At 41.2% G+C, this 72,089-nt stretch overlaps 3 protein-coding genes across 3 annotated transcripts; 2 read left to right on the top strand and 1 right to left on the bottom strand.

The window, feature by feature from the left end:
• The first annotated feature begins 22,606 nt into the window (after positions 1–22,606).
• LOC104919386 (retinol-binding protein 2) lies at positions 22,607–24,683 on the top strand. Its single transcript, XM_010731394.3, has 4 exons — positions 22,607–22,755; positions 23,778–23,956; positions 24,060–24,161; positions 24,526–24,683. Exons 1-4 carry the CDS (start codon positions 22,683–22,685, stop codon positions 24,577–24,579), a joined length of 408 nt encoding a protein of 135 aa, XP_010729696.1. The 5' UTR covers positions 22,607–22,682; the 3' UTR covers positions 24,580–24,683.
• A 1,413-nt stretch (positions 24,684–26,096) lies between these two features.
• Positions 26,097–37,252, top strand: LOC104919387 (COPI coat complex subunit beta 2). Its single transcript, XM_010731395.3, has 22 exons — positions 26,097–26,212; positions 26,876–27,013; positions 27,179–27,265; positions 27,489–27,615; positions 27,724–27,872; positions 28,207–28,353; positions 28,755–28,854; positions 28,936–29,078; positions 29,474–29,673; positions 29,835–29,945; positions 30,316–30,404; positions 30,517–30,623; positions 30,708–30,851; positions 30,943–31,073; positions 31,193–31,400; positions 31,740–31,850; positions 33,072–33,286; positions 33,391–33,483; positions 33,686–33,866; positions 34,018–34,089; positions 35,419–36,345; positions 36,429–37,252. Exons 1-22 carry the CDS (start codon positions 26,210–26,212, stop codon positions 36,516–36,518), a joined length of 3,573 nt encoding a protein of 1,190 aa, XP_010729697.3. The 5' UTR covers positions 26,097–26,209; the 3' UTR covers positions 36,519–37,252.
• A 31-nt stretch (positions 37,253–37,283) lies between these two features.
• mrps22 (mitochondrial ribosomal protein S22) lies at positions 37,284–41,938 on the bottom strand. The gene is made up of 8 exons (XM_010731396.3): positions 41,768–41,938; positions 41,141–41,283; positions 40,881–41,045; positions 40,437–40,580; positions 38,902–38,985; positions 38,490–38,635; positions 38,289–38,397; positions 37,284–37,681 (listed from the first exon to the last, which is right to left on the bottom strand). Exons 1-8 carry the CDS (start codon positions 41,892–41,894, stop codon positions 37,583–37,585), a joined length of 1,017 nt encoding a protein of 338 aa, XP_010729698.3. The 5' UTR covers positions 41,895–41,938; the 3' UTR covers positions 37,284–37,582.
• Between the last annotated feature and the right edge of the window lie 30,151 nt (positions 41,939–72,089).

The following is a 72,089-nucleotide window of genomic DNA, read 5'->3' as shown; positions in this document are numbered from 1 at the left end:
TAAGTACACTTGTGAGATCTACTAGTGTCTCTTTTCTGATGCACACATGCAAGAAAAGTCTAATTAGACAAAGGAATATTGTGTTGCCTGGTAATTGACTGCCTAATCTCACCTGCACTAGACAAGGTGATATTTCATGAAATAGTGCTTATGCTAATTAGGCACATTGTATAACTTAATTGTTATCCTGGAGAAATATAAATGCCTGCATTTAAATGGGAATAAGCAACAAACCATCCGCACCTACCTCCACCTGCTCAATTTGCTTAATACAATTCCCAGAGACCTGTTCCGAGAGACTAAGCACTTCTCGAGAGAGACGCGCTGTCACCATGTACGCCATGATGTGATGTTGAACAGCACGGTGCAACAGCAACGCACGCATAGCTGGATAGTCAAAAGCGTGATGAGTTAGATTTAAGAAAGGATGAAGGAGGGAGAGACGGTGGCAGGAAGATCAGCAACAACGGATTGAAAGAAGAAACAGGTGATGGAGAATAAGTGCAAGCAGACAGATAGCTGCTAAGTAGAAGAGTGGGAGGTGAGAGAGATTCTAATGCATGGCATAACAAATTAAACAAGCTGAGAGGGAGTGAATCAGACAGAGAGAGAGAGAGAGAGAGAGAGATAGGTGACAAGTGAGATGGAGAAAGAAAGGGTTAATCTACATAATCGACTTGTTCGGTTTTCATTGTTTCTCTGGGATGTCCCATGCTTTCAGATGAGGGCTGCAGAAAGTAAGAAAGACAGCTTGGGTGTGTGTTGGAGTTCACAGTTTTACCTGTTTTTGTAGTGCATGTGAGAATAAATAAAGGTGTCGTTTTTTTGTATTGGGGAGCATAAATTTAATTTGTTTGTGTGCACGATAGCAGCGTGTTTTGTTGTGTTTTTGTGTTTTACAGGACAAGCTGATTTAAACAGTGGACACATTGCTGATGGCAGCAGATTCCAAATTGTGATTGTCATTTTGAAAACGCCATTGTTATTAAAATTAGGTTAATACTGTGTTTCAGTCACATATGACGTGTACGTGAGTTCCTACTTCTCATAAGTTTTCACAACGTAAAGTTCAGTTTAATGTATAATTAGAGGAAGTCCAGAACAGAACGAAAGTCTTTAATTTTCATTTACCGTAAATTTGGAAATGCTAACTATCAGAGGAATTTAAAAAGGCTTATGATGCTGTCTGTATCTATGGGGGGGCTTTTTCTCTGTAACCCCTTTTGTGTGTTGCATTGTTAAACGCTCCTTCTTGTACAAGACTAAATTCAAGTTAAACTTTGATACTTCGAATCCAGTCTTCCTTATTGAAGGCATTTGAAAATTCTTATAACAGCCATGAAGGAAGGTTACCCACAGCAGACCTCGTATCTGTGGAGTAAAAACAGAAGGTCAAAAAACGGATATTTCTATTTCATAAAACCGCAGTCTCATTTTCATATTGCTCAACAATAGTCAAAAAGTTCTTCTCACATCCTCATTTGCTTGAAAGGTACGAAGCACCATGAAATAGTGAAAATGAAAAACTGTTTAGTGTCTACACAATTTGGCTCTTTTGGGGCTACATGCATAGCAGAGCTTTGAGCTAAATGCTAATGTGAGCATGCTTACTTGCTCAAAGTGATGACACAAACATGTGCAAGACAATATGATTTCTCTGGTGCAATATCATGGATGGCCACTGTGCCAACTAATGCTTCCATGCAATTCAACAAATGATTTGGCTTCTTGCAATTTCACATACACTTACTCTTAATTTTACCTCAAAATAAAGTGGTTTGTACTGTTTTAAGACAATGCTCAATCATTGGAATGCCTGTTTCTTTCTCCATTGGAGTTTGTTGCATTGATGTCATGATCCCAGACCCTGAGTACTTAAATGCATATATTGTGGTTAGAACGGTCAGGAATAATGATCAAAACAACCAATAATAAACCAGAGTTTTGTTTTTTTTTACAGTGACAACACACACATAGAAACCAATGAGTATAAAGAATGGACAGAGCCTGACTGACATCACCCGTAGGTTTCTGAGGTCGAAAACAACAACACCACCACATTGGACCTGAGGTGGGCCAAATGTTGGATGAATTATGGTAATTAACTTAATTCTGCAGCCAGTCTCAAGCGGCTGCTCTAGGAATTACAGTTTTTAGCACTCCCGCATTGGCTTCATTTCCCAGCATCGGAGGTTGCCACTTGGTAGAAACCCAATATCTTTGCACAAAATCTACAGTGAGGAAAAAATATATTCAGCAGTGAAACAGCAACACCGAACCCTGGGCACTTTTTCCTCCGTTATTCACTTTCACTCTTCCTTTCCGTCACTCACATCAACACCTATTTAGATCCCACCCACAATACTGAAACAAAATACCCTCACTGGCTTTAGCACAGTGTCTCCTCAACCCAATGCCTCCCATCCTCACTACTTTTATCAGTGACAGGCCTGCTTCTTGGTAAAAGTGCAACACTGAAGGGGAAAAAAAATGTCAAGGCTGCCTTGGCATCTTCTCCCCTTCACATTCTCCTTGCCAAGCTTATGCTCTGCTCTGCCATTTCCATCCAAGCTGCCGACTCACAGCCCAGCCCACTACCATCTTCTGCACTGGCCAGGAAAAGTAGATTACAGAAAGAAATGTCATAAACTCTATGGAGAGGAAGCATAGGTTGTCAATTATACATGTGCTACTGTGCTGCTATCTCTGACTCTCTTTTTCTCTCCACCCACTCCAAGCGACTTGGCCGAGGCTGGCCCATTTCCTCCTCTCTATGCTATCTCTGTTTAGATCTGACATCTGTCTTTTATCACATTGCCACATGCACATACTCACACTCAAACACGCACCATCCCACACGGGTGGCGGAGGAGAGGCGGTTGTCACAGCTGAACCCAAAATATTCTGACAGGTTAGAATCCAGCATGGTGAGGGGATAGAGAAATGTGTTGCAGGAGATGGAAGCATGTATGTCTACATGCAGATTGCGCTATAAATAAACAACCTCAGAGGACCCAGAGAGAGAGACGAAACTAGTGCAAAGAGCATGGCTTTGCTTCTAATAAAAAAGCAGCTCTTGTAGGATTTCCTTTCATAGCAAGGGTGTGTTTTTTTTTGTTTGTTTTTGTTTTTTTTAGGTCTATAACTTATTCTGAACTAAATAAAAAGGGCATTTTTTGTCACATTTTGCAGCCACCATAGATTGTCCTACACACTTGGAAGGGGAGATTCAAGACTATAAGGGGTGATTCAGTTGGTTGCTATCTGCAATCTTATCACTAGGTGTCACTAAATATCACAATCACACACTGAACTTTTAAACTGCTAAGTATGCAGAAAACATCTGTTCCTTTAAAACGCTGGTGAGCTAACTCAGGGTCAACTAAGCAAGCTTGAACACTTTAGCTGAGATTAGGGAAATGGAATATATATATATATATATATATACCCCCGCTCACCAAGAGACCTCAGTGCTACATACACTTTTACATAATAGCAACGGCTGAGGGTTAGTGAATGAGGGAAGTGGAGTGACAAGAGAGATAAAAAGTGACATGTACGCAGGAAATGAGCAAAACAATACTGATCCTGAGGCCTGTTACAAGCCATGACAGTAACTTTAAATCTGCAGCAGATTTGTTGGGCAGAGCAAGAAGGAGTTTTATTTGTGTAGATCAGGTGTTTTAGTTTTATCTAGTTCATAATCCACAGTGAATTTAATGACAGCCTAAAGTTAATTTCCATACTTGCATTTGCTATTTTGAGTACATAAGTGCTTCACACTGTCTGAGTAACCAGATGGTGCATAATAACGGTCAAAAAGTTGAGTAAGGAAGCTGCTGGAGCTGAGGTGGTTTGTACTGAATACAACAATATAAAAATGTAAATTGTATATATGTTTTATATTTATATTTTCTGGTAGACGCAACACTACATTGCCGAAACTGACACACTACATGAAGAATTACATAATGTACACAGTGTACTACGTACTGTATAAGTGTACTGTAATGGATATTCTATTTCTTAGATTTGGACCATTTTTAAAAAAATTTATATAATATCTATTATTAACGAAGGTATATGGCTGAAATATTATTGTTATTTTGCTTATTTTGTGAGCCGCTAACCTTATACATGCACAGAGAGTATAAAATTACAAAACAATTATGTGAGGCACAATTTCTAACAACTTGCTGCAATTGCTTGCTCCCTTTTGTCACAAACATACTATACTAGAATATCAAGAACATATTTTTAACATATTTTCATAATAGTTTAGCATAATAAACTGAGCTTCCGTTTTTTTTTTTTCTTGCACTCAGAATGCAACTCATTCAGCTTCACAGTGTTCCTCTTTGTCACTGGGAGGAGTTATCAGACGGTCTAGTGATTAGCCCTGAGCTCTGAGAAGTCACTTCAACGCGTTTCATAACAGCACGCTATGCTGAATGGGATAATCACTCTGACACAAGTGGAAGTGAGATGGAATATGTGCATTTCCACATTATGAATGATCACAGACCTCCTGATTTCCCAGGGTTACACTCCAGAATGTGTTTGAAGGCTGCATTGAGGCCAATGAACAGAATGCCTTCTAGAGATTAAAGGTGTTTTGTTGAAGGACAGGAAATGAAGAGTGCCTGCAAGCTAAGATACATACACTCTTACATTACCCACATTTATGCAAACAAATGTTTTTGCACATTGCATGTGGATGGCCTCAAATGAGAATGAGAATGTGTAACAGATATCAGTAGTCATAAACTAACATGACAACAATGAACTGGCAATTTGGATTTTGGAGATGATCATCCATCATCCCAACCTCCATGGCCTTAATTTTTTGTCTCACAACAGTACAAAAAGGACACATCCTGCTATGAAAATCGTTGTTGGGCCAAAGGAGGTGTAGAATTCTTTGATATGGGGCCTTTTTTAAATCAGCTTTCAATATAGCTTACATAATAAATAATCACACGTCAGACCATCCTCAAATGTACTAGCTCTTGACTGTCTTAGGCAGGATGACTTTTTTTCAAATTAAAAGACAACGGTGACTGAGCAGCCATGTCAAACTCACCAGCTCTGTTCACTCCAAGTCAGAAAATGTTTGTCTTGTGGAAGGATTCCATACTTAAAAGGACATTTGTGAAATAATATAAAATCATGCAGTAGCATCAAATCTCAACACAATGCAGACTGTGGCTCCTTAATGTTGCAGGACTGAGTACATCTGCAAACTCACCAGTCAGGCTCAGGATAAGTGACTGATGATGTCTATTTCCAACAATTTATCGCACCAAAAAATCCCCTTCTTATTAGACACTACACAATACTGATAGCAAACCACAATATATGAATCACAACAAGATTTATCTCTTAAATCAGAGACAGTTAGTCTGTCTTTTTGTGCTTAAAAATACTACTAACTTACACTGGAGTAGATCTAAGTTTTTTTTTGTTTTTTGTTTTTTTAAAAGATGGGCTTAACACTACAGACCAGTCTAATACCAGTTCCTGGACATTGTTCCAAGGGATACTGAGCTGGTAAATTCATCATCACCAGTCATTTTTGCTAATTTTACAAGGCTCCACCAGAACCACTGAAGACATTGTATGTGTTTTCAGACCGGGTAGTAATCCCCATGATGAGTTAAGCTAAAGAAACCACTGCGGATGTTCATACACCCCTTATCTTGAAAAGGAAGGGTTGAGTCGAATCCAATTCAAGGTGACATCCTTTGCAAAATGATCATGTTTTGTACATCTCCTTCTGCTGAGTGCTATGGTTGTGACTGAATCTGGGCTTTTATTCTTTAGAAGCAAGGGCTTAGATAGATCTTCATATACCAAATAAATCTTGGCTACAGCCTGCCCTTTATTAATTTCTCCGGCCTTTCATCTGTCTGCCCACTTCATGCTAGTTTTATAGACCTCTCATATTATGTCTTAATGCACAGAAATCTTTGATCGAGAGATTTATTGCTGCTGGGGAGCCAGAACAGGAGCATTAGTTGAGTGGGGGAAAAAAGTAGATGACACAGATGATGAAGACAGACGAGAAGGGAGGAAAAGCAAAGAGAAAGTCTGACAGGAGAGATTGACATGAGACTAATAAGAAAGGCAAGTCTCTGTATGTAACTGATCAGTGTGTGAGTGCAGGATTTTAGCTGTCAGTGAATGATACTGAGCAGGTTCACTTTACACAAAACCCAAGCTCCTCAGCTCGAATCTCACACCGCTGAGCAAATGCCAGTGCAGTAAGAAGAGCCACATAGTGTACAGAAGCAGATAGTCTTTGGCCAAAGTTACTTCTGCAGGGACACTCGACAGTGAGAGATTTTCAAACGCTTGTGTTTTTACTGAACTCATCTAGCGATTTCACAGTAGAAGGAGCAAGATAACTGCTACAACATGGGGTGAATTGCTCATTATGGTTGGTGCTGGAGTGAATCACATGTCTACCTTTGTGTGTGTGTGTGCGTGTCCATTACAGTCTATTGGATCCATATCCTCTGTTCCCCCTGCAGCATGTACACAGTTTAATGATGAAGTTGGATCCAGACCGTTCAATGGCCCGTGCACGATGACACGGTCATGTGGATGATCTACTGTACCTCTCCCCTCCAGCCACATAATACACACATGTAGACACAGATACACACGCTTAATGAATTGGACTGCCTCCACAGACACAATGTGATAAGCATTGACCGTGGTGTTCGGCTTATATCACTAATAGATGTTCTACAGTCCCATGTCATTTCCAAATGATCTCCCCGGTTATGACACTAACAGGCCAGTCCACCACAAAACCACGGAGATAAATCGTTACGCCACTATCCGCTACTGGCCGACACCAGCATCATCCGTCATGGTGCCGCAGCTACGCTTCTATAATACTTTTCATACCGTCTGGAATGATTCCAGTTCTTAAAATAGTGTCAGGGACTTGGATGAAGGTACAGCGCACTAAGAGAAAAGGAAACGAAGGGAAGACAAGAGAGAATATAAAAGGCAAGAAAAAAATGACTGCGGTAGTGCGGGTAAAGAGGGCTCCTATTAGGGCAGTGGAGGGAGAAATATTGGCCAGTGCAGCCCCGTACCATTTGTCCTCGTCAGGATCTTAAATAGAATCGGAATCAATTATTCATAGAGTCTATAACTGGCAATAAATGTTAGCTGAGACAGTATGGCCTGGGCCAGGGAGAGACAGAAAAGTGAGGCTGGAAGCAGTTATAGGGGACCAAGTTTAAAAGACTGGACAAAACAGCTGAATAACCAATTATAGTTGGGACCTAGAAGTGACATTTAAAAGCCCTTTTACTTGTTTGATGTGCCACTTTAACTGCATGATAATTTGTGGAAACACAATGCAGCCTTGGACCAAATGAAACCATAACAATAAAAAATCAACTCGGCATGAATAATACCGAAGTGACGCTAACAGCGGCCTCAGAACTCATCATTTGGCACAGGAGCAATGGATCACACCTGGTTAAGGTCTAATATTTTGTGATTCAATTACTGTCTTGCGTTTTTAAAGATAAAAAACAAAATAAACAGGAGAGGGAAAACATCTTAAGTTAATACACTGTGATGAGAATGTTTAGTAGACACCAAAAAAAAATCATTCACGAGTCTTTGATGGATGGATTAAGTTCACTCCAAGCATACACACTGAGCATAAGCAGACATGAAGGAGTGTGGAAGGTCATAAAATGTAGACTTCTGCAGCTGTCAGCTGGGACCAAGGACACTTGTTACTGTGGATACCATTCAACTATAATACTTAACCTTCACCCATATTGGCATTACAGTGAAATCAATCAGTCATGAGGCTGAGTGACACTTGTGCATTAGTGTCTTCTGTGCTTCTTACACTGTACAGAGACTTCAACTGTCACCATCTGACTTTGGTCATGTGTGAGGGAGATCTTCATGGATGTCTATTTCATGACAGATATATGATCCCAGGGGCCAGAAAGAGTCCCCTAGATTTACAGTATATCAGACCCTATTTAACAGAGCATAGCAGTTTTTTTAGCAGTAGCCTATTTCCATGTGGCAATCATTCTATATAATAGCTTTCAATGTAACAGGTGGAGTAAAAAATGTGCACCGATGCACAAGGGATTCAAAGGAAATGATGTATGCGCTCAGTGGACTCAGAAGACAAAAGCGCAGATTTCTCATAATGTGGAAGACAACATTCAATTAGGGACTTCAGCGCTACTGATTGTTTTCCTCAATCTTGATCATTAAAACAATGTGATGTGATGAATCCAACCCGGTCTCTGAGAAATTATGTTTATATAGCACTAATTAGTTTTCTCCAAATTATGCTCTGACAAGAAATGTAACTGCTGTATGGATTAAGTTCATAAGCAATGTTAGTGTTAGTAAAGGAAGAAGGAAGTAGTAAGAAGTTAAGGACTTTGACACTTACGACCAGAGTTTGCATCCTGTGGGTGGTTAGTTATGCAATGAAATAACTAAGGTTAGAGTTAGGGAAAAATGTTAATATCAAACCGCTGCAACATTTTCCTAAATGTATAATTTATAGAAATCTCTTGCCACTAGATGTTGCGGTATCAAACATATACAAAATAAAACTCACTAGTCTTTGTTAGTCTTTCCACTCGCCAAAATTCTGATTTGGTCAAGGTAAACCCTTAATTCACCGAGATAGATGTGAAAATGGGCTGCAATAGTCATGTTTCCATCAAAGTACATTCATTAAAAGAGCTTCTTGCCACTGAGAACTCAAAATGTTATTCTCTGTCTGAAAACACCAAAGAAAGAATCCCTTCAGAGACAGACCTTTTGTTTACCCTGAAACAGCAGTGATCTAGCATTATCACTTACCACCGGACTCCGTGGACAAAAACTATAATTTTACCTTGCACATCATGGTAACATTGTAACTCCTTTCAAAGAGGACAGAAACAAAATAAAACTCACCAAAACCTGTCTGTGTTTGTCTTTCCACAATCTTTCCAGCAATCACCAACTTTGACTCAGTTGAAATAAATCCTGAATTGTAAATCCTTAAAGATGAGGTGCAGGGGAGCATGAGAAAGACAAAACCTCACACTGGCAGGGAGGTGTGCAGGAAAAATAGGCTTACCAAGAAGCGTCTCCAAAAGAAAACAAAAAGAAATGGAGGAAAAAGTTTGTTCAGGTTAAGTTCTGAAAACAGTCCATTCTCTTCTTCTGTTCTCTTTTAGCAGACTAGAAGCAACACACAGTGGCATGTTCAGGGAGTAGCCTTGGGTGCCACAGGGCACCCCTAAAATCTGATTGGCCACCCCAGGTGCCATTTTAAACTATGATGGGCTGTATGCCCAATCAGAGAATGGTGAACGTAAACAGCACTCTTGTTTTGAGTGTAAAGTAGTATCTAGCCTGCAATAAAAGTCAAGTGAGAAGAAGAAGAACTTGTGATTGACTGAGCAACTGACACAGCAGTAATATATCATTTTATAATGAGTTCTTATCTGAATATAATATCCCTTTATCACCTGTAGATTTTGCCAAAATCTTTTGGAACAATCCCGTCTGGTGTTTGCATGTTATTTAGATCTCAACCAAGAGTGGAAACCCAACATTTGTCCCTGCTGTCCTTGTCAGACACCCCAGTATAGGTAAAGAGAAATTTTGTTTAAAATAGTTCATAGATTTTATCCATCCAATTATCATATTGTTAGAAGATTCAAAAAAGACATTGCTGTGAAATGCACTTTTTGTTCTGGACAACAACAGTTGCTCATTTATTTTGGCACTGTCCCATTGTCCAAAGCCTGTGGACTGATATTTGTAACTTTAACGTTAAATCAAATCAAATCAAATCAAATCAATTTTATTTGTATAGCCCAAAGTCACAAAGTACATTTGCTTCACAGGGCTTTACAATCTGTACAGGGAGTGACACCCTCTGTCCTTAGACCCTCGGTTCGAGTGAGGAAAAACTTGCCCACAAAAAACCTTTAACAGGGAAAAAATGTGGAAGAAACCTCAGGAAGAGCCACAGAGGAGGGATCCCTCTCCCAGGACGGACAGACGTGCAATGGATGTCACATGTACAGGACAAATTAACACAAACATATTGTACAATTACAATGACTGACAAAATGGCAATGAATCACAATGACTGATGAAATGACCACAATAGCAGATATGGTAGCAATAATGACAGTAATAATATATGTAGTGGACGTCGTGCAGGATCACAGCAGCAGCCACGATCCACGAGAACCTGCTGGACGACAGAGCACAGAAACTCCGGGGAAGTTTGGTTAGTAACATGCATTAATGAGACATGTCCACAGATGGAGATGGAGAGGGAGGGAGGGAGAGAGAGAGAGAGAGAGAGAGAGAGAGAGAGAGAGAGAGAGAGAGAGAGAGAGAGAGAGAGAGAGTGAAAGAGAGAGTGAAAGAGCGGGCTTTCGGTAAGGGAGATGTGACTGCATCTTCAACCAATACCGTGCCTGGCTAGGCATAACCCTGGGGGGGGGGGTCTAATCCTATGGCAGCATAACTAAGGGATGACTTGAGCCAGCCCTAACTATAGGCTTTATCAAAAAGGAAAGTCTTAAGTCTATTCTTAAAGGTGTTGACCGTGTCTGCCTCCCGAACCCAGAATGGTAGTGAGTTAACAGTGCTGATAAAGATTTTAAGCTGTTTTGGAGGGATGTACTGTTTGGGCTCTTAAAGATTTTAAGCTGTTTTGGAGGGATGTACTGTTTGGGCTCTTTGACTTCAACAAATATAAAGAAAAATCCAACGAAACATTTATTATCAACCTCATCGTACTGATGGTAAAATTTCATATTCATAAATGTAAATTTACTTGAAGAAAACCATCTTTTGTTGCCTTTCCTCAGGCAGTACGTTGTTTCCATTAAATTTTCTGACAACCAAAAGCAATTAAAACTGTTAATATTGGTGAGCAATTAAATATAACTATTGTAAGCTCCTTTCCCCCCTTGTGTGGAATATACATGTGTAATGCATATCTAATGATTTGTATGCTTTTTATTTTTTTATTGTCATCATCTCATCTCATTAACACGAGTACTCACAAATGAAAGACTCAGCTTACTGCTATGCATGCAGACACTTCTCCCTGCCTAGTGCATCAGAATCGGTTTTCACCTCAGAAAGCAGCTTTTCACACTGGAAAAAAAGCAATGTTCAAAGATGGTGGCTTTAAGTTGCATGAGAAATCTGATTCTCACATTACTGCCATGTTAGCTTGGAGTGAACAGAAGAGGTCTGCACTCACAGATGCTTCTGTACTAGACATGATCAACAAAGAGTACAAAAAGAAGGTTGAAGAGAATCGCAGTTACATTAAAACACTTGCAGATGTACTGCTTTTAACAGCCACACAAAATATTGAACAAAGAGCGCACTGTGAGTCAGAGCAGTCTGGCAACAAAGGGAATTTCTTGGAAATTCTAGAAATGATTGCTAAACACAATCCTGTGGTAGGCAAAAGGCAATTCAAATTCACAAGCAATACCATACAAAATGAAATTCTGCAGTGCTTAGCAAGTATGGTTCAGGACTCCATTGTAAAGGAGGTGAAAGAAAGTGAGGTATTCTCCATCATTGCTGATGAAAGCAAAGATCTGCAAAAAAAGAAAAGAAAAAAGGAGCAGCTGTCATTAGTACTTCGCTATTATTACAGTGGGGCTGTGTACGAAAGTTTTCTTGAATTCCAGCATGCCCAACATCTAGATGCTAAGGGGCTTAGTGACCTGATCATCAAGTGGCCTTCAGTACAAATCAAATTATAAAATGGTTATACCAGTTAAGTGACACAAGATGGGCATGTAGAGCATTGGCTTGCAGGAACCTGATGGACAGATTACCAGATGTGTTGTGTGTTCTTCAAAATATAAGTGCAGGAAATCACAGAGACGGATCCGTTGATGCTAGAGGTCTGCTTGCACAGATGCGAACTTCCAAAAACCTTACGTTGACACAAAGATTCGTTGACACAAAGATGCCAAATGCTATTTTTACAGTTACTTCCTAGGTGGCATGCACACACACACACACTTGCACGTAAATGACGTCTAATACTTTTAACTTAACTTAACTTAGACCTGTTACAGTCACCCTCAGTTGATTTAGCTATGGCAGCAAACATGGTGGAGTCACTTCTTGATACTTTTCAAGAGTATAGGACACAGACCTTTAGTGATAAACTGTGGTCTGACATTGTAGAGACAGCCAAACAGCATCAACATAGCTGTTGAGACTGGTGAGAAGACCAAACTTGGTGGGTCGTATGTGACATGTACTACAGGTCTGCGCAAGGGTAATGAAGACAAAGACACACCCTATCCTTGACTCCTTAGTTGCTGAAATGGTTGCTGAGAGTGGGACAGCACAGTTGGGAAGCATCCTAGATGTAGCAGTGTTTTTAGAACCATACCATGCGGTGTTTGTTGAGCTCCTCAGGTTGTGCAAAATAGCTCTCGCCCTCCCAGTCAGCAGTGCTGCATTTGAGCAAAGTTTTTCAGCTCTAAAGCTCATTAAAAATCATTTGCGGGCAACCATGCTTGATGGCATGCTAAGCCATTTAGGTGTGCTTAGTATTGAGTCCAGAAGAGCTAGGGCACTCAACACAGAGGACTTTATTAAAGTGTTTGCAAGCCAACACAAGAACAGGTGAAATATACTGTTTTATATCACCCAGGGCTGTTTTGCAAGAGGCAGCGCTCATCTTAGCAAACAAAGTACATATCAAGACAAAAGTTACATAGTACTGGAAGGAAGTATTATTTACCAAAACAATATGTGGTGATGGCAAATCACAACTAGCAAGGAAAAGACATCAGTTTATATTTCAATTTTCTTATTATTGTGGTACAAAGACAAAATGTGACATTATGTTCAAATGTGCACAGTTAAGAGAGAAAAACTGATTTGCTTTTTTTCCCCCTTTCTTTAATATTCTGCACAGATATAACTGTACATGTCATGTTATAGAGTTGACACAAAATTTGCTGGTTAAGAGGGATGTGACTCTCAAGAGTCTCCGATTAACCAACACTGTAGCACATTATGCGTTTTGCACAGTTTGTTCAAGGAATCTGTCCAAAGAATCTTACTTAATGTAAGTGTGTTTGCACTTTATAGACTGGTCACGCTTTATGTCACCCCACCATACGTCAGTGCCCCACTTCTGGACGCGCCCCTGGCAACAAAAGCATATTGTTGCCCCCTACAGGTCATATGTATACCACTGTTGAAGTATTGTCCAGTGAGAAGTAAAATATGAATAACAGTTCCGCCAGTATTGATTTCAAAGAAAACTCAAATTCCTGAAACTTCTGCTCCTCTCTGTAATAGTTGGTACATCCCACCAAAACATGGTGCACAGTTTCTGCCCCTCCACAGGTGCATTTTCCAACTTGGTGCTTACCAGCCAGTGGCAGCCCGTGATTGACAGTGCACAGTGACCCAGTCGCAGCCTAATTGTTACCACAGAGCCCTTCCTGGCCATCCTTCAGCTTTCCCTTCCTGTATCTGACGTGAGTTTCAGAGTTGATTGTATTGAAAAAAAAATGCCTGATCTAATTCCTTCCTGTTGACAGCTCTTTTTGCTTTCTTATCAGCTTTTTCATTTCGTAATCCTATGTATGCTGGAACCTCACAGAGATCCCCAACGTAGATATTTAATTTTGAACAGTCAACATTTCTACTATTCTCTCCCATTCCACTGACATACATCTCATATGGAGCACCAGAGCCTTCCTTTCCAGTTCAAACTGGCCTATAAGATCAGAAGTCGAGAAAATATACATTCAAATGCATTCAAAATAAACCGATTATCTGTACAGCGCTTTATTATCATTCATGTTATTTCATCACACACACACCACATGAAAAGAAGACTACTGTAGGGTGGGCTTCCTCTTAAAGCACCAGCACAAGCTGATTTACATAGAGCACTCAGACTCTGACAGGTTATGACTTTGTTTACATCGTGCACATGTTTTTAAATATGTTTTTTAAAGAAATAAACATAATTCTAATGTTGAGTACAATTATTTGTTTTTCTTAACTGATATTGAAACTATTAATAAAGAAAACAGCGTGTGAGAGAATAGGCATCTTTCTGCAACAAAGATGGCTTAGGAAATAACAAGGGAGTTGGTGCTTTCTCATAAATGGACTGAGGTGGATGAGAAAAAGCGCTGTTGGAGTCACTATCCTCAAAGCCAACATTTGCACATGCAGAGACTCACAAGCACTAACACACACAAGCAGCCGGACCAGAAAACAGTGCTCAGGGATCATGCTTAAACAAAACAATAAAAATGTTTTAAGGACCCAACATGATGCATTCAGTGTTAACAAATACATTACTTAAAGGACCAAAGTATAGGTACAGTGGCATCTAATAGTGTGGTTATTGATTGTAATCGCCTCACCTCACCCATTCCTATCACAAGGAGTAACTACAGTGCCTGTGAAACATGCGAAAAATACAAAAGGCCCTGTCTAATCTCATCCCTATCTAGTTTGTGCTTTCTGGTGCTACTCTAGAAAGATAGTTCACATGGAGGAATCGTGAAAGAGGATCTGCTCTGTCTGACAATATAAAAAGGCTCATTTTAAAGATCCAGTGTGTGGTATTTAGTGGCAATGGAAGAGGACCCGGGGTGATTAAACACTAATGAAAACATACTGATAAATATTGTATTCAATTCCTGCCAATAAATACTCCTACATCTTACACACTGGACCTTTAAGGTAAACATAAAGATTCTTATTTTCAAGTGATTACACTAATTAAAACACACTTGTGCACATTTCTATCACATTCTGTAAATCTGACACATTGGACCTTTAACAACATTCCCTCAGTATGTTGATGATAATGAAACATGATCCAGGTGGCATCACATTTCCTCCAAAAAGCATTTGCTGTTGCCAATTATCAGAATATAAATGTCATTTCTGGGAGACGGGGGTTCAATGAGTCTTCCTGGCATAACAATTTGTTTGGCTCTGCTGTATACACAAGTCGCTCTTCTTCTGCTGCGATTCAGACAGAGTATCAACTCAAGGAGTGTCGCAAGATACATGTGTCATTTTCAATAGAACTTTGGGACTGCCTAATTAAAATGCATTCACTGTTGCCATCCCACAATTGTTGACAAATCAACTAGGACTGGAATCATAGCGACTAGAGACAAAAATGCAAACACTTTGCAGTGCTAAAGCTGAAGAGTAGTAGTCTTTAATGATATGTGTCCAAAAATACCTGCTTTAAATTTGACTGTGTTTTGTGTACAGCAGCTACAAATCATTACGTTATTACCTCCATAAGGTAGCACCACAAAGAAATGCTATAGAGTTAATCTAATATTATGAATTTACAGGCTACAAATCCATACACACACACAATAGATAATAAATCCTAGAGGCAAACTACACACACAATAAACCAACACATGCATATCAATAAAAATACTTCCTTTACTTCCATGTTTTGTATGCTAACGTTCTGTTCTACGCCGTACAATTAAACCACTCACTAACTCTGCATTACTTACAGCACATTCTCTAAATAATGCTACTTGTATTGTTTCACCCAAGCTCAAGCGTGAGTATGAAGCAGTAATGACTGAAATACTAGTTTGAAATCTCTACTCAAAACCTCAATCAAAGTGTCCCCTGTATATCCATTCTGGCACAGAGACACAAGCCTGAGGCGTGAATTATCACACAGAGACAGTTCTTGTGATAATTGACTGAAGGAATGCCAGGCACTTACTGATGAACATGGAAACACTCCACTGTGCATCTCCAAATGGCTTTAGCGAGCTAATGGTGGTGTGGGAAAAATGAGCTCACATAAGGCAGGGGAGGTAATGTTGCTTCCAGCTCAGCTCATTTTCTCCAAACGAAAGAGATAATCTGGACCCCCCGAAGGCTTCGGAGATTGAAAGCTTCACAAGCGGAAAGGCCAAATAACTAAGAGAAATTAGATGTGAACCTGGGCCAAAGTTTTCTCATTCCACTCCCACGCCTCACATCAGAGGTAGTGACGACGTTCGCAAAGCTTACAATGAGGAATAAACCTTTTTCCTTTCTCTCCTCATTCCATGTTTCATCTCCACCCTTTTTGTCCGCACCAGTGTTTGCTGTAAGGGGGCGCAGACCGAAATGCACAATGTTTGTGACAACTGGAGTATTTTCCATCTCTATCCAGATGGACTGGCAACCAACTGTCTCAACAGAACAGGCTTTCATTCCCACCAACAGCTCCTCTCCTCGCTTCGCTGGAACCTGCGCAGCCAGCGTGCTAGTAAAGGGCTTGAAGGAAGGAAAAGCAAACAGGATTATACAGATGTATTTGTATTTGTTAGGAAATATAAGAAAATAACATTACATACATCAGTTGGCTCCAAGCTCACGCTGAGATAATCCTGATGACATTTTTAGGCAGATTTTCTTAGACATTATACAACTGTTTTCTCTCCTGATTAGCTAAACTGATACTACATGACACGACTGATTGAGTACTGTATACTCAGTGGAGCGTGTCCCAGCTCATTTACGCTTGAGATGCATGGGACATGGACACAACACACATCACTTTGGATTCTTACCTGCTTCACAGACTTCATCTTTGTAGCATTGACTGTATTAACTGGTACTGGATTAATTAACTGGATCGTTTTAGCTTCAGGAAAGATTGATTGATTTATTTGAATGTGAAGTACACCCACAAGATTGCTCCGCTGCTCATTTAAAGGCTGCATATCTCAGCAAGAAAAAACAGTAAAAGGAGGGAGAATATGGACCAGCTTTGGAAAAATATAGATTAGCCACATGGGCACATGGACTCCATGGAACAGCTGAAGTTAATTATAACAAATCCTCTCTGCTGCAGGCATTGTGCAGCTGCCATGTCACGCCACATCCGTGTCCCATTTAGTTCAGATGGCAGTGATGGCATTGAACATCACTAGAATGGGGATTTCTTTCTCTTGTGTCGTGCTTTGATGGATCATAATAATTGAATTAATTCAATCGTATTCATTTATCTGCAGATGCTCCAGTTAAGAATGAGACCAAACTTTTGAGCCATGATAAAGGCCAAAATGTGTCCTGCAACTAACTAGGTAAGAACTAGGTAAAACCCCAGAGCCTTAATTTATACGTATGAATCACTAATATAAAGTCAAATAACTCTATTTGTTACATTAACACACATATATGATAATACATACATGATGCTATCTTTGGATACCTAGAAATAATATCTTGTAAATGTCTGTAAATATGTAAATATCCCTACTGTCAACTGCTGTGCATTACGTTTACAGTTAGTTCAGAATTCAAAAATGTGAAAACTTACTTGACTATAAACCTGTGTCCAATTCTAAATACTTGCATCGGTACCAGTCGAAGGAGTGAACAGTCAATGGTGGTATAAAACAAAGCAGTCAATAAAAAGGCTTTCAAAAATTGTATACTAGCACAGCAATGAAAAGTCTGTGAGCATAAAGTCATACATGTGGATCTGGTGGATCCAGTTGTAGGCGAGGCAGCAAGCATGTTGCTTTGTACATGAGACGGATGCAGCAGTACTGAAAAAGATGGTGGACTACAACGTGCTGAGGCAGACTGCATGACACCTGGGCGCTCAAACAAGCCAGCTGTAATGGCACCCATTTATCTATTAAAGCAGCCAATTAACGCTGTTAATTTTGCATAACTTTAAGCCTTAATATCATCTGAACAAGTCAGTTATATAGATATTCAGCCTCAATACAGTTGTCATAAACGGGGAAATTAGCTATAGTGACCAAAACAGTTTTTTTTACCAGGCTGTAAACATGTTAAGCTCATATAAATCTCTACCCTTCAACCCTTAAAAATCTTGATTATGCATGGCTGAGCTGGAAATGTTGGTGTATCTATAAAAGCAAAATGTGACAAAGTGGCAATGGAAACTGACTGAGCAGATAAATTATGACATACATCAAGCATGTGAAACATCCACCGATGATACCGATCTGTTCAAAAGATGAAAAATAGCAACACATGAAAACCTCAGATCAGTTTGAAGTCATAAAGAGACTTCCTGACACCGATACATCAGACAAACGTAAATGTTTCTATAAAAATGATGCAGTCTGATGGATTCTGTGTGTCACTGTTGCCTTGACGTTAAGAACATCAGAATAGTTAAGAACTTCAGTCATCTGTACCACTAACACAGAAACACAGGAGTGAGGACAGGGCAAAGTAATCATTTGCTTCCATTTCCTCTTTTCTTTGATGCACCGGGCCCTACACTGCAGAATGTGAATCTGGACACCCTTTCCCTGGCTGATCCCTCAGGACCCACACAGCCCTTTCCAGCTCCACATAGGAAGCCCCATGTATTATGCATCACCATCCAGGCCTATTTTGGAGCACAGAAGCAAAAGAAATAGAGAGAAACAGAGCTTACCGGGCTCCCGCAATCACTCCCAATGTTGCTTGTGTTTCTGTGGAAAACGAGGTCCCGTTCCAACCATACAGAATTACCAAGCGGAAAATATGAAATATTTAGCATTGTCATCCCCTTCTCCCCCCCTCTTGATTTTCTGGCTCAAACTCCCCAAGGGGGAAAGAGGGGGAAGAGTCACACACAAAAAAAGTAAAAGATGCCAGAGAGTTTACAGTGTGATTATTTGGATGCTCCTTGCTGGGGTTGGACATAGATTAGGTGGAGGTCAGGATCGCAAGATTTCCCCCTCAGGGGACGGAATGACACACGCAGAGGTGGAACATGGGATTTGATTTATGCTCCTTGGAAGTGGTGAGGAGGACTGGGCTCGGGCTCGGGCATGGGCCGGTATAGGTCAGATGAAAGCACAAGCGTAGCAGAGTGATGATGGTCAGGCAAAGTGAAGCATTTAGCATGCATAAATGGACAAACAACCACAGGCAAGAGCAAGAGTGTATAGTACATGCATACATTCATGACAGGATACAAATGCAACGGCACACGGCACACATCTACAAATGCACAGGTTGACCTTAGCACAGAATACGCATATGCAGGTACACACACCTTTCTCTAAGTGTGTGTACCTGAATAGGACTCTATCGATATCAAGGCTGGACAACCCACAGACCTATTATTCTGCTCTTCAAAGGAGAGTGTGTACAGGCACTCACATAGCATTTCTTTGTGAAAAGAGTCCAAAAAAATGTCATTTTCTGCATGTGTGTGTGTTGACATGCATTCCCTCTGTATGTGCAATCTCCTTTAACATGACTATTTTTCATCTAGTAGTGATGCATGTAACACCGCCGCTGAGCTTCTTCTTTTTCCAGAAAGGCTTCCATAAGGAGGATAAAAGCAAAAATCATTCAGTTGTGTGGGAACACTGGGGCCCTTTCAAGTCTCTTTGGGACATCAAAGCCCATAGCAAGACGCTGCACTATTAGAGTCCATGGGTGGGATGAAAAAAATATTACAATATCTAGTCTCTGCTGCAATCCATGACAAGGGTTTCATAACAAAGAGCAGACTTCTCTCAGTCATTTGTCTCCTCGGAGGATTGTGATTAATCTAACCTTTGATGTTTTGAAACAACAGGGAGGAGGAAAAGATGAGGGGGTCGCTGGGGGAGCTGCATGGGGATGTAAAGACTTCGTAATACACTGCTTTGTATGCTGGGCTAATGAAGCAAATTGAATTGAATCACACAGGATATTGAAACTGTATTGTGGCGAGTGACACAGCATGCAAGCACAATGCACAACAGCTCACTGTTGAAAGATTAGAAGAGCTAGAGAGATGCAAAAAGTCTCGGGGGGGGGGGGGGGGGGGGGGGGGGGGGGGGGGGGGGGGGGGGGGGGGGGGGGGGGGGGGGGGGGGGGGGGGGGGGGGGGGGGGGGGGGGGGGGGGGGGGGGGGGGGGGGGGGGGGGGGGGGGGGGGGGGGGGGGGGGGGGGGGGCATGTGAAGACTCGTAGGAAATAGAAATGCAGGATTACTTCACAGCCTGTCGACCGCTATATGCGATGTGTGTTTAAATTAAGATGCTGTGTGCGTCTCATCATCATCCATGTCTTCTCTTGTAATACACAGAGCAGAGAGGTTGGAAGGTGCATGAAGTCTTGCAGCATGTTCAACACACACACAGGCATGTATAAGCAACGAAACGCAGAGTGTGTGTGTGTGTATGTTCGTGCAGGCATGCCTCCAAGGTTATGGGGTGCAGGAAGTGCCATTAGGTGTGAATTAGGCAGAATTAAAAATGAATCCACGATCATGCATTATTAAAACTGACCTAATTGCATTTGCATAAGTTTATGAGATGCCATGTACGTGGGAGAGCGTGCAGGCTTTAGACAGTCCTTCCTCCTTACGCGATTGCTTGTCATTGTCTGAATCATAAAAGTGCAAATTCAAATTCTCTTATCTTCATCTTGATGTTCACTGTAAACCACTGATTGCTCCTCTTTAACCTGCTCTTACGGCTCACAACTTCCTTCCAAATTCACCTGACGAAAGCAAAAACAAACCACAGAGAACAGATCTCCACCAAGCTGGCCTTTGGTTTCCAGATGGCTCTGTGTCATCTTAACTTTGATCACAGTATAACATGTGGTACTGTTTTGTACACAGCGTTGAGTATTGCTACCTCTCTCCATCAGGAGCTTTGGGTTACGCTTGTATGTAGCAACATTGCCCCTGTGTGGTGAAAGAACAAAATGTTGATCCAACTTTGATATCAAAATTCATTCTTCATAGAATGATTGAAAGACTTTTTTAGATGTCATGTAAATATGTGTGTACAGTAGGTGAGATTAAGCGACATTAAAATATGATGCTAATAAACAAATTTCTGAATACTTTAAATTCCCCAATAATGTTATTTGAAGCTAAATTGTTTCTTTATGACATTAAATATTCATGACTAAATATGAAAATGACTGCAAGTTCAGGAAAAAGACACCCTTAAGCATTTTTTATTCATTTAACATTATGAAGCTCAGCTGATTGGCTTCGGGACTGTGTGGGTGTGGTTTGAACTGATTTGATTAACATTGGCTGGGTAACATTGTTTTGGTCTCCACCAACTCGTAAGGGACATACCTGGCTTTTTGTGTAATTCTCACTAGCTATTTGCTAACTTCACCATCTTCCATTTGGTTCTAAGCAGTATCTAGTGGATTTATCAGATCTGTTTTTACTGCTGAAAACAAACTTGATCAGCGAGGAGTGAGTTGATCGAAACAGTAAAGCCGTGGGCCGTAAAAACCAAAACAATGTTGAATGACACTAAAACGTGTGGTAGAAATACGTAAGTTTGATGATCATTCTCTGTGGGTTTGTCTCCACAAGTGACCTTTTTTAAATTATATATATCTAAAAAAATTTTGTGGTTAATAAAAAGTGATACTCCATGGGTCACCCACTGTATGTACATTATTTGAGAGCTATACAGTATATGTTACAAAATATGTAATATACCTTTTGCAGACTACATATACTGCTGTATATTGGTTGACTAGATAACAAGGTAAAATGAGGTAAATAGGGTCAAATGCAATCATTCCAGTGTCTGTGGGTGAGAGATAAGTGCCTGTGTAAGGCCTGGGCATCTTATCAACTCTGATAAATCATGACACACACTGCCCGTCTCACCTTTGACCCTCCACGTACCACCTTATCAAATCAGTGTCACTGTCAGATCAAACACCGTAGTGTATAGCAGTGGTAAAAGCATGACCTGAGCACAGTAAAAAGCTCTTCTCTGAAAGAGATCCAGAGAGCGAGCTGTATTGATTAGATAAAGAACAGAACGAGGCATTAGATGTAGTGATTCAAGATCTGTTTCACATTTCTTTAGCATAAAAAACGAACTGCGGTCTAGCGGTGAGAGTGTGAGCTCAATACAAACCAGCCAGCCACTTTACATAAATCACAAAACACACATCAGTATAAATATGTGCACACACACACACACACACATTATCATGCTGAAAACAAGCAGCTCCAGCCGATTCAAGCAGAAGTGTCTTATTTTGGAGAGCTTGAAGTCAAGAGTCTTGAGTGACAGTTGTGCAAAAAAAAGTCTAAAGTCTAAACTTGTTCTGAGGACATCAGCAACAACAAAATTTCTTCTGTTGAACATGAAACCAGAGAGGAAACTTTTTACTGCAGGCTCAACTGAGACTGAAGAAATTAGTTCATGTGCAGGGATAGCACCCACGTTCTTCCCCTCAATATCAGTGCATTAGAATGAGTGAGAGAGAGAGTGAGGTGGTTGGGAAGAAGTGCAGCAGGCTCTTTAAGAGCATTAAAAAACGCGTGCATGCACTTAATGCACAGACACACGGGTGGTGTATTAAAATAAAAGGGCATATGTAGAAAAGGGGTGTGTTCTTAATACAGAAGGTAAACCTGAACTTTGCATACAAACACACATACACACACCAACCCCAGGAAATTATCAGGCAAACCCTGTCCTTTGGTCTGTACACACACACACACACACACACACACACACACACACACACACGCGCGCGCGCGTGCAGCCTGTATATAAAGGGTTGGGCCCTTGAACTATCTCTTCCAGTGGAACAAAGCAAACCAAGCTTCAAGTAAACAGCTGCCCCTGCAACACACCAGTCAAAAATGCCTGCAGACTACAATGGACGGTGGGAGATGGTGAAGAATGAGAACTTTGAGGAAGTCATGAAGGCGATTGGTAAGCTGTTTTTAACTCTCCTTAAAAACAGGAGTTAATTCGATGGTTGCATTTAAAGATGCAGCCAAGTAGAGAGGGGAAGCCTGAGCATAAAATTTAGAAAGAGTGAGAGAGGAGTAGTGTGAGGAAGAGAGAGAGAGAGAGAGAGAGAGAGAGAAGGAGGGAGTGATGGGGGATAAGAGGAATATTGTGGCACTGCTTCATTTCCTCATTGAGCTGCTGTCAGGCCAAGTTAACCTCCACTCTGTGAGCGGTTGCCGTCTGTTACCACGCAAAATAAATATTGATTCACTCCTTTCTGCATTTTCATCCTCCTGATCTGCAGAAAAGGAAGACAGATACCGACCCTCAATCAGGCAGCGGGCCAGCTCATCATTTTAAAAGAGAGAGAGAGAGAGAGAGAGGAGAGCAGTGCTGGGCTCTCCTGCTTTTAGCGCGTCATTGATCAGGCCCAGAAACACTTTCATTATTCACAACTCTATCTGCAATTCATAAAACAACCCCGGGTACACTCAGCTCACACAAAATCCAGGAGATCCTGAGAGCCTGCACCTCATTTCCATCGAGCGGATAGGAAAATGACACCCTTATGGAAATGGGTCAAAAATATTATTTAGATGGGTAAATATAGGGGCTTAATCTGTAAGGGTGATGGGAGGAAATTGAATTTTCACTTTAAGGCAAATAGGATATGAATATCTAAACGGTCGGGGTGGGTGGTTCTCTTTGGCAAGGCCCAGGACTGAACATGGCGGAGAAACTCATTTAGGCCTATTCTGAATCAGGGCAAGGTCATTTTTAAAGGGTAAATGAGACTGTCAAAACGACCAGCAGGAGAGGAATCATAATAAGTGGCCTGTGCTGTCATGTGTGTCCGTGTGTGTGTGTGTGTGTGTTTGTGTGTGTGCATGTGTGCTTTTGGTGTGTCTGTGCACATAAGGATTTTCAAAATATCAAGCCAGGATAGCAAAAAAAAATCTGATATTAAATCTCATTGGTTGTTGTGTGCTTCATGCTTGCAGACATTGACTTTGCCACAAGAAAGATAGCCTCCCACCTGCATCAGACAAAAGTGATTGTCCAGAATGGAGACAAATTTGAAACAAAGACCCTGAGCACCTTCAGGAACTATGAGGTCAACTTCACCGTGGGAGTGGAGTTTGAGGAGTACACAAAGGGCCTGGATAACCGAACGCTCAAGGTAGGACTGTTTTCTTGTGTTTTACACTGAAGAACTCACTGTTTTTCAAATACTAACCGATAAAAATGATGCTTGTTTTGTGTGTTTGTGTGGTGATAATCAGAGTCTGGTTACCTGGGACGGAGACAAGCTGGTGTGTGTTCAGAAGGGGGAGAAAGAAAATCGTGGCTGGAAACACTGGTTAGAGGGAGACCTGCTATACCTGGTGAGAAAAAGGGGGATATGTTGTAGCAGGTTTGGCAGATTTGCCTGGAAGTGTCTCAGTGTTGCTGTGTGATCACAGCAGCATGTGCAGCAGCGTGCACATTCAAGCCTCAGGCCTGGCTACAAAGAACATAAAAAAAACACTTGCCCTTCACTTAATTGCATCATGAAATGTGTCCTAACCCTCATTTAGATTGCAGTGATTAGTCTCACATCAATAGGCAATAACAATAAAAGAGATAACGAACCACTATCTAAAACACATAGATGTAACCTCTGCCTGTATAACAATATACAGGAGAGAGATATGTGTTGCATCATGTTGGACTCTGCTGCAGTCTAAAGTTCTGTGTCTACTCTTTCAGGAAATCACTGTGCTCGACAAAGTCTGCCACCAAGTATTTAAGAAGGCCCAGTAAGATGGAACTACGCTCAACTGCACCAAGCTGTCTGTCATGTGCTGCATGCCACTGTCTATTTATAATGTAACTGTGAAGACCTGTAATAAATTGATTTGATGCCACTGTTCTGTTCTTGTGTTTTTTATATTAAGGTATAAATATTAAGATATTAAGGTCCAGATATATATATCAAAATCAAATCAATTTTATTTGTATAGCCCAAAGTCACAAAGTACCTTTGCCTCAGAGGGCTTTACAATCTGTACAGGGAGTGACACCCTCTGTCCTTAGACCCTCGGTTCGAGTGAGGAAAAACTTGCCCACAAAAACCTTTAACAGGGAAAAAATGTGGAAGAAACCTCAGGAAGAGCCACAGAGGAGGGATCCCTCTCCCAGGACGGACAGACGTGCAATGGATGTCACGTGTACAGGACAAATTAACACAAACATATTGTACAATTACAATGAATGATATATATATACACACATACACACTTCATATGCACATTTTTTAAGACCAGGCATACTATAAATGTTCTAGTTATTTATGAATACTGTATTTTCTAACTGACCTTTATACTAAAATTTATCATTTATACACTGCAAAAAATCAGCAAAGTCTCATACTCAACCTGACTTTCTCAGGTTCTCTGTGAGCTTTGCATGAGACAAAACCATTTAATTCATATTTCTGCATTTTGCATAATCCTTCTTTAGGGATTAACACTCCAAAGTAAACTTGCTCAGTTGTGTCGGTAGCCTGTGTCTCTTTTGTTGTGTGTGTGTGTGTGTGTGTGTGTGTGTGTGTGTGTGTGTGTTTTTCCAGTGGAGCACACAGGTACAGCATGTTCTGCCGGATCTAGAGCAGCTCCGACAGGAAGCCCTGAAGGATCCACGTCGCCAAAAGGAGCTGCGTCAAGTCAGACAGCGACAGACAGACTTTAACCGGAAAAGAGGCGTATTGTCTTCAAAATAAAAGCGTCACGCAAACGTGAAAGCAAACGTGAGTTTGAACATTTTAAATATAAAAAATAAAAACAGAGTCACTGCAAAATCACAGCTTTGGAATAACACTACTTACAAATTCTGTGCATTACAGTTTAACATAAATACTGTGCAATGAGATACAGTAAATCAAAGCACCGACAAGTTTTAAACTTTATGTAAACAATGTCCATTTAACTAAATAAACACGTACGATTTGACCTATTATATAAAACTGTTCTTCTTGGAACTGTGTACAGTGAAACTAGTAGGAGCAGGAGTCAACCTGGGACATTTAAACAGGCTGTAATTTGCTGGCTCTTGGCCTAGATACATATTATTAGTAGTAATAACAGCAACAATAATATTGATACTACTGCTGGTACTACTACTACTACTACTACTACTACTACTAAGAATAACTAATAATAACAATAATAATAATAATAATGTTAGACAATGTGTAATTTGATTATTTTTTCAGAGCTCTAACTGCTTTGACTTTTATTGTGAAATACAATACCGGAAGTCACTTTGTTTCTATTCTGGTTCGCTTGCTCTCCAAACTTTGTCCGGTGAGTCCCCCGGTAGAGGCCCGTCGGGAGCAGCACACAGGCCGGTCAGTTCACCGAGCAGCGCCGCAGAGACTCACTGACGTGGAACCATGGTAGGCGGAACAAACAAACAAACAAAATACTTTAGCATTACTTTGTCGGACTGTCGATTTACTGTTTGCTATTTATTACGTCAGCAACTATATCCATGAAGTTCAAACTTAACTCAACTTTTTTAGAAACACGCCAAACACGAACTTATGCCAGCAGCAACCATATGAATGTCACCATATGTGTTTTATTTTAGGATCAGCAAAGTTAAAACCGGATAAGAAAAATATATTTTTAACACTTTTTGACGTTATATATTTTTTATTTTGAATAAACAGTCATTGTATTAAAATAAGATGGATTTGGAAAAGCTGCAAATGTTCATCTACATGAAAGGACTTGAAAAGTTTGGCGCAGTCACGCACGTAAAATGTGGAATGGGTAGTATCAACAGACACACCCCCACCTCCATAACTATCCCCAAAACCTGAAATACAATGAATGAATGTAACATATTGAAATGTTTTCACCCATAAGGTACTGGATTCAACATACCTGCAGTGGAAAACATGCAATATAGAGTGTAATTTCAAATACAGGATGCTGATTATCTGCTTAATCAGTGTGTTTACAGTAAATAACATCAGCTGTCATTGAAAGGAGCTGATTGGTCTGATGACGATCAGCGTCTTCTAATCATCTGTCTTTCTTTTCATGTGTTATAGCCTCTGCGGTTGGACATCAAGCGGAAGCTGACGGCTCGGTCAGACCGGGTGAAGAGTGTGGATCTGCACCCCACTGAGCCGTGGATGGTGATAAGCCTCTACAGTGGCACTGTGGTGGTCTGGAACCATGAGACACAGGTCGCTATCAGCCGGTTACACATCCCTCTAATCACTAACTCAATCATTTGTCGAGTTATTTCTCCCCTCTCGCAGTCACTTCGTGTTCCTTCTTTTGAGCTTTCAAATGTCTGATGGAAATAACGTCTCTATTCTGTCAATGTGTTTTGGATCCTGTGTGTGTAGACGATGGTGAAGACCTTTGAGCTGTGTGACCTGCCTGTCAGAGTGGCCAAGTTTGTAGCCAGGAAGCACTGGGTCATTGCTGGAGCAGTAAGTATCGTCACTCATAGTCAGCTACCTTCAGTTTTAAGGTCAGATCTGAGCTTGTTGTGTCAAAATAGCTCATTGTTGCAGGCTGGATTGTTGAGACGGTGGTGTCTATCCATGGTGCATTAGGCGGTGATACTCCTCTTCAGAGGCAGCGTCCGTTTGTTTGTTTTTCTATCTTATTTTAGGGCTAAATACACTTAGCAGCCTCTCTCTCTGTCCCCAGGATGATATGCTGATCCGTGTGTTCAATTACAACACTCTGGAGCGAGTTCACATGTTTGAGGCTCACGCCGACTACATCCGCTGCATCGCTGTCCACCCGACACAGCCCTACATCCTCACCAGCAGCGGTAGGAAAGAATTACCCACACTAAAAGTTCACATCTAAAATGTACCTGAATGTACCCGAGGGCTTAAAAGTGTGGCGCGTATTCATCGTCATTCTTCTATGTATCCAGATGATATGTTGATCAAGCTGTGGGACTGGGAGAGAAAGTGGTCGTGCAGCCAAGTGTTTGAGGGACACACTCACTACGTCATGGAGATTGTCATCAACCCCAAAGACAACAACCAGTTTGCCAGCGCCTCTCTGGACAGAACTATTAAGGTAAATGCACACATGCACAAATGTTTGTAAGAGCACACAAAAGAACTTTGCTTAAGAGAAGAAGATGTAGTTCTTTCAGTTTAAATGGTGAAAGTGACGGAAAGGAGAGAGAGAGAGTCAGGGACTTTCTCATGGGAAATAAAATCTAACTGACAACAGCACTTCTGTGAGATGGAAGCTTGCAATCATCTCGATCAAAGCCTTGTTTGTCAAAAAGGACACAAAATATAAAAATGTTGTAAAATGAAATACACATGGATTGCTCTCTGTCAGAGATCCTCTCCCATACACACTCTCTTTCTGCATGTTTCTACTCTTGCTTGTTGTACTGTAGGTGTGGCAGCTGGGCTCAAGGACTCCCAACTTCACTCTGGAGGGCCACGAGAAGGGGGTCAACTGTATTGATTACTACAGCGGGGGGGACAAACCATACCTCATATCAGGGGCTGATGACCGTCTGGTCAAAATCTGGGATTATCAGGTATTGAAATGAACCAAAGAGAACAAGTAACTGTCTGCTTTAAACATTTCATACATGAACAGCCAGGTAAACTGTACTGATCTTTGCTTTTCAGATCCGATACTAAAGATTTCTTAGTACTGTATTTTAGCATCTTATAATTCCTGCTCTGGTCCATATATCATCACCCTACTGCTCTTTACTCTCAGCAACCACAGATGTTCTGAGCAGATGAACATTGTTCTATTCATTATTAAAAATCCTCACAAAACCCATGGTAGATATCTTTTTGTCAGCCTGCTTTCTTCCATATTAAGTCAACTGTCATTGTCATTCTGTAACAGCAGCATTCATCATTTAGTTGTCTGAAAAACGAAACGTCCAGTTTGTAAAAGTGTTATTATTATTTTGTCATCTACCAGAACAAAACCTGCGTTCAGACTCTGGAGGGTCACGCCCAGAACGTGACCTGCGTCAGTTTCCATCCTGAGCTGCCAATCATCCTCACGGGCTCTGAGGACGGTATGTTGTGTATTTTACTGAAATATTTAAAAGCCACACGCACGCATAGAAAACCCACTGACCCGTTTGTCCTTTCTGTAGGGACTGTTCGAGTGTGGCACTCCAACACCTACAGGCTAGAAAATACGCTCAACTATGGCATGGAGAGGGTGTGGTGTATAAGTGGCCAGCCTGGCTCCAACAGTGTGGCTATGGGCTATGATGAAGGCAGCATCATCATCAAGGTATGCTGTGTTGTTGTTTTTTAATGTATCCCCTTAGAACAGTGTCAATATAATACAAGTTTTACATTTTCATTCATTACATTTTGAGCACTACATTAGTATAATTTTTCCCAATTCCAGTCATCAGCTTCTAAATGAGGTCCAATTAGTGAGCTCTTGAAAGCTCGTCCTTGGGACTTAGGAAATATTGTCAGTAATCTCTTGTTAACAGAAAATTGAACATTAACATAAAGAGCCGAGCATCGAATTTAAACTGTAAACAACATATCAGGTTATTAACGTCCACAAATCCTCAGACAAAATAGAGGACGTCACCTCTTTATCCTCAGCAGCAGCTTTGTGTGGTCATATAACACAGCCTCAGTTGGAGTATCTCCTCTCCCTCTCTGTGTCAGCTGGGTCGGGAGGAGCCGGCCATGTCTATGGACTCCAGCGGGAAGGTCATGTGGGCTCACCACTCCGAGGTGCAGCAAGCCAACCTGAAGGCTATGGGAGAGACCGAGATCAGAGATGGAGAGAGGCTGCCGCTCGGTGTCAAAGACATGGGCAGCTGTGAGATTTACCCCCAGACTATCCAGCACAGCCCCAACGGGAGGTGAGACGTGGTCCGCTGTGGGTGGAAGTACTTGTGGCATTAAACTACAGTAACAACATGGGTTATAGATTATCTTTGTTTCTTTGTTAGAGATTGCTGAACTTTCAAAATACAACTTATATCAAGATATGTATGTGTTTTGTGTCTTCGTATATGTGCAGATTTGTAGTGGTGTGCGGAGATGGGGAGTATATCATTTACACCGCCGTGGCTCTGAGGAACAAAAGCTTCGGCTCAGCTCTTGAGTTTGTCTGGGCGCATGACTCCTCACAGTAAGTCCTAAACAGCTTTAGAAGAATAGCTTTTGGGAAATACGCTTGTTTGCTTTCTTGCTGAGAGTTAGACGAGAAGATTAATACCATTCAATTATAACTGTATGTTAAATATGACACCAGAGCCATTGGGTGATTAGCTTAGCTTGGCATAAAGACTTGAAAAAAGTCCAAAATGTCCAAAATTAAAAAAAAAATTAGCTTCATATTTAGCATACAGACATGGAAACATTGATATCTACTCACCTAACTCTCACCAGTAAGCAAATATCAAACTTCTGTTTATAACTGTAAAATATATTATGTAACAAGATTCATTCCACAGTGGAGTCATGTATATTATATTTAAGTGTGTGCATTATTTTCGTAGGTATGCCGTCAGGGAAGGCAGCAGTATGGTGAAAATATTTAAGAACTTTAAACAGAAGAAGGCTTTCAAACCTGACTTTGGGGCTGAAGGTGAGCTTCATTTCCTATTCAGTCACTTAAAAAGACAGATTGTTTTGTGCATGGACACAGTATGTATATGTGCAGGTTTGTGTGTAACACTTAGCATCCTCCTGGCTCGCAGGTATCTTTGGTGGCTTCTTAATGGGAGTGAGGTCAAACAGTGGTCTGGCCTTCTACGACTGGGAGACTGCAGAAATGATCCGCCGTATCGAGATCCAGCCTAAACACGTGAGTCATACTGTTCTGTAGCTTTTACGTCTTCTGCATTGTGTCTATTGGTATCTTTATAATATCTTGTCTCCTCGTCTTTAGATCTTCTGGTCTGACTCTGGGGAGCTTGTGTGCATTGCTACAGATGAGTCTTTTTTTGTGCTGCGCTACCTCGCCGAGAAGGTGGCAGCAGCTCAGGAATCCAAGGAACAGATGACAGAAGATGGGATAGAGGATGCATTTGAGGTCGGAGACGCGTAGTGGTTTGAAATTTGGTTAACTAATAATTAATAATTAATGTTCGCTTACACTTTTCTTGTTCCTTCTTGGGGACCAGGTGCTGGGGGAGATTTCAGAGGTGGTGAAGACAGGGGTTTGGGTGGGAGACTGCTTCATCTATACAAGCTCTCTTAACAGACTAAACTACTATGTTGGAGGAGAGATCATCACCATTGCTCATCTGGACAGGTACGATGCATGTATACTTACTTTATACTACTTTAAATCTACTTAGTGTCTCGCCAGCCATCCTTTCTCCTGCTATCCAGTAAATTAGAGATTTACGCCTTTAAACTTGTCGTGTGTAGGACCATGTATCTGCTGGGCTACATCCCCAAAGACGATCGTCTCTACCTCGGAGACAAGGAGCACAGCATCATCAGCTACTCCCTGCTGCTTTCAGTGCTGGAGTACCAGACAGCTGTCATGAGGAGGGACTTCAGCACGGCTGATAAGGTTCTACCCACGATCCCCAAAGAGCAGAGGATCAGGGTAGCCCACTTTTTGGAGAAACAGGTACTTTTGTACAGATCTGTGCTTTTCGTTCTGCTTGAACTTGCTTGGATGAATGCATAATTTGCAGAACATGAGGCAACCAGATGGAGTTAAACATCTGGGTAGAGTTTTTATGTGCTTCTTTTAAAATATATTAATCATGGAAATGGTTTTGCTTCTCACGCAGTCTCTTTTACCACTTTGCTTCAGATAGTTTCACATATGCAATATTCCACCGTTGGTCACTGTGCTTTTACAGAAAGACAGATGACAGAGATTCATCATAGCCCATAGCTATACATTCTGTGATGACAGGTTATATGAAATAAAAATGTTTCTTGTGTGTGTTTTCTTGTATAGGGCTTCAAGCAGCAGGCCCTGGCGGTGTCCACTGACCCAGAACACAAGTTTGAGCTGGCTCTGCAGCTGGGAGAAGTCAACATAGCCTACCAACTGGCCCTGGAGGCAGAGGTCAGAACAAACATGCACATACACAAAAACAAGACGAAAACTGGGCCCAAACCTATACTATACTAACCCTATAGTGTTTGTGCTACATGCTAATCTAAGTATACTGCTTTCGGCTTTAGAGCTCAGCTTTAAGTGTACTTTATTTTGTCACTCTTCTAGTGTCAACACACTACATGGCACAAACCCAGTTAAAATAAGTATGTAGTATGAGATGTGGGCCGTGTTTGAATTGAACACAGAGCTATAGAGTAACCTCAGGCTTCATGATGAAAGAAAGTTTTTATGTCACGTCAACACTTCTGTTCACATGATCTTTTTCTCTCTCTGCTACGAGTATCAGTTGATGGTTTTTATAATGCACCTTTGCTTCGCGTTTAGAGAATTTGAACGGCTCTCACCACGTAATTAGTCCGAGAGGAGCCACATGCATGCCGCTCTGTGAAGCGCTGCTTTCAGCGAGATGCTCAGAATAACCACAAAGCTGATGTTAAGCATGTATGTTAGCACCTAACAAAGTACAGCTAAGGTTGATGATGTCATTAGTTTTGTTGGTATTTGGTCATAAAACAAAGGTATGAACAAATATACTTCCTCCTACTCTTTTTAAGTATGGTTTCATTTGCGAGGTTTAAGAGTTTGTGCATAGGTTTAGCGTTCATTTCATGATAGCACAATATGAAGATTCAAGTTATCACCAGAGTCAGTAAAAGGTCATCCTGAGGACAACATGGCTGTGCAAATTCCATGGCAACCCTTTCAATAGTTGATCCATCCATCCATTTTACATAACAGCTTATCCTTATCAGGGGGCTGGACCCAATCCCAGCTGACATTGGGCGAGAGGCAGGGGTACACGCCAGTTCATCACACATTCACACCTATAGGCAATTTAGAGTCACTGATCAACCTGCATGTCTTTCCACTGTGGGAGGAAGCCATAGTACCCGGAGAGAATCTACACAGACACGGGGAGAACATGCAAACGCCACGGAAAAACCCACCACTGTTCCACCATTCAATAGTTTACACCATAATTAAATCATTCAAAATCCTGTTTTGTTTATAATGATTTTCAATAATAAATACCGGTGTAATATGCTGGATAATGTACATAGAATCTGTAAGTGTAAGTGTTTCACAGTGTATTGTAGGGTTCATGCTTTTCCTCTGTGATAATCCTCTCTCCTGTCTTTTTGGCACCTTGGCATGTTACGTCCCCAGTCTGAGCAGAAATGGAAGCAGTTGGCAGAGCTTGCTACTACAAAGTGCCAGTTTAACTTGGCCCAGGAGTGTCTGCACCAAGCTCAGGATTATGGGGGATTATTGCTGTTGGCCACTGCCTCGGGCAACACCGTCATGGTTGGAAAATTGGCCGAGGGAGCAGAGAGGGATGGGAAGACCAATGTGGCCTTTCTCACCTATTTCCTGGAAGGAAGGTGGGTGGAAGAAGACAAGTGGGAGGGGAAAGGGTTATTAAAATTTCAGTTAACTTGTTTTTGGTGTAGTTAATTTAGTTATGTCATTTTCTGTGTTTTCCCAGATTGGACAAATGTCTGGACATTCTCATCAAAACAGATCGGTTGCCAGAGGCTGCATTTCTGGCAAGAACATATCTGCCCAGCCATGTGCCAAGGTAAAGCTGTTTCTACCGTGTGCATGTCCTGCAAAATGTTGCATGTACCAGTTACCTGTAATTTGTTATAAAAGACCTGCTTGGTTATTCAAAGGTCCAAAGTCCAACTCAAAATCTGTAGGAAAATTATGCTATCTCTGAAAAACTGTGTATATCTACATTATGCATCACCGGTGTGGTGCATTCGCTTTCCCTCCTCCAGGGTGGTGAAGCTGTGGAAGGAGAGTCTGTCCAAGGTCAACCAGAAGGCAGCAGATGCTCTGGCTGACCCCACGCAGTACAGCAACCTGTTCCCTGGCCTCCAGCAAGCCCTGCTAGCTGAGCAATACCTGAAGGAGACTCACGTTGGGGTCAGACATGCTGCAGAGTACCCACTCATCATGGTCAGTGGAAGTCAGAGGAGTAATACTCAAAAACTTTACTAGATGAGGAGTGATTTTATCATAAATTGTGCACAGTGCTAGGTTGAATTTAATGAATGAACTCTTCATACTTTAAGCATCATGTTTGAGATTACATTTCTCTATTTTTCAGCCAAACGAGGACCGTAATGTTCTGGAGGAATCTGCAGGTTTTTTGCCCAAAGGAGAAATCACTGAGCCCGAGGTGAGCACTTCAACATGACTCGTTATATGAAGATGTTGCTCCTTTAACTAACCCTGCAACCAAAAACTGGAATTTTCTGTTACTGAATGAATATCTTAATGTGAAACAGCTATTATCTGTCTTCAATATTGGCTGTTAAGAAATCTCATATGTACATTGAAAGCATTCTTGGCCACAGTTTTTGTTCATGCAGTCCTTACTGACTGTGAAGAGATCTTTTCCTCGCATGATTCTATTGTAGAGAGATGGAGGACAAAATAAAAAGTTCAGCCAAAGCTAATATGAGGCTTCAGCAGTCTGAGTTAGACACATCAAGTGTGTGTTTATCTGAAGTTACAATCTTTTCATTACTATCCTTTTAGCCACAACTCACTAGGGAAGTAGTGTCTGGGAAAACAAAGGATTTCACTTTAAAAAGATTAACTTTGGAAGATCCTGTTTGATTTGTCTAACTCAGACTGCTGACGTGTTGAATAAATGTTTGCTTGGAAGGAGAACTGTGGATTTTGTACCCCATCACTTATTGAAATAGCTTTATAAGAGGCCAATATGGACAGGAGGGACAATTACAGCGACCAAAAACCAATGTTTTCCAATGGTTTACTCATTTACTCATTCACATATTTACTCAAAGGCTGCTCTACAATTTTGAGGTATTTTTTACTTTACTTTGCTTTACTATTTATACTTTATTACTTTTTAAGTATTAAGATTTTGCATAAAAACATATGATAATCTAAAACTGAATGTATTCCCACCCTAGCCCTAACCCTATCGTTAAGCAGTTCTAGCAAAGGGACATTTCCCCTCTAAATTTCTCACACAGTTTCAAACCCCAAAGAGGAAAATCATCTGTTTATTAAATATGAATAAACAAAGCAATGATAAAAGAAAAGATGTTGGACAAAATGTTATTATCATTAATCACCTGACAACCCCTCAGATGTATCTTGTGACGCTTTAGAGGAAACCAACACAGAGGTTAAAAAGAAATGGATTTAACTACCTAACTGGCCTCACCGTGACCAGTTACAACTATAAAGTGCTATTTAACACATTGATGCCTTAATATTAACAATATAATGTAATGTATACTAATATATGAGTCACAGAAGCCATTTTTTTGTGCTGATGTGTGCTTTCACAGTTACTACCACAGTACATTTTGAATTTTTGAATGCACAATCCCTGGGTTTAACATTGGTTTTACATTCACATATTGATACTTTGTTTCAGTACATCATCTGGCCATGTGAGCATTGTATGAAGACAACCTTGTGAACTTATCCTTTAAAAGAGAATTGTCATTTTCGCTTGTCCTATATACAGGAAGTGATGAAGAGCATGAACGAAACGCTCGTGGTAGCAGCAGTAACACAGGCTGTAGCTGCAGAAACAGCAGCAGTGGAGGAACCTATTCCACCAGAGCCAGAGATTATTGATCCTGTTTCAACAACAGAAGAAGAATACATTCCAACAGCAGCATCCACTCTGCCCATCACAGTAACAGAAGAGCATGTTGAACAAGCTGTTCTCATCACTAAATCAGAGGAGGCTTCAGTCTCTGTAGATGAGTCTACCACAGAGTCAGAGATGGTACAGTCCAGCCCCATGGAAGATGTCAAATATTCAGTTGAGACAGATGTTCAGGACATTTCCCCAGCTGTACCTACTGTCTCTGAAACATCTGTGACCGAGACAACATCAGAAACCATCATGGCAACAGAAGAACCACCAAGTGAGACAGTGGCAACAGAGGATGTCCTAGTTAGCACTGGTCTGACAGTAAGCATAGCAACTGAAGAAAAGCCTGTTTATGAAGAACTGGAAACAGAAGCTCCAACCATCATAGATACAGCAGCAGAGGAGACTCTGGTTACTGAAGAACTTGTTTCAGAAACAGTAGCGGTGGAGGAGCTCATCTCCTTTGAAAACACAGCCAGTCCAGTGCTTGATGTGCCTGTCCAAGTCCAGACATTTCCAGATCTGGTCCTTGATCCACTCCTAGACCCGCTTCAGGATACAATTCCTGTACTGAAGCCAGTCATGGCACAAGAACCCGAACAGGAGGAACAAACCACAACACTCCCAGTAAAGCCTGAGAGCAACCTGGAGCCTGATTTACTGCTACAGGCTGAGCCAGAGATTTTATCCCCGGCAGCAGCTCAAACAGAGGGGGACATGGCAGAGCAGGAGGAAGGTCCTGAGGGAGCTGAGGAGCCAGCAGAGGACCTTGAGGCAGAGCTGAACGAGGAGGTAAACATCAGTTTTTAAACCAATGGCAAAAAAATTTACTAATATTGGCACTATATGGAATCACATTTTTTTCTATCTTGTAGGCCTTGGATGATCTGGATTTGGACAATTTTGACCTGGAGGATATCGACACCTCAGATGTCAACCTGGACGAGGATTTCTTGAGCGAATAGGAAGAGAAATCTTTCAGGAGCCAAACTTTTTTATTTTTTCTCAGCAAGACCAAAGACCACAATGTCTGTTTGACAATAAGCTGTCAACAGACTAAAATGCCTTCTCTGCTATGTGTACATGTGTGGTACTGTAGGACTAAATAGATAAATAGGGTCCAGGAAGGCGAGTTTAAATCAGATTAAGCTGCTGTCATCAGACCCATGCAGTGGCCTTCTGTGTCAAAGTATCGATTTTAGGCTGTTGTTGGCGAGTTCTCTTGCATCACTCCTTTTAAATATCGGTTTACAGTGACAATGACTCTTAGTACCTTGTTTTCTCCATACCTCATACAGTACAACACCACTGTTGATCAGGGTGTTAACCAAACCATTGATTTAACCGTTTACTTTTGAACATTCCTGCTTGTGTTTAGCTCTTTGGAGCAGTACTTTTAAATTTGTATCTGGGACGAGGCTGCCTGTGTCTTCTGAATGCCATGATTTTTAGAAATATGTATTCAATGGTGTTGAACAAGCCCACAATTTGGACAAATTCCCCATTTGGTTACACTGTCAGCTTGATACATATCTACTTGTATCAACGCATACTACTTTTAGTTTATCAGATAAACTGATCTGAAATCAACAGTATGTTTCTGTTACAGGTGCCTTGCATGTGTTTTTTTAAAGACTGTTTGGATGGTACTGTGTATCTGAACTTAAAGTGAAGTATATCAATAAAGTCTTCCATGTCATCCGGGCCTTCAGTTATTTCACTCACAGTAGTCAAGTACAAACATCTTTATTCTGTTCTGTACATTATTTGACGTAACACATCAGGTTGGCCCAAATGAAATACACATATAGACAATAAGAGCATTTTACTACAGTTTCTCTCCATGGATAAATGACACACACTGTGCATCTTACAACAGTTTCAAACTGTGTCTTCACCTTTCAGTGAAGACGCACATGTTACTCTCCGACTCAAACAGCGACATGCTGCTGAGCCGTTTTCAGTCTGTTCTTCTGGTCTCCTCCTCATTGTGGATGGATTTGTATATGTCAATCTAGGATTTGTCCAGTCAGGCAGCAGAACTCCGTCCATCTCCAGCTATCTGTTCATACGCCTGCAGGGCTAGATCGATGTAGCCCGCCTTCTGGGACTCTTTTTGGCTATAGATCTGCAGGGAGAAGGGTCAGAGGTCAGCATAATAGGAGAGAAAGGTCACCCCAATTACTTTGAGTCAGGAATGTGCAAAAAATAGAAAAAAAAGGTGTGTTCTATTAGTACAGTCATTATTAATTGTTTTAGTGGCACAATAATAAAACACAGTTAAGTATGTGCTCCACAAATGAGGCGTGACTAAATGTGAGGCCTCGCCTGACAGTGACTGTAGCAGACAGACACACACACCCGTGTCTCCTGCCGCTAACTTTTCAGATTAAATGGCTGTCATTCTCAATGTCCATTCCCCACTGCTTCAAGGCCGTGGGGATGTGAGCGCTAATAAGACCTGATGTGTCCCGGGCTTGGCCCCGCAGTTCCCACACTGGAGACAAACCCAGACCGCTCACACAGGAAACCTTAGATGAGACGGCCCTGACTTGACTTCTCAAGGAGGTACACCGACTCCTGATTTACTCTAATACCCGAGGGATACAATTCATATGACCTGGACAATGTCTGGATCAGAGGCCAATATATAATGTACACAGTAAATTGAACAGAGGTGTAAGATAAGAGTTATGAGTCAGCAGATATTTCCCGTCAAGGTTGTGTGTTTTTACCTTAAGCAGGTCGGTGCCAGAGGCTTGCTGGCTGGCAGCTTCCTGCGCTGACTCACTGTGGGGGTGGACCATGTTGAACAGAGACACTAGGCTTATTGCATCCTGGAACCTGGAAACACACAAACACACACATGGGTTTTAGGTCACAGCTCTTTGCTACAGTGACTGAAAGTACCAACAAAGACACACACACAGACTCACAGCTCTTTCTTCAGCATATCCACTATAAGCCCGTCCACCCTGCGAGCGTTGAGTAGGTACCAGGTCATGCCCCCGAAATGTCTGGTAGAGCGCAGCAGGTCATATTTGCCGTGCTTGTCCAGGTTCTCGTAAGTAGCTGCATGTATCTAAAACACAAAGCACACAGAATGGAGAGGATCCTAAACCTACTGGATGTTGTGGATATTCATTGCAACGTCGTTCACTTCAAAAATCATAAACTTCCTATCCACACTCCTGTTTCCATTTTACACTCCGTAGATCAAGTGACTCAAAGGAAATGCAGAGGCAGACTCTGGAGATTTCATGGTTTATAACAGGCTGTATGGAGTCTGCACATTTGAGCGCAGTTGGTGAGCGGGTCAGAATAACAGGAAAATCAATGTCGTCTTACCCTGATGTATTCTGAAGAGTCTGGTTCAAATTGGACTAGACACAGGTCCAACACGTCCTCGTGACGGTCTTGAGAAAACACCATCTAATAGTAAGAAATAGATTTATTATTATGGGCCAGAAACTGTGAAATGTAAAGCCTCGACACTCACAGGTGTTTTCACTTATAAGACAGGACTGCAGGACTGTTCACAGAGACAGTTTACGGCTCATCATTGAGTGCTTTTACATGCACATTAGTGTCCCAGTAATTACTGGCAGTTTCTTTGTGCATGTGAACATCAGAACGCTGTATCAGCTCTCATCCCAGTTCAGAGAAACCTAAATATATGCCAGATGAAGTACTGTGTATACATATTAACCAGGTGCCAGGTGTATGTATGCATGTATGTATGTATGTATACAGTTGTCCCTCGCTATATCGCGGTTCATTTTTCACAGACTCGCTGTTTCGCGGATTTTTTTCAGTGTAATTTTGCATGCTACTGTACAGTATGAACGCGCATTGTGTTCTGCGTCCGAAATTGGCTAAGGGAGAACCGCACATGTGTTCTGCGTCCTGTTTAAGGGAGTACTGTACAAAATGGTGTGTAAAAAGCTGTATAAACGTGTGTGGTTAGGGGTTTACGGCCCTTAAAACATGTATAAAATTGTAAAACTTACTTCCGGGATTCGTTTATTGCGGGTTATTTTTAGAACGTATCCCCCGCGATAAACGAGGGACCACTGTGTGTGTGTGTGTGTGTGTGTGTTGTTATATATATATGTATATATATAAAAATAAAAGAGTGTAATGATGACGCACATTGAATATGACCCTTGTGCTATACATACACTACTGAGAACAATAGGTTTTGGGTTCGGAAGGGTGAGGTAAACGCACCACAAATCATTTTCAGTTCACTCATTTTGACCAGGTGTTATTTAAGGTTAGCTCAACACTTAGCTTACAGAACCCTGATTTGTTTGTCTCACGCACGCGCACAAGGACGCAGATGAACGTGCGTATGTGTGCAGATGTGGTCACACTATTCCACTGATCTACAGTGATGTACCAAAAAATGCAGCAATGTGCCAATAAATATGGAAGGAGAAGACAGCAAGTTACAGTAGTACCCATGGATGTAAACAATACAGGATTTTAAGTTGTTTTACAAATGTTTCATGAGGAAAAACAGGCTTTTGGGTGGCAAGAATACACAAAATGTGGCCGCTTTAATAATATTAACAATGGTTCTGTTCAGTGCAGGTGTCCCACTAAGTAAAAGTGATCCAGCATGTACGATACAAAGGCCCTGTAATTGGCTGACATAAACAGAATGCAGTAGTCACCATAGGTTTTAGTTCAAGTTTCAGTGTCCTGGTATTGTGCATGATGGCTCACTTGAATCTACAGTGAACCTACTGTGACAAGTCAAAACAACTGGTGTGGAAAAAAGCCCATAAAATAACTGTATTAGATTGTTAGTAAGAAAAGCTGCAGCGGGGACCACGACATGAAAAGATCCACTAAGTCTTTTCAGAACATTTTCCTACTTTGAGGTTCTCCTCCTTGAAGATGAGAGGAGTTGTGAGTTTGCGTCCCTCCTTGGGGAAGTAGACCTGAACAAGTCGGTCTCTCTCCTCCCAGGTCGCCTTCCTAAGGGTCCCGTTGGGCTCCCGTACAACAATGAACCTCTCCTGTGGGGAAAAGCAAAGCATACAGAGTGTGACTATAGGAATATATTTGGGCCGTGTCAAGGTCCAAAGTCCATTAACGAAATATATAAAAGCATAAGACCAAGTGAGCAGCGAGGATGATTCATTTTTTATTTTGTGATGGCACTCTATAGTGCCTCCCACTGACCAAATAAATTATGACATTGTATATTAAAAATATGTGAGCAGCTGCACAGCTTTCTACATAGATATGAAGTGAAAAAACCCATCCAACCTTCAGTGTCACACATACACACAACATAAAAACACCATGTGCCTAACCCTGTGCGGGATGTTGTAGGTGATGTCTGTGAAGACGAATTTGGCCGTGTCCATGCCATCCAGGATCTTGTCCTCAGACAGCACGTCGTCAATGGGCTTCCTCTCCGGCAGGACAGGGGGCATCTTCAGCATCTTCTTAGCCTGCTCTGTGGCTAACTCGTTGGCCTGGAAACGCAGGTGAAGGGGATTGGATGAGACAGGTGTTACAGTGCCGTGTGTGTGTGAGAGTTTGTCACAGTTTATTTTAAAAAAAAAGGCACCTGCTCAAGTTGCTCGTCGGTCATGAGTTTGTATGTGGGCGGCTTCAGCTCCTGCTTAACGGGTCGGAACACTTTGTGCAGGTCCAGGCCCGTTATCCTGGTGAGGATGTCCTGAACGGCTGGATCTGTGAACTGAGGCTTGGCTGGAAGAAAAGTTAAACAAGTCAATAACAAACATAAACTACACATGCAGAAATGTGATATGAACTTGCAGTAAAATAACTCAGACTGGGCTCTTTATAAATATTGTCATGTTTAACTGTAAAGTTGCAATAGCCGGTTTATTATAAGACTAACTTACATAATATATTAGACTGTAAATTCTTTGGTTGGACTATGTTAAGGACTTTAACGCTATGAAATATTATTATTAGACTTGTTTTCAGAGCTGGTGACACCTCATTAGCTAACTACTCTAATGCCGAATTTATTCAAATATTGTAATAATGTGTAAAATGCATTAAATATTCTCCTACATGGTTTATATATCTCACAGCACGTCAGACAATCTTAAAGTGTCCGCCTCGTTAAGGGGCTCTGGCGCCCGCACGGAGACACGCTGCAAGGTCAGTGTTACAGTGTGGAAAACATGTCCAACACAGAGACATTCACTGCATTAACACATACCGCTGTCTTGTGTCCCGCTGCAGAGAGTCCTGGCGCTACATTTGACCAACAATTGTTTGCTCTTTTGAACATTTTTCACCCGAGAGTAGCTCCGGAATAAGCACCGTGCCGTACCGAGCGCCGCCATGTTTGTTATTACCTCATAGAGGCGACCTGACCTTTGACCTTACAGCCAAGCGGTGATGGGATATGTAGTGTGTTATGTGTGTGTGCGTTTATAGCCTATAGCCTATATTTAATTTGTTTGTTTTTCTTTCCCACGGTCTACCATTGACCATTTTAGCAACAGAGCAACAGACAAAACACAGAGACCAAGAAGACTGCTTTTTTTTTTTTTTATGTGTGGCCATTTGTTACGTAAATGTCAGAAGAGGTAAAAAAAAAAAAAAAAAACATTTTCTTAAGTAATGTTTAAAAAAAAAAGCTTAGACAAAGATTTATAACAGCAAAAAAACACAAAGTAAAATATAATAACTGTCTTTTAATAAAAGGCCATTATAATGTTTGACCTTTCAAAACTACTAAAATTATTTGTTTGAATATAATTCTGTAGACTGAACCCGTTCTTTGGTATTTGGAACTCACAATCAAATAACAGTACATGATAACAATATAAAACCTTAATATAATAATAATATTTGAATAATAATAGTTCTATTTTTATCACCAGGTGGCGCTATGCTACCAAATATCCTGAAAACCTTCAGGATCACCAGTAAAGCATCTGACTCTTGCTCTCAGTGAGGACAGATAATGCTCATGTATTCATGTCGTGTGTTTATATCAAAGTCTCACAGCCTCTTTTGTCTATCTTCTTCATGGTTCAACTCTGTGTAGCCTACACACATTCCTCATTTGTGATTACACCGTGTTCTTGAATGGGCTGATAACTTGAAATCAAAAAGTAAAAAATAAAAAAAAAACTGTCTGGATGATAAGAACTGTGCTAAACATTACACTTATAGAGAGAAACAATCACATGCTCAGAAATGTGTGCTCTCTATCAAGTCACTTTTTATTTGCCCATTCGTTTATTAACCTCTTCCTAAAGAATTAGTGTGTGAAATGTGACTGAAATTACGTCATAATTAACAATCATCCTAGAAATACATAGATAATTAATAATTTGTTATTGTTTGATTATTTTTGTCCTGTCTTTTTTCTCCTTTTTACTTCTAGATTTTAATAATGAAAAAAGTCAGCATTTTAACAGGAGAGCTGTTATGTAAAATACATATTGTATTGGATAAAACAATTGGATACAGTTAATATTTTTTTTAATAAAAAAGTTTTAATGCTATAATAAGACACAGGATGCAACCATGCACACACACACCTACATGCACAGTTGTGTCTCTATGCACAAAATATACATTATCATATGTGCATCTCTCAAGTGTTTGTTTGCTCTTGCAAGAAGTCTGGTTCAGCTTAAAAAACGGTCACACAAGAGATAAAATGTCACCGTCTTGCTGCACTGCTTCACGTGGCCCAGTAAAGTCCTTGAACAGTAGAGATACTGCACATCACGCTATGCAGCTTTGGGGGTCATTTGTGCTCTTAAAGCTTCAGTAGTGAGTCATTCACGGACTCATAAAATCTTTAGTTTGATTCCTCTGCTATAGCAGATATTTCTCATTAATAAAAACGAGATTCACGTGTTTTTACAAAAAGGGAGGCTACCATAAATATGAAAGTGAAATGAGATTTTAAATCTTGTTTGTCTTAACATTATCACATTGGAAATTTAGGGAATTTTGGGAAAGTACTGCATGATTTTATACTACTGTTATCAGTACATGGAACTTGTAGTGAAATGGTTTTGTTAATCACTGTTTTTATTATCCTTAAAATTAGACATTTACAGCAGTGTAAGGATTACTAAAATACCCTTACTCTTCCAGTGGAGGTAAATACCTAAATTTAAAGTTAACTTAACTTGTTGATTGGTTAAAGAAGAATGAAAAAATTATAATTAACTTGTTGATTGGTTAAAGAAGAATGAAAAAATTATAAAAATGGCAAAAAAAAAAAATCTACTTGAGTCAAAGTTTGTTTCATGTGGCCTTCAGCAGTTAAAGGTCATATTATATATTTTATTATAGAATATTGGTAATTATACAATAAAATACAATAAAATATGTAACATATTATTGTCCAATAGAAAACAACAATACTTTCTGACTTCACTGTCTATACAGGGTTGCAATTATACACATTAGACTACATAATTTCCTAAAACAGCTGGACGATGTAGTTTTTAGTTGCAATAATGTATCTATTGGAGGCTATTTTCAGTTGTAGATTCGTAGCGTACAGCAGCAGACGGTGAAACTGCCTCTGTTCATGGTAATGTAGAAACATGTCAGTCAGTGCAACAGTGTGACTCATTGATGTGTTTTTAATAGTTTTTTTTTTTTGAGCTCCCTGGCACAGACATATCAGACTTTGGCTACACAGACGCTACTTCAAGGATCAATCTTTTCATGGGATTTGGTGAAAAGATGGAAAATATGCATCAGCAGACATAAAAATGTGACATGACGACAAGAATTTAAAAGAAGATTCAAGCAGTTGACTTTCACTCCCATTATGAAGAATAAAATTTTCAGCTTTTCTTTTTTTTTTCATCACGGAGGGATTATAAGATCAAATGACGCCATCTCTCTCTCGTTGTTTCTGTCTGCTCTCGCTCTGATCCCCCTCAGCACACACATGCACAAAGTCACAAGCTCCCAACATGCTACCACTATCCACAAACCCCCCAAAAAAGCCAGCCGCCGCCACCACACAACCCTAGAGATCATTAATAAAACCTCATGTGCCACGCACAAACCCTTCCTCCAGGATCTTGTTTCCCCTCTCCCCTCCACCACCTCTTTTTCTCCCTCCACTCTCTCCCCTCCCTCCTCCGGGCCCTGACTCCCCCACTAATCTGCAGTAGGATTTAGATATTAAGCGGACAGATGGAGGTGTGGTTCTGTTGGTAATGAGGTGAGCAGTGGCAGCGAGTCCGGAGGCCCAGACACCGGCGAAACGACGTGTGGATTGAGCTGTAAGAGGCCCCAACACAACCAGATGTACACAGCTGTCACACTGCTGACAGAAAGTAATCCAGCAACCCCAGCTCACTGCCAGAGAGAGAGAGAGAGAGACAGGATTAGTATCTCTCCTGTGGCTGCAAGCAGTTCGGTTTGTTTTTTCCAGATCTATCTATCTATCTATCTATCTATCTATCTATCTATCTATCTATCTATCTATCTATCTATCTATCTATCTATCTATCTATCTATCTATCTATCTGTCTGTCTGTCTGTCTGTCCATCTATCTATCTATCTGTCCATCTATCTGTCTACATATGAAAGAAGGGGGGGCATGAACCTCCTAAATGATCCTAAAGTGCCACTTAGTTTCAGCTCCCAGGTATGAAATGTGAAATGTTCGCTGTTGAATTGGAATTTCCGTTCACCTCCTGAACTGAGATTGAAATGACCCTGAAATAGAAGGCATGTGGTGGATCCACATGGACACGGCTTCTTTGGCGTGCGCGCACACACACACACACACACACACACACACACACACACGCACGCACTGCAATGAAGTTTATTAACTAAATATTCAATACATATAATGTCACGTTTCCATCGCAGTTTCATTTGTTTCTTGTCAGATTTTTCAGTGTGAATAAAACCAGAATTCTTTATTGATTTGACTCCAAAAATTGCTTTAAAATTCATCACAAATATAAGACTGAAGGGTTTTTGAGTCTCAGTATCAGAATAAATGTGTCCTATAACTGAAAATGGCAAAATAACTGAGTACAATGTACAAATGTACACATGTACTTTACTTATTTTAAATGTGATGTTGTTTTGTATATCTACACCACTGTATTTATACATGTATTTATCTTATTTTTAGCTCACCTCATTTACGTATTCCTATTTATTTCACAGATTTAAACATATGACAATATAATAAAACATGAAAGATGAAAATGTTCCTCACTATATTAATTTATAAACATTCGCTCCATCTTAACCAGTTGTAATATCAAAACTTACACATGAATGATTATATAACAAAGACAAATCTGCATCGTGAAGACTTTTACTTTTAATACTTGAAACATAATTTTTACAAAAGCATGATTCTAAATGCAGTAGTAGTATTTTCCTTAGTACTGCCACTTTCACTTAAGTAAAGAATAAGAGTACTTCTTCTACCACTGCTCCTATGACAGTCTGTTGACTGTCATAGGAGCAGTTTGAGTGTAAGCGTGTGTGTCAGCGTGACTGGGAGCAGCAGGAAGCTGAGAGGTGAAACCTGAGTGTAGAAGAGGGACTGGATGTGGGTGAGAGAGTGGTGGGGGTTGGTGTGGGGAGATCATGGAAAGGGGATGCGTGGGGTGTAAAGGGTGGTGGGCCGGTAGGTGGGCGGGTGGGTGAGCAATGGTGGTGGTGGTGGGGCACTCTGAGAATGACTCCTCACCGCAAATGTTTATTAAGTTTTCTGCACAGTGGACGGAGACCGGGTTCAGAGGAGGGTGAAAAGGAAAGGTGTGTGTGTGTTGGGGCGTAAGTGTGTGTGTGTGTGTGTGTGTGTGTGTGAGAGAGAGAGAGAGAGAGAGAGAGAGAGAGAGAGAGAGAGAGAGAGAGAGAGCGAAAATGTGAAGAGGATGTCTATCCTCAAACAAATGAAGCGTCAAATACGAGGACTCTGAGAGGAGATGGTGGAACAAATCACTTCATTTGAAACTTGTGTTTGTGCCGTTTCCTTTTCAGATCTTAGTGTTATGAAGTGACAGGAAAATGTGTGTGTCTTTGTCGTCACCAGTTACTTTATAATATTTTTATTCTTGTCCCACAGTCCACTGCTGCATGTGTTTAAATAGTATTATGTCACTGCAAAATCAACCATAATTCTCCAATACTTGTTTATACTTGACACAACCTTTTCACACTTGAACAGCGTATAGCACACTTATACGTATTTTTGATTTTGTTATATCTTCTATTTCATATTATTCTTTTTTTTAAATTAAATTTAGTTGTATTGTAATTCATTTGACTTCTTTAACTTTATTATTTTTTATCTTTTATGTCACTTTACCTAGTGCTGTTGCTACAACTAGTGCTCTTAATGCACACATTTGATTATATTGTTGACCATGTGTTACCCTGCATATGACAAATAAACCTGAAAACTGAAATTGAAACTGAAAACTGAATCAGTTTTATTCATTAAAATTGACTTTTTTTTTTACTTTCTTTTGAAAAGTCAATATATATAGGAACTTGTCCCTTTGCCACAATATATTGTATATTGATTTATTCAAATGCATAATATATTTGTTTCGAGACATGATTTATTACTTTTTCGAAGTTTTGGTTCCCATGTTTTGTCTTGGGTTTGCTGTATTCTTCATGCTTTGCCCATTTTACCGTGACATTTTGGCAGGTCTGTCTCACCTTGTAAAACAGACATTGTATGTCAAGACTGCTTGACAGGAAAAATTCATCATGTTTCTGGACTCACTCATTCTTGTGTCATGCTCTGTTGTGTATTTTATTTGTGTAAACCTCAATAAGATGAAACATACTGTTGGTGCTGACAAGTGACTAACAGTGCGAGAGAGAATTTGTAGATTGTTATAGTGTGTGTGTGTGTGTGTGTGTGTGTGTGTGTGTGTGTGTGTGTGTGTGTGTGTGTGTGTGTGTGTGTGTGTGTGTGTGAGAGAGAGAGAGAGAGAGAGAGAGAGAGAGAGAGAGAGCGATATTGTGACTTAGGAGTGGGCACTCAAGGCCAGTCTTATTCTCCTCCTCCTCCTCCTGTTCTTTGAAGAAGAACGAGGATGGGAGAGAGGGAAGGTAGAAGGACAGTGATAGGAGAAGTGAGGGGAGGAGAGGAGAGGAGGGGTGGCAGAGGGCACGGTGACATTACCACCAGCCTCCACGACCTCTCTCCGAAGTTGACTTAATCATTCAGAGACTGGGAGATTCAAATAAAAGGAGAAAGTGTGTGTATTTATTGATTAGTGTAAGTTTAAATATATAACACGTTCTTCTTTTATTCCCTCCTTGTTCCACACTCAAATCTTAAATTACATAAAGAAAAAGCTAAATCTGCCAGTAAGCAAATCAGCTTCTACAAACACTTTAAAAGCTAAGTCAATTTTACTTATTGATTAATACATAATTCCAACTTGTTTCAAGGTGCATTTACCTCACTGAATAAAAATTCATGACAGTCGATTTTAACAGGAAATGAGAGAAGAGAAAGAGGTGCTTATGGCAGGCAATATAGATCCCCTGCTGGAACCGAACCGGGGACATTGCGGTCATATGGTATGTGTCTTTTAACCACTATGCCACCAGGACACCTCAAGCAGAATAATTTTAACCAGCTGACTAAATGTTTCTCTTGTTTGGGAAAAAGAAACGGGAAAAAAAGATTTTATGATGATGTTTCTGATTCTGACATTCAGTGCCATTCGAGGCAGAAATAGAGATTAAAAGAAGTCAGAGAGTGTGGATATGGTGTGTGTGTGTGTGTGTGTGTGTGTGTGTGTGTGTGTGTGTGTGTGTGTGTGTGTCTGTGTCAGAGAGGGGCTATGAGGAGGGTCAAAGTCAGGGATTGCTAGAGGTATGAACGCTGATGGCAGCAGAGTTCACCTGCACCTACTGACCTTCACTGACCTCCTTCCATCTGTTTATATTCAGTGATTCCATGCCTCGCAGAAAACACACACGCACACACACACACACACACACACACACACACACACACACACACACACACAATCAGAGATTTGTTAAAGCAGGTGACATTTAAAACTCTGCATTGTTAAGCACTTGTATCATGCCACATTTCTTTTATTTGTTAAATACTGAATTAAGCATTGTGTGTCCAGTTAACTGTATTTTGGTTGAATATATTTTTACAGTTATATAGATTGACACAGAGAAAACATTAACAGAAACACACCACTTATGTACTATAGTCATTCATCATTCTCTAATGCATACTCACATTTTCTCATCAGAAAGTACTGACTTAGTTTGGTAACTTGGTTTCCAGGTAGTGCATAAAGAATGGCTGCAGCTGGCTTTTAGCAGCCCACATCAGCTTTTCCAACGTCCAGCAGCTTCACAGGCTCTTCAGCCTTTTATTAACACAAGTTAACTGCTACGACCTGGAAATGTAGCAGCGTCACTAAAAAGACAGTAAAAGAAACATGAAGTTGCAGGTCAGCCAAACTTATAGGGAAGAGAGATTTTTAACTTTGACTTTGCATACCGTAGTGGTGCATGCAAATTCTTTTCCAGAAAGTGGGAATATTACTTTTGTTTTGACTTTGAAAGTGGCCCAACTGTTCAAACTGCTTGTTTAAAACCTCTCTGCTCGCCTGTTTCATGTGTTTCTTGCCTCGTGTGTAATTATGTTTTTAAGTTGAAGTAGGCCTTCACACACAGATACTTTGTTTCATAGATACGCACTAATCTACTTCAGCCTCACCTTCATTCCCCATAACCCCCCGCCAGCTCAAGCTGAAAGGAAAACCAACCCCGACCCACGCACACCTCCAGAGGACCTGAGCACTGCATTTGTTTCCAACTAAACCCCCGGCCGGCCTGTCGGGTTTACGGGGGTTTACATGCAATGCGAGAAGTAGCACACACTCCTGCACCCCACACACACCCCTTCACTCTCACTTTGTTATTTTTATAATTCAAGATTGGGGTGGCTAAGAGATGGGGTGACAGGGGGAGCGTGGCACTGATAAGGTAGCTAATACCCAGCTTTTTAAAAGGTCAAAGGTCGCTTCTGCTCGACTGGGTGGTGGTTGGGGTGTATATGAGGGGTGGCCTGCACTTTAAGGAATCTGTGAATGGTTGTTAGAGGAAGTGCGGGTGGGAGGGTGGTCTTTTATCGTTTTATATTTAGCAATAACAGAAAAGGAGCAAGCAAAAAGCTGCAGCAGGAAAAGAAGAATGGAGAATCAGTGTCCCACAGGAACAGGAAATCCAGTGGGATCAGTCTTCTGATCTGCCCTAGCACTCAGACAACACACACACACACACACACACACACACACACACACTTGCTACCACTAAATCAGGCTGTTGATTGAGCCAGCCTCTAATTTTAGCTCCAGACCCCCGGCTCCCAATGAGCAGCTCTTTGCATCCCCGGGTCCGGTTGGGAACAGGCGGAAGAAAAGGTGATTAATAACTGTCATGTCTGTCACGGCAGAGTGGCGCACGAGAGGGGAGGGTCCGAGCTGATGACGCTGTGGGGGGAAATGGAGTTACACGCGAGATGCTAACAGCTGTTGTTCTTGTTGTTGTTATTGTCCGACGAGGAGAATAAGTGGAGTGTGTTTATTATAGTCACACTCGTATAGTTTTCTGTTTAATGTAACATGAAGATAATATGCCAAACAATTTAGATTAAACTTCACTGAGTAAACTGGACACTGTAGCAGTAAAGTGAGGATTATTATATATATATTTGAGTAAAACAGTCCCTAATCTAATATTTATGCATCATTTAATTTGTAGAATAAAATTCAGCTTCTTTTACGGCTCCAAATTTGTACTTTTAAGAGGTTTTTCACAAATCTTTGCATTTTTGCCTTTTGTTCATTATTATTTATGTGGCACAACAACACCGCTGGGTATACATAAACTTAAAATGTAATAATGGTAATCGAGTATTCAGTGTAGTGTGTCATGAAGGTAAAAAAGCCAGAGGAAGACAGAGTGTTCTGACTCCCTGATGGTGCAGCTGTATACTGATAACACATACATACACACATGCAGTCATTACATCAGGTCACACATTCTCTTTTTCCTTTTTTTTATCTCATCATTCTGTTCCAGCTTTTTTTCTTTTTTTATAATTGATAACAATTCCACCAAATGTTTAAGAACATAATCTCTCTTTGCATCTTTGCTGTAATGTGATCTGATTTTTATGCCTACACCACTAGAGGGCGTTAGGTCAGAGCACTGTGGGTGAACAGAACCTCATCTCCGTCTATCCATCCATCCATTATCTATAAGCAGTTATCCTTTGCAGGGTTGCAGGGGGCTGGGTGCGATCACAGGTGACACTGGGCTAGAGGTGGGGTATGCCGCAGACAGGTCATCAGTTCCTCATCTCACCAGATTCCCTCAAATACTCCAATACTCTACTACCTTTGTTTTGAGATATTGTTTGCTCAATGATTTTGTTTTAAGATGCATGAGCTGCAAAGGTTTAAATAGTTTGATCCGGCTTTGACATGAATTTGTTGTCGAGGTCTTGGCGTTTTTTTTTGGTTCATGACCCCTTGCAAGGATCTGCTGATTCTGGATTACCAGTCACCAGCTGCATGTTATCTTGGATGTGATTCAGTGCTCAGAGGAAGCAAAAATAGCTGGTAGTTCACAAGTATGTTTTGTCTAACCACCTCTACTGTTAAATATCTCTCAACCCCCTACAAGATTAAACCATTTTTCTGTCTTTAAAGATTAAAAATAAACATCTTAAGCCAAGATCTAAAAAACGGGAATAAATGTTGCTCTCACATTTGGAATAATCGACATAAGGAAGACTGTGACTCGGGAGTGTGTCTGAAGGTTTTCTACATGAATAACACTAAACGTTTAAGATTTACCATGGCTGCAGTCTGGATGTTAAAGTGGAACGTCACAAGATATTTCACACTCTTTCACTTTCAGATCTGAATTACACATCACGCATCACTCGTGTGCACTCTCTCGCACACAAACTTTTTTATGCACACACCCAGACACACTACACCCTTATATTATATTGCTTGTCAGTGCCTTGCAGAAGGGTTTAATCTTAATTAGCAGCCAACATTAGAGATGTTTGGACGTGTCTGTCATCACCAATCACTTAGAGCTGAGCTGGTTTCGTACAAATCAGCTGCAGTTGACCTTGCTGCTTTGATGATTACCCAGTTAGCACCTGTTTAGTCCGCCACAGGTAAACTCTTTGTTATGACTGCATCTGTGGACGGTGAGAAGTCTTACAAAGACACTGCATGGGCGTAAACTTTGAAATATGCATATCAGAACAAGGCTAAATCATTTGGTAAGTTGAGCCACGACGCACAGTGTGCATGCACTAAAGCATGCACGTGGGTGTGTGTCCATCTGTGTGAGTGACCTCAGTCCATCCACCAGGCTGTATCTCCGGCCCTGCAGACTGTACATCCCCCTTGTGAGTGGGAGGCTCCAGGCGTTTGATGTGGCTGATGGTCGCCTCCTCTCTCCCACTGGCCTCAGATCAGTGGCCCGGTTGAGATGACCGACACAGTGACGGTCATCTGCCAAACCCACTGGTCAGGTTCTCCTCGGTCACATGACCCCGATCACATGACCCAGGGGGGGCAGCCAATAGTGTTGCTTCGCTTGCCTCTTCATGCAGTGGGAAAACATTCCAACAGCTGGCCTCGGACGATTTCAGAAACATCTGCAACGTCCGCCACTGGTGAGAATCCCCCCCCCCTCCCGCGCTTCAGAACATAACCTTATGATAATAGAGTCAGTGGATTAGGAATCATATTGAAAAGGCGCTTTGGTACCCGTTGCTCTCGTATCCCATGGTGCATTTTGAGAGGCTGTGGGAGAGCATCAAATTTTTAAGAGCCCCTCATCGTATCAGCCTGACACACAAAGTGGACTTATCTGTAGAGGTGGTGGGTTTATTCCTTATCATAAAGGAGATCAGAGAGTGTGTGCATGTGTGTGTGTGTGTGTGTGTGTGTGTGTGTGCTGGAGAGCACTCCATAGCCTTTGACATATTGTTAATTTGAAGAATGTTTGAAGTATGATGCAACATCAGCTGCTCTCACTTAGCTTTGAGCCGCTTTCCTCTGAAAAGTCCCCTCCGGTCTCAAATTACCACCGAGACAGCATTAGTACCACACTGTGTGTGTGTGTGTGTGTGTGTGTGTGTGTGTGTGTGTGTGTGTGTGTGAATTGTAGAAAGAACAATACTTTAAATACCTTGTTAATGTGGTTAATACTGCAACGTGCATTCCACGTGAGATTAATTTAACATTTTTTTTTCAAAGCCTTTTTATTTAAACGGACAAACATTTTTGTGACATTCCAAATTTCCAAATCCAAAATGTGGAATAGATAAGATCCATATCTGTTTTGGAAATTTGCGCTCGGCTAGTGCACGGCTGAAGCACGATCTCCAGTTAGGGGCTGTTATGAATAATATTCAGTTGAGTTTTGTGCATAGCTTCGTTGTGTTCGTGATGTGTATGTTAGCATAAGTGGGTTGAGTAAAACAGCGTTTGCACAATTTTCCAAAATCTGCTGGTGGAAGTGTGCGGTAGAGATCATTTCATTTCCATCGGGATTTGTTTCTGTTCCTCATAACCTAGAGGAGGGTGTTTGACTAAACCTCCTCTTCCTCTTGTCATGACATGATATACAAGGTTTCTGTTATCTCTCTTTGCAACCAATGCCCCATTGTTAAGATGAAGTTATGACATGCCGAATATTCAGCATTAGCCTAACCCTAACCCTAACCCTAACTCAACCTTAACTTGACCCACGGAAGACGTCGCTTCCTCATTCACCTTCGCTTCCCCTCTACATGTTGCATACATGAGCTCATTTGTTCATTTACCTTTTGGGTTGGCCTCTCTCCATTCTAGTCTTCCAAGCAGTTCCTGTTGGTGCTCTGCCAGGTTTGAGTATAGGATCAGTTGGAATTTTACATGAGCAGCAGGGTTACTACTGATGCTGGGGTTTGATAAACAAGAGAGGACAGGACTCGCGGCGCCTCGCTAACCTGGCTGCAGTTGCGGGAAGGGAGGACGCCACCCGGACTTGTTCATGGCAGAAATACATTTGCATGATAACTCTAACTGCGTCATACCTGTTCTAGCTTCATCAGTTCAGTTTGTGCAAACGGAAAGTGTATTGCCTACTGCCTGCAGGTTGAAAAGTTCCAGCAAACACTGTAGTGAGTTTAAATTCCACCAGGGTGAAGTTGACTTTTTCAAAAAAATAATTGTAAATCAGGCTGGGGTATAAACACCACGATTCATCTTTGAATCTTCTAAATCCATATTAAATAATTTTATTTTGAAAATAAAGAAAATGTATTTCTTCTTCAAGACTAACATGACCATGTTATGTTTTGCTTTAATTAACTATAATCTTAAAAAAAAAGAATAATGTATATAAATGGGCATAAAAGTGAATGTTTTAATGCTATACTATTTTTAGAACCTTTACACTAAGATATGGGTCTGCAACTGCATACATGCAAATAATAAATAACACTATCTATGTGTAATCCTAATCCTATGTCATTGATATAAAAACAAAATTCAAAACAACTTTATTAATTCCACTGGGGACATTTTATCTGTAGCTGCTTCACATTGACACAAAACACAGAAACTTTCTGAACATACAACAACAAATAAATGCTACAAGGGAGCTGAATGTGGAAGAGTATAAATAATTTGATAGATAAACTTGCAAAGGATAATAAAAAAAACAAGATAAAATATAAAAAATACAGATATGATCATTAAAAAAACAGATAAAACACACACGAACAGTGACAGTGGTTAAAGGAAAAGACTACAGGAGGAATGAATGATTTAGAGCACTTTAGCTTACAAGCAGGTAAAGTAAAACAACTGAATGATTCATGTTAATTCTGTATAAAGATTCTTGTTTCCATCACCACCCAGCATTAGCAGATGTGTTGCTGGACAGTTACATGTGACGTCTACCATCGCCACCCATCTGCCTGCTACATCAAGCAATGCAAAACAATTGTTATAATTTACACTGGCATCGTCTTTGACCTCTCACCTACATGAAGTAACCTCAGGGTCTGCCCTTGTCTTTCAACTCTGAGCTCAGAGCCCAGGCCCTCTAGCTGCTAGCCTCTAGGTCAGCGTGGATAAAAGCTCTCCGTTATAGGAAAAGGAAGCAGCACATGTTGAGTTTGTTTTACATGGGGCTTAATGGATTCCCGCTTATGCATGCATGTGTGAACGTCCGCTTCCCCTCACCGCTGGCCACGGCAGCACAGGCACGCGTAACCACGCACACGCATAACGCCTGGGGACAGGATGGGCACCCACACGTATGCCCACATCGCCGGGGCTCTGGAGGCACCATGCGAGGGGCAGACGGTTGCCAAGGCGGGTACGGCGGGCACAATGGAAGGATGTGGTGTATTGTTTTAGCCCATGGGGCAATGGGGCGAGGGCTGCCGGAGGCGAACTTCATGGCTTGACACATGTGACGAGACCGATGACTGATTGTAGTAAGAGCTGGACCAGTGCACGAGGAAATAGACCCAAACCGTGAACTTGAACTTTTCACTGCAGTCGATATAACGGGATGTTATCTGTGACATAATAAGGTCAGGAAGGGAAGGAGAAAAGGTTATGAAAATGACTAATATTGAGCAGGTGCTGCCAAAATATATTTAACCAAGGTCCTTTTTTGCCAGTTTTGGCCACAGTTTATAAGAGTGTGAGGATGAAATTAGCACATTTCAACTGTCTTCAGCTGCCATGTGTAATTTGATGGGGCGACATCAATCGGAATGTAACTTGGAGTGGATTAGAAATGTGGAATGTGCCACAGCCAATCAGGCGCCTCAATCTCGGGCTGACAGCCAATCAGGTCATGGCACTTCAGGTCCCCAAGAGACCACTGAACTCCACGGCAGAGGACATTTCTGAAGAGATCATGAACTTTTCGCTCCAGGAGATCTCTGCTTCCTTTTCTCCATCCATAAATTGCTTTTTTTTTCTGTCTCAGAGAAGTATGTCTCTCTGGTAATTGTATTTTGCCTCATGCCAAAGAAATGTTTCCTCTCTCACCGCCCCTGATCTCCCTCTCTCTCTCTCCCTCTCTCTCTCTCTCCCTCTCATTCTGTCTCTCTGTCTGTCTCCCCAAGTCCCCCTCTCCCCCTCTCTGTCTCACTCGAGTGATGGGAAAAGAGCCTGAGCAGGAATTCTTGTGTCTATGAGTGCTGTTTGGTTAGACAGAGTCATATAACACGGCTATGGCGCATTCACATGTGCCTGAGCGTTGGGGCAGCAACGGCTATTTACATTAAAGAGCCCAGAGCGGGCAGCACTGGGGCTCCCAGCCCTCCACGGTTACATTAAGTGAAATAGAATCAGCCTAACCCTCAACACTCTCCGTCTCTGTCTTCTATTCTGTCCCAACACTTTGTCTTTTTCCCTCACACTCTTTCCACGATCAGGATTCCTTGTGCTCTCCAAAGTCTCTGAGGTATTTTGGTCACTTTAGCAGCATTTCAATTTCCTCTTTCTTCCTCTCTGCGTCGCTCTCTCTTTGGCCCGACGCTAGAAATGTCATCACCTTCAACACCCGGACAGCATCAGACAACCTTGTGAATCCATGTGGGGCTAGCTTTCAAAACAGCGGAAGCGTATTAGGCTCCGTCACATCTGCCATTGGTAAAAAAAAAAAAAAAAAAAAAAAAGATTGGTGGCCTTTCTCTAGCTCACCATCACCACCCTCCCCTGCAGTTTGCACCCAGTACTGCAACATCTGGTTACCTGACCTCTCTACCTTTACCTCCTCAACCTCTGCTATCCAGCTGTTTCTGTGAAAAAACAAATCAGTAGGCACGTACCTCCTATGTTCGCTTTCCAAACGCTGAAATATCCTGTCCTCTGATACATGCACATGTGCTTTCTTGGCGAGAGTCAGATGAGTAGATTGATACCACTCTCTGAGAATGTGAGTCATTGGCTGGTTAGCTTAGCTTAGCATAATGAAATGGGGAACAAGACAGGTGACAGTGGAACTACTGACGCTACCCTGAGGAAGTCCCAGGATAAGTCACTCCATCTGACCAAAAAACAGTCATGTACATAACCCTGAAACCACAAATTGATGTTTTTATACTTCAATTTTTGAATGAAATAAATAAACAAGATATAACTTAGGGAGGTGGTTAAAGGGACCCTTCACAAAGACGGTGTGCTTGTTTGGTAAAGCCAAATTGTCTCTCCCCGCTCAACACACTGCATACCCATGAGGCCATGCCTCCTACATTGTTTGCTTCCCTGCTCTTCTGTTGCATTTTCTAAACATGGTTGGAGGGATGACTCTTGCAGAACCTGAGGGTGTAATTACCCTTTAACTAGTAGAGGTGCTGGTAGTCAGAATATGTTACCTTGGATGGAACCAGGCTAGCTTTTCCCCCCATCTCTTCATATTTTTTGTACAGACACGAGAGCGGTATGGATCTAAATACCACTATAAATCTCATCTTGCTCTCACAGAAGAAGACTATTCCTGCTGCAGATAACTGGCCATCTTCCTATAACATCTTTCTCAGAGTTTGTCTTTTGATAATTTCATTTCTGATTGTTTACATCGCCACTGATTCCCATGATCTGGAGAATTAGACAGGTATTGGCTTTGGCTGCTGTTGAAGGAGGCTCAGCTGCAGCCAAATATCTTCCTTCACACACACACACATGAAAAAACGTACCTTGTATTCACTTGCACACACACACACCCACACACACACACATCAAGTTACCATGACTAATATCGTACCTCTTGGCAGGCACAGGCTGGGTTCAAAGGTCGGCTCAGTGTCAATAAACAGGGGACCATGTGATTGGCTCCACAGTGACTCAAAGCATTACTGCAGCCTGCTTTGATTGGTTTAAACCCAGGCTCTTTACTTTTACAGTGTGATACACAAAGATTTTTGCTGAAGTGTGAGACAGATGATATTAATTCTAATTTTCCTGACTGATTTTATATCACAAGACACACATAATTAATAAGACGAATGAATAGATGACTGTAAATCAAATTAAGCTGTGCCATGAAAGCAGGAACAATCTTCTAGTGTTTCAGAAACTTCCACATTGATAGACCTCTTAATATTTTCCAGTGTTATTTGGATTTGTCCCCTGATGTGAGCCCAGTCCTGACTTTAACCCTCCTGAGATCCATTCCTTTCCTTTTTAACCTGTCGATGGCTGTACCTCCAGCCTGCTCCAGAAGACAGGTATAGTGTTTCTCCTTGAGCTTTACACTCTGCTTGACCTCGCCACATAGAAAACATGTTAGATAATGGACACAGGCCGGCCAGTGGGGCCAAGTCGCTACGTTTGATCAGGAAATCCTGCATGCGCCTGTACTGGATAGAAAACTGATTAGTAACTTTGGTGACGAAGCGATGGGATCTATGAGGCTTTGCTTTAATCAGATGTGACAGGTCCGTTTTTTGTCCACGGCTCCAGCGCAGTTGGATCAACTCGGCCTACAGGGGTAAGTTGGAGCATTAGACAAAGTGCCTAATTTAATGCATCAGCCGAGGACGGTCGACGGACCTCTGATTGTGCGCTGATAACCTGCACCATTTACCTGATTTAACTGTTCCCAGTGCCCTACGTGCCATGTAACGGCTCCTTTTTTCTTGCAAAATCACTGGATGGTTCTGTGTCTCCAAATATCAAACAATTTCACAGAGTTCTTGACCTGTTTATGTGCCTTTTAAGGGTGTAGAAAGAGCGCGGCAGTGGCCAGGAAAAATCAGCAACCTGAAGGGTGAAAGTAGATTCCAGTAGTCAGGAATTTCTAAGCATAACAAACATGTCAGACCTATTTAGCAGGCAATGGCAGGTCACTAGCTGGAGCTGTGAGGTGTATATTGTTTCTGATTAAGCTTTTCTATGCTCATGTTGCTGCACTTTGTAACAATTTACTTTAAATTCATTAGAGCTTCAAACATTTTGCTTTGCTATACCCATAAAAAATAAATCAGCCTTGTGGAAGGAATGAAGCAGAGTGCTGATTAGCGGCAGTGTTGTCTGATCTATCCGCGATTTTTTGCACCCGAAGTGAGTTTCTCCGGATTCTGAAAGGACGGAGATAAAATTTATTTGTACTCTTTTTACTTTTGCTAAAATTATACTCTCTGTGTGAGGCGTCCAATTTACTATTTTCTTTTTTATCTACACCATGATCAAGCACAGACTCCTATCACTGTTTCTTAACACCCAAGACACTCAAAATAAATCATCTCCTGGAGTTCTCATCTATTTTTTTTACCCCCTAGGGGGGTTGGACGTTGATATCAAACGGGAACATTTCACACCAAAACACCTCATCCACTCTCTCTGCGTATGCCCCCCACGGGGATATTGAACAAAAGGGATGAATGGGGTGACCATAAAGAGCCGGCACGTCGATAATTTCCCAGACATCTGCGAAAAATGTAACCTTTCCGTCACTCTCATGATGTCAGCGGGCTGTTGTGTTCGGCAGGGGGATTGGGGGATTGGGGGCTAAAACGCTTGCGACGGAGCCAAGGTAAACCGTTCCAAATGGAGCGCGGCGCGGGAAAAGGGACACCATCGCAACAAAAGGAGTTAGATATGGATCGTTGGGTCTGTGCACCGGCTCCAGCTTGAGCCAATTATTGGTGTCATCTTGATCCAATTTAATCAATCTGAGGGGGGACTCAGGGATGAGAGGGGGAGGGGAGTGTGGAGTGGCGGTCGGGCGGGCGGGCGGGTGCAAATGTTGGTCAAATATCCTGAGCTGACTGAGGAGCTGTTGACCCCCCCCCATTTCTTCGCCACCCACCCACTAACACACCAACCAAAAACCTCTCTTCATACCATCATATTATCACACATATTTCTCCCACAATCACTGGACTTGACCGATTATGATCAGTTCTATGTAGCTCTCATCGATTTGCATTGACCACAGTATAGAAACACTTCACTCGCTCCAGAGGATGGATTACCAGGAAATCAACGTAAATATAAGGGTGAAGATGACTATTAAAATCTTAGGCAAATGTGTCAGCAACAGTTTTTTTCCTGTGTGTCTGTAACATCTATACTTAAACCATTTCCTCATCTGAAAATGTAACAGGAGATACAGCTAAGCGTTCATTGCCTTAAGGCACTGGATCCCTCTACTTAGCACAGCTTTCCGGTCTTCTAAAGCGGTCCAGCTACACTGTTGGTTCAACACTTTTTTTTTCTTTCTTTTTTTCTCCAAAAAACGTTCTTTTCCTTTTATTTACCACGAGTAAAGCGTGAATGATGAGCATGTTTGCTCTTTTGCAAGCAATGCCCTCTTCTTCACATTGAAGCTTCTTAGTGAAAACAAATAGCCATACGATCCTTACCTGTGTTTTAACCAGAGGTCTAAATTTAGCTTCCTCAGCTCTGGTTCCTGATGCCAAAACAGTTCCTGTTCTGAGGGTAGTATTTTTATAGTCCAAGAACTATTGGGCACAGATTTTGCAGTCGCTCACTATCAAACACAGACCTCAGCTTCAGACCTCCAAAGAACGAGATAAACATTTGTGACGTAGATTTTTGAAAAGTACTTTAATTATTATTATAAATATAAATAAATATAATATGCATTCATCTAAATTAGTGAACAATAGAGATAGGGAGCAGTGGCTGAGAGAGCAAAACTTAAAGCTGCTCCGAGGAACTCCTTGGAAACTAAAATGAAACTCAACAAAACACATTGTGTTTCTAACAAACACACTGAATGAATTTGCTTCCTCATATAACACTGGCAATGACGACTATGGTGCATTATTTACATCCATGTTTATTTACTAGTCTTCTTCTTCATTCTTCTTCTTCGCTGCCTGGGCCAACAAGTCCCACAAATGACACTAAATGACAAATAATCGTTGCTTGTCCATGCCATATAGAACAGCATTTACTCATTTGATGCCCCAAGGAGCAGGAGGACATCGTTTGTCTGTGTACTACAAAACCGTAACAAATGACTGTTGAAGAATACATCCATTTTATGGTGTGGCAACTCTTAAGATTAAAGTTTGGTTAGATTTAGGCACAAAAAAATGACTTGTTTAGGTTTAGGGGAAACATTGTGGTTTGGGTTCAAATGAAACGGCGGTTTCCTGCATTAAAGTTCGATATTTTGTTGACCCATTCATCCCCCACCACCTCCTCCCTAAGCAGATTATTTGTCTCTATAACGACATCACTGCTGGAAGTCTTTGTCACTTGAATGTAAACATATTATTTCCAACAAACAAAAAGTCTCTTGTTGGTGTGTTACTACGTTTCTGGCACCAACTGTTTCTGGCAAAGGGATAAATCTTTTCATGAACGTTGCTCCATAGCACTGCTAAGTCAAAAGCTATGTAGGCTACCTTTAATTTTCTCTAAAGCAAAAATAAATAACCAAAAAAACATTTAGGACAAGCTCCTGTTTTTCCTGCATGCTTCACATGCATGCCGTTCCATTTGTTGCATCTATTCAAACAAAAGCCTCTCTTATGAAAACAACATATCAAACAGTCATCAGTATAATTTGACTAGTCTTCATGGTTCTTCAGATGCATTGGAAACAGTACTTTTAGAACCTTAAGTTCATGGAACAGCAATGTTACTGAACTATTCAGTCAAAAGGAAGCTACAGTGATGTCCACTGCTGCTGCTAGGAGCTAGATGCCTTGCTCAAGAGCATTTACTGCATAAATACATACACAGACCAGAACTCAACCTCCATGTCTTGCAGTGTGTAACAGCTCTCGTCTAATCTGTGCTCCAATCTGCAGAAGTCTGTTGAAATAATTAAGGCTAGAGTAAAACAATACACATGACTGGACACTATTATTTTTCATCTAAAGCCGGGTCGCGTTCCCAATTACTCTAAAATGTTGTGATGACATGCTTTCTGTTTTCACTGATAATATTGATATTATTCCAGGTAATATGTCTCGGCGGCATGGCAAGTAAATGAGAGCAGCTTGGATTAAAGTTTTGACAAAACTAAACCAAAACCTACACGGGAAACTGTTTTGACTTGTTCAGTTCCTCCAAATATTTTTTTCTCGTCTTACAAAAATCCTTAAAGCTGAAGCTAAAAAAAATAAAAAAATTTAAATTTCTTTTTATTGTGTAACTTTCACATGTTGTTGCTTTATTCAAGCCTCCTGGTTAATTCCACATTTTGTTTGTATATTTATATTAATGTTGGTCTTCAGGGTTCTTTAGCAGTTCTTGCTCTAAATTACTTCCTGACCCATCCGCTCTGTGATGTTGTAGCAACCTCGGTTGCCAGTGTGTGCATCCACAGGATGGCAGCCAATTATTTGGAGCCCGCTCCAGTTTTCCAAATTAAAAATGGCCTCCTCTTCCACTGTTGACCTTGGATCAGCTTTCCATTTCTTATTATTATTAGGTTATTAACACAAACCCCTGAAAGTATCTTTTTAAAGTCTAAAACAAATTCGATTAGGCCTCTTTACTCGCACCGGTGCAGACATATCGCTGTCTAACTCCTGTCTGCTCCCTATTACCTTCGACACTGAAGTCAGTGAGAGAGTCCGGACCTGAAAGCTTATATCCCTCTGCTCACTGGTCAAGGCAGGGGGGGTGCCGGGTTTGCAGCACATTACGGCTTTATTGAATTAATTACGATAAGGATCATAACTTTAAACGCAGGGTGAGGCGCGGGGCGTTTTTTCGCTCGGAGCAATTTCTCCCCTGAACGACGGTGGAGGGGTTATTGGATCTGTCAGGCCTGAACTCTGTGGCATCGTAACGAGCTCCATAAGGTAAGCTGAGGTTGGGCACAGTTCGCCGCACTGATCCCTATACGCCTGCAACACGGGGAAATTTGTACTACATACTGAACAAATAACAAGAGAAGAGAGAGAGAGAGAGGAGAGAGATGGCTGGTGAGGCCTTGTTTTGATGGCGCCTCAGTCCGAAGGCCCAGAGGGTCATGTAGGGTTATCCTGAGGTCTCGTGCCATATACAGTTCCAGTAGGTGCAATGAAGTGTGTCATTGTATTATGATGCTGCTTGGACGTTGCAAAGACTCTCTCTCACACTCTTTTCCCTGCTTACAGGGTTCTCACTGCTCCCAAAGGGCCGTGTGTTTGTGGTTTATACAAGATTTATACAAGATTTTTTTATTCTTCCATGGGGTCCAAACATCCCTAGAAACCAGAAAGTGGTCAATTATGGTGAATTTTGGCAAGACCACATCAGTCGAGGAGCTATATTTAGGAATCGTAGCCGAATTTAGGCTCAAATAAGATAAAGGAAAGGGTTAAGGTCAGAGCTGGCATGCTGTCATGTCAAATCTAGGGGCTAAAGAGACAATATGAGTCAACAGAGTGTCCTCACACGTCTAACAATTCAAGGATGTGTGTGCGTATGAGTGTGTGTGTGTATGTGTGTGTGTATGTGTGCATGGAAACCTCAACCCCCACCCCCCCTGCCTACCCAGTGCTCTTCAAAGAATTCCTGGCCCGTTGAGAGTCCTTTCTTATTTCCACCATGCGTACCCGCCAGCAACATTGAAAGTGGTACTGGACATTTAGTGAGAAACATTTGTCGTTTTGTTTTGGGATAACAAAAGGCTTTAACGCGCATGGTTGCGAGGAGAAAAGGCTGAGTAGAGCAAAGGAAGAAAATCGCCACGGGTTAGTCCGTTTCGGATTAACCGCCATATTGATCAATGAGCCTCCCCTGTGGACTGATGAGCTCCTGATGACGGTGCAGATGGAGTTTTTATTGCTTTGAGCGCCCACCAACATTTTAGCACGTCTGACATCTCTCCAGGGCTGCTCTGACTTTTCAGTCATGTGAGGTGTGTTTTTGATGTGGGAGTGTGTGTGTGTGTCTGTGTGTACTTCTGCAGGCTCGTGTCTGCGTGAGTGTGCGTATGGCTGCGAGCTAAATATGTGCAGATGTATCATAATATTTTCACTGTAAGAAAGCGTCTTTGAGGGACAATAACCTGCAGCTGAATCAGCGTGCTGCCCCGCCACGCGAGTGCCTTTCATATGAGCCACCCAACTATCCGGAGAATGTGTCGGCCCGCTCAGGGTGAAAGTCGGAGCGCTCTTTTTCCTTCTTTGCTGTTTTCACGCACCGTCATGGCCTGTGCTTGAATCTCTCTCACTGTGTGTCTTTTTTCTTTTTCCAACACACACCCATGCTTTGACAGAACCACCCTCTCTGCACACCTTTTTCATCTATAAATATGTTCTTTGGCACGCATACACAAGCGCTACTGATATCACACACACCTTATGCATGTACCAGAAAATAAGACCGCTTGATCCGAGACGCCTCCGTTCGACTGCCCTGCTCTTATTTGCTGATGAAGGGAGCAACAAGTCTGCTGTGGGGGTACTTGGGGCAAACAGTGGGGAGATGAGATGTAATCACAGGCTTGTACAGCTGGGTCTTGTTTAGCTGGTCGACACTGTCGAAGGGGGAGGAAAACTAATTCCTAATCAAAATACATCAGCATCAAAGAGCCTCTAATAAAGCCTGAGTGGGTGATCTTTGATTGACTAAATACTGAGCTTTTAATATCGCATTCTTGTGGCCATGATTGACAGTATGCAACACACTGATACATACAATAAATCTGGATACATTGAGTGTGGTGTATTGAAAACGCTGCGGCAGCTTCTTGAGCTGTGCTGGGAGTTTTGTTTTTTTTTTGTTTGGGGAGATCATTACAAGATTTTTTGGATTTTCTTTTGGGGGCGTGTGGGAAAAGAGAGTGCGGTTTCATGAACCATGCCAGCTATAAGTGAGCAGACACATTTGAAAGTAGTAACAGTACAGGGACACAATGGTCCATGCTCCCATTTAAAGGTTTCTAAACGTGCTCTTTATGTGCACAATGACCTTTCTTTCCATTCTCACCTGCATCTGTAACACAAAAGAACCAAAAGAGGAAACACACAGAATAATGAACTCTACGCACCACTGGGAGTCATGCACATATTCAGACACCCACACAAAATAGGTTCATGAACAATGCCAGCTATAAGTGAGCAGACACATTTGAAAGTAGTAAGGCCAAGGGTGTCATTTCCACTGGGAATCAGGGTGTAATGTCCCCCTTTTATTGTTTTAGTTGATTTGATTTTCTTACTCCAGTCTTTGAACACTGTCTTGTCACTGCCCTGCTACCATAGTCCAGAAATGAGAAGATCACTGCACACTCAGTGGTAAAACAAGTGCTTTTCATACTTTTTTTTTTTTAACCCTGGCCTCTCATGTTACATAAAGACTAGGACTATATTCAACCTGAAAGGAAGAGATGCATGCAGACACTACTCATTAAACATTAAAACTGGCCTAATGCTAGAATTGCAGTCAAAATAAGTACAGATGTTTTTCTTCTTATGTTTGTAATAATAGTGATCTATCACAAAGTATGTGTTACAATACAAAGCAGTTTTTTGTTGTTACATTAGCATTATTGTGGAAAGTACAATCAATGTAATCATATTTTTATGATATTTTTTTTCATTGTTGTTGATGTTTTACTTGCAGATAAAAAAACGAGCACAAAGAAATATAAAACTACCCCAAAGAGAGACACAGACTAGCCCAAAGAAACACAAACTACCCTGAAAACAAATGGCCCCAAAGACATAAAAGCTACTGCAAAGAGACACAATGGTCCATTTAAAAGTTTCTAAACTTGCCCTTTATGCGCACAATAAGCAGATCTTCATTTTCATTTTCACCTACATCTATTTCTGGTTTCAATCTTTTCCTCTTTATCTAGAAATCCGAGGAAACAAAGACATCAGTTATATTTTTTTCTCCAAATGAGACAAAAGAGGAAACATACAGAATAATGAACTCTGTGCACCGTTGGGAATCATGCACATATTCAGACACCCACACAAAATAATACAACAGACAGGAGGAAGAAACTGGACATTGTACGTTCAGAAATGTCCGCGCACACACAGATAATTCCTTCTCCCGTCCTGCTCGTTCATTCTTCAGTGCACAAGGTCACAAATCTCCCACTGATGCACGATATGGGCTAACTAGCTACAGCATAGGTTCAGTGTTTCAGTGATTGAATCTTTTCTGTGCAATTAATTAGAGTATATTCACAGGTGGATGCATAACAGTTCACTTGAATCTACAACAAAAGCATATTGAAGGATAATATTACAGCATGCTGGAACCACAACTGCAGAATGTTTTTCTTACTCATTCCCCAACCAAATCTCCAAAACCCCTGTCAGTAAAAAGTTATTTAACAAAGTAAATAAACGAATCAATGAAGACAAAAGAAAAAATCATTGCAGTAAAGACTGATATTACACATAGCACCATTAAACAACAAAACCTAATTACAACTTGTATCTTTGTCTTGTATTCTTGGACAAGTTCAATAACGATTTTACGTGCTTGGCTTGTCTTATCATCTGACTGCTTGTGTTTCTCGTCCCTTCAGACTTTGTTATAACTGTGTGGCCGTCATCCCAGATCTCTGGAATATCTTTATTGTGTACAGTGTATTCTTATTATTACAATATTATTTGACTGTGGTTATACTGGGCAGTGTCCAGGTGCGAAAAGTGTAACTGTGTAAATGTGATCAGGGCGTTCCTCAAAAAGAAAGAACAGCTTTCAGTGAAAGCTGAAGTTACTGAAGCACTGAAGTTGTAATGAACCAGAATTATCCTTTAATGTTTGCATATGTGCACACACTCTACAACACTACTCACAAAAGGTTCGGGATATTCGGCTTTCGGAAATGTACTCTAACCTTTACAGGTGAACTTAATGCGACCTTCTCTACACTTTTGATTGCACATGTCCTACTGTTCAATGATTCAGTAATTTAAGTAACAAGGTGATTAACCGCAAAATCCGCAAAAAAGTGTCTGATCCATGAATCAACCACTAAATGTTCTGGTTTAATGATAATTTGTATTTAAACAGTCCTTTTTATGATGAGACTGAGACGTGACCCAACAATCAATCAACAGTACCTGGTCAGTGCGAGGCTTCAATGGGGATGTACGGGATGTTGCCACTGGGCTTAGAGTGTCATCAGCAGGTTGCAATAAGTTGACTTGTGAACAGCGTGAGACGTCGTTGTCAAGCTGTAATTGATGCTCAAGGATACACGACAAGTTACTGAGATACTGACGGTTTGTGTTGTGGTATATCCGTCACTGTTGTTAGCTTTTGTCTCAATAAATTGTTTGAGATGAAGACATTACCATTGCATGCTTCTACTTAAATGCCCTACTTTCATGATATAATATCACTGTATGAACTTTTTACATATCTGAAAGTCAAATATCCCTAACTTTTTGTGAGTAGTGTATATACCAGTAAGATAGACACTTGGGCCAATATGTTTTTATCTATATGTGTATTGTCTACATGATACACTCTGCAAAGGGTGTCAGAGCCACTGAAATTCATAAAACTGGAAGCTGATGCTTCCAAATTTGTTGGAGCCGAATGTCAAGATAAGATAAGGTCGACTTTAATCATCCCACGCTGGGGAGATTCATTTGTCACAGCAGCTTGTGTACACAAGGTTGATAAGAAATGATTCATAAGTAAGAAAAAGTACTAAAAAGTCATGCTAAAGACAGTCATGGAGTCATGCTGGTGTTAAAGAGTGTTGGAATGAAGGACCTGTGGTAGCGTCCTTCTTACATGGTGGGGGTTCAGCAGTTGCTGAAGGAGTGGTTTAAAGCCATTTAACTCTGTCTTTGTAATTGAGGACAAATGTTTTAATTTGGGTTTTTATTTTGAAGAAAGCAAGTTATTGGTCGAATTAATCTATATTTTATTTATTTTATATTTAAGTATATTATATATAGTCATTTATTTATTTGAATCAAAAGACTTCATATAGCAGTTAAATTACAATATTGTATATTTGTACACTTGCAGTTTCTTCATATTGTGCACCCCTAGTTCAAAACTATCTAAATTGCCCTCCATCATTCTCCATCTGTCCCATCCCTGCTCTCTTTCCTCTCTCCCACCTCTTCCTCCCTTTTTATTCTATTTGCTGAATAAATATGCAGTTGGATCGTGGTCTCTGTTGGATTGACAGCCTCTCTGAACTCCACAGAAAAGCCTCTTTCTTTCACACTCTGGGTCTTATTGGCTGAGATATCTCTCCATCTTTGGCCCAGTTAAACCTCTCCATTTTCTGGCCTGCTCTGTATCTTTACATCGTCTCTTTGCCTCTCTTTCTGCCCTGTCTGCATGTGTCTGTCCTCTTCAAAAAACTTTTTTTTTTTTTTTTTTACAAGAAACGCTAAGAAACGCCAATTTTATTACCTTTTCCTGCATTTCTCTCTTTGCCAAAACACATATTTATACAGACTGATTTAGTCGTGGAGTTATTAAGTGCTGCAGGCCCCGTGGGAATTACATATTTTCTTCAGCTGATCTCTTTATCAGTGTGTTCGCCTGCCTTTATGTCATTTTTTGTTATGTTTTGTTTTGTTTCCATCTCTTTGTCTTCCGTGTGGGTCCACAGTAGTGTTATTTATGTTTTGCTCACTTGTCACCTCATTATTTGTTGTGCCACGGTACAGTAAATGTTTCTGATAGAGATAGGAGCTGCTGGAAAAGAACTCCTTCATTTGTTTTGTGTTTATTTTGTTATCCTTCCCTCACTCTCTTTTTCTTCATCTCTGGGAGGCGAGCAGGGCCCAGTCTTTATCTGGTAGCCAAGTTTACACACTGGAAGGGGAGAAAGGCTTCAAACAAACAGCTTTGCTACTCTTAACGTAAACACCAGCACTTTAACCAGACCAAATATTTACCTTTCGCCCCCGTTCATCCCTCTGTTCGGCTTCTCTTTCACCTCGAGGTGCCACACGCCAGCAGATGGATATCACACACTTAATAATTTGCCTTGAGTATGAGGAGCTCAGAGTGTTTTGGATTGTGATTTAGTGTGTGAATGAATGACTGGCGCTTTTATTTTGACTGCAAACAGGAAGTGAAAGTTTAGAAAAACTTTGTGCGCCAAATACACACATGTTTATACATGTGTTGTCATTGTCAAAATAAAAGTCTCCCTCACACACACACACACACACACACACACATGCACACTTGCACTTTGCACACATGCTTTCATAATGGCCTTGGCTATTATGACACACACAAACATACATATCTCAGCAAGCACTTGATGTTTGTTTTCATACTGGTTTCAAAAATAATAAAACATAACTGGCTCTCTTACTCTTTCTCATTCATTCGCACACACACACACACACACACACACACACGCACACACTCCATAGTCCTCCCTTTTAGTAGAATTTTGAACAAGGAAGGATATACTTTGGGTTTGAATGCCTAATGCACAGATTTAAACATTTCTGCAGATAAGCTGACTTTACATTGGAGCTACTTATAGGACTTTTACATGTCCTGTCTGTGTGTGTGTGTATGTGTGTGTGTACAGCTCTCTCAATGCTCATTGTGTTTGCGTGTTTGTTTAGGGGCACGGCTTTTCTTTCCTCCTGTCAGACGCCTCAACACACTCTTCCTGTGCCGTGTGTAAGTGGGTCTGACGTGGATTTGTGAGTTTGGTTTTTGGTTTTTTGGTTTTGATTCGAAGAACAGGTGTGTGTGTGTGTGTGTATGTGTGTGTGTGTGTGTGTGTGTGTGTGTGCGTGTGTGTGTGTGCGTGTTTGATTTTTGTAATCGTGGCTGCTGGTTTGTACATGTGAAAAGGCTTGAATGAGGAGAAATGACATATACATAATCCACAGTGGGTGAGTTAGAGTTTGGGTAGAGTCTGTTAGGGATTTACAGAACTGACCAACATATAATACAATGTGCTATTTTGCTGATTTTTAAAATTTAATTGTGCTGAGATGTGTGCACTGTGGGTCTGGTCTGAGCAAATTGTCCAATATTCTGTGAACTTTGACACTAACGTACAGGTGTGCCACTCGTTTGTCTCTCTTCTGCTCCCAAACAAGCTCAGGTGTGCGAATATGTGTGAGAAAATTAGCCCTGTCCCTCAGGAAAATGCTGTTTTGTTTTTGCACAGAGCACCTTAATCATTTCCATAACTGGTCCAACTGGTAACAATATTTCATTTAGAGACTTTTACGTCATGGAATAAACCACTTACTGCAAATTGTTAGTTGTAATTAGATTTGGGGCTCCAGCTTTTATTGTGTTGGCTGAAAAAAGGTAGACAAACATCCCTTCATCAGTCAGTCAGCATTATACGCACATGAGCACTTTGCACTCGTGTTAACTCACGTCATATTGAACTGGACCTTACCTATGGTATGAGCTGGTGGCCACTAAAACGTCATGCTTCTCTTCCACGCGTAGCACAAGGCAAAAATCAGCTCAGGGGTGAGTGAACAAACCTCATAGCCTTTGCTTAGCTATATATGACTTTGCACCATTTTCATGAGCTTACACGGGGGGTTATGTGTATTATGTATGTGTCTTGTTGAAGAACAGCTGCGAGCAACAGCAATTAAATTGAGAGTGTTAGTACTGTGTGTCACTTCACACTTGAGCTCTGAGCCAAAGTCCCACCCCCCTCCCCCCCGTCAGTACTGACACCTGCTGCAGCACACACACACACACCAAAGCCCTAAGACCATATCAGGAATTGGGGCGAATTGGCACAGGGTGTGTATGTGTGTGTTGATTTACTGTATGTGTTTATTTTAATACCGCCGCTCTCTCATCATCATCTCATCTAATCACTGTCTAAGTCACTCGACCACTGCTTACTTCTACGTCTCTCAAACAAACAGACACAAACCAAAGGAAACTTCTTGGTGTCACCGTTTTGCAGTGCAGATTTCAAACCAGACACAGATTTAGAAGCTGGTACATGAAATATACCCCCATCATCCATGAACTTCACCTGGATAACATTCAGTGTCAGTGACATTTCAGCCTGACTGCGTTTTTTTTTTCAGCATACCCTGTGGCCCACACCGCCGCAGCCAAAACATAGTACACCCGTTCAAATGAATGGAAACACCTGCGTTTTCACCGCAGTGCCGGATTTGGTCTGAAGCGGGCCTAATCCTAATCCTGCTGCATACAGGCCTAGAAAGAATGATGGGAATACAGGTTGCATGCAAAGATCTAATTCACTAGAGCTGATCTAATCCAGCACCAGCACTATAACAGCTAGAACAAATAGGTTCATTACAGATTGACTGTGAGCCCTAAAAATAAAACACATGCACTCAGTAAGACGTGACAAAAAATGTGTTTTCTTTCATTCCAAGACATTTTTGAGCTAGATGCTGATAAAGTATTCTGAGTCCTCGCTCTTAACACACTGATTTATGACTTAGATTACAGTTGTAAATATAATAGGAATATTTATGTTTTTCACTGAGTTTGTGCATACTTCATTGCTGATCTGTACTGTACCTATAATCAGACCAAAGAACCCATTTCTGTGAATCTTTTTTTGGGCATTTCCCTACATACAATTCCTCACCACCACTACCACCACCACCACCGCTACCACCCCTCCTCCTCCCATCCCGCCTTGGTATTTGGGAGCCTCTCACGAATACCAGCATGGACAAGCGTGTCCTCCCACTGAACCCCATCCCACCTCCCTGGTGACACACACTCTGACAAGCACACACGCACACACAAACATATGCCCCCGCCCTTATCACCAGCATCACGCTGCAGAGTAGTTTGCTTCCCGCTTAGCTCGCACACATACACGCAACTAGAGCACGGGCGCACACACAACTGCCACAACAACACACATTCTTACTTTCGCACAAACAGCATCATCACAGCGTCGACCTTATCTCGTTTGAGATTCATTCACACTCAGACAGAGGCATACACTAAATTGCTCTGCGATCTGTGATTGTGCTGTGTGTGTGTGTGTGTGTGTGTGTGTGTGTGTGTGTGTGTCCTATATGAAATTTGGGGGAGATGTCTATCTGGACCCTACAAGATGAGTTAAGCAGACAACAGATGGGAAGACAGGGAATGGGAGACAGACGGACAGAAGAAGGAGCATGACTCAGACATACAGACTGGCTGAGGTGTTTTATTTTCTGCTTCTAAATTTATCTGTGTATCATGGTGCTTTAGTCACACAGGCATACACACACACACACTGTACACAGACATATACGCACAGACGTCTTCCAGTTATATATTTGTGAACTGATCTCTGAAAGCAGTAGCCTAACTGCTGTCTTCTTATTACGATTTAGTGACCCCAGTTTCAGAGTGTAATCCCACTGTGGTAAATATGTACAGTTGTAAATGTGTATTTGTTCTGATTACATTACTTATGATCAAGAACAACTTTGCTAATACCCAGGCATCAAGCAAGTGCAACAACTCAAGACACAGCAGCCAGCTAATATTACTTATTAGTCCAACAGCAGTCAGGCCAGCTTGCCGTCTGTCTTTCAGCCTTTTATTTCACCAAGCTCTCA

Source organism: Larimichthys crocea, chromosome VII (assembly GCF_000972845.2).
Source record: "Larimichthys crocea isolate SSNF chromosome VII, L_crocea_2.0, whole genome shotgun sequence".
NCBI classification, from domain to species: domain Eukaryota; kingdom Metazoa; phylum Chordata; class Actinopteri; family Sciaenidae; genus Larimichthys; species Larimichthys crocea.
This window is presented reverse-complemented; position numbering and strand designations above follow the sequence as displayed.

Bases quoted from the DNA above. Each gene is read 5' to 3' on its own strand.
- LOC104919386 (XM_010731394.3), top strand. From the start codon at position 22,683: ATGCCTGCAGACTACAATGGACGGTGGGAGATGGTGAAGAATGAGAAC. The intron at 22,756-23,777 runs GTAAGCTGTTTT...TCATGCTTGCAG, and splicing joins GGAAGTCATGAAGGCGATTG to ACATTGACTTTGCCACAAGA. The intron at 23,957-24,059 runs GTAGGACTGTTT...GGTGATAATCAG, and splicing joins TGGATAACCGAACGCTCAAG to AGTCTGGTTACCTGGGACGG.
- LOC104919387 (XM_010731395.3), top strand. The intron at 27,873-28,206 runs GTAAATGCACAC...GTTGTACTGTAG, and splicing joins CTCTGGACAGAACTATTAAG to GTGTGGCAGCTGGGCTCAAG. The intron at 34,090-35,418 runs GTGAGCACTTCA...TCCTATATACAG, and splicing joins GAGAAATCACTGAGCCCGAG to GAAGTGATGAAGAGCATGAA.
- mrps22 (XM_010731396.3), bottom strand. From the start codon at position 41,894: ATGGCGGCGCTCGGTACGGCACGGTGCTTATTCCGGAGCTACTCTCGG. The intron at 41,284-41,767 runs GTATGTGTTAAT...CTTTTCTTCCAG, and splicing joins CAGCGGGACACAAGACAGCG to CCAAGCCTCAGTTCACAGAT. The intron at 38,986-40,436 runs GTAGGAAAATGT...TCTTACTATTAG, and splicing joins TCAAGGAGGAGAACCTCAAA to ATGGTGTTTTCTCAAGACCG.